Source organism: Eucyclogobius newberryi, unplaced genomic scaffold (assembly GCF_026437365.1).
Source record: "Eucyclogobius newberryi isolate DKJ021-1_F unplaced genomic scaffold, fEucNew1.0.hap1 SCAF_9, whole genome shotgun sequence".
NCBI classification, from domain to species: Eukaryota; Metazoa; Chordata; class Actinopteri; order Gobiiformes; family Gobiidae; genus Eucyclogobius; species Eucyclogobius newberryi.
Window position 1 is genome coordinate 25,806,128 of NW_027316532.1, and position 70,898 is coordinate 25,877,025.

The 70,898-nt window shown below is 40.4% G+C and overlaps 4 protein-coding genes across 5 annotated transcripts in view; 1 reads left to right on the plus strand and 3 right to left on the minus strand.

Moving 5' to 3' along the window:
• Positions 1 to 1,142: 1,142 nt before the first annotated feature.
• Positions 1,143 to 39,283, minus strand: LOC140354056 (uncharacterized). Its single transcript, XM_072438878.1, has 27 exons — positions 38,984 to 39,283; positions 35,867 to 35,960; positions 34,685 to 34,803; positions 34,521 to 34,615; positions 34,396 to 34,475; positions 33,953 to 34,078; positions 33,810 to 33,869; positions 33,563 to 33,730; positions 33,192 to 33,296; positions 33,014 to 33,109; positions 32,807 to 32,932; positions 32,209 to 32,364; positions 31,976 to 32,130; positions 28,576 to 28,702; positions 28,309 to 28,495; positions 27,346 to 27,697; positions 26,985 to 27,309; positions 26,091 to 26,269; positions 25,504 to 25,642; positions 25,227 to 25,420; positions 22,890 to 23,052; positions 22,725 to 22,808; positions 22,546 to 22,653; positions 22,352 to 22,450; positions 20,439 to 22,247; positions 6,926 to 19,561; positions 1,143 to 6,199 (listed from the first exon to the last, which is right to left on the minus strand). Exons 1-27 carry the CDS (start codon positions 39,193 to 39,195, stop codon positions 1,514 to 1,516), a joined length of 22,680 nt encoding a protein of 7,559 aa, XP_072294979.1. The 5' UTR covers positions 39,196 to 39,283; the 3' UTR covers positions 1,143 to 1,513.
• Positions 39,284 to 51,574: 12,291 nt separating this feature from the next.
• On the plus strand, positions 51,575 to 64,919 carry LOC140354464 (solute carrier family 22 member 23). Its single transcript, XM_072439511.1, has 10 exons — positions 51,575 to 52,638; positions 54,054 to 54,157; positions 56,327 to 56,481; positions 61,077 to 61,263; positions 61,463 to 61,590; positions 62,280 to 62,382; positions 62,484 to 62,710; positions 62,815 to 62,847; positions 62,930 to 63,053; positions 63,255 to 64,919. Exons 1-10 carry the CDS (start codon positions 52,246 to 52,248, stop codon positions 63,673 to 63,675), a joined length of 1,875 nt encoding a protein of 624 aa, XP_072295612.1. The 5' UTR covers positions 51,575 to 52,245; the 3' UTR covers positions 63,676 to 64,919.
• Positions 64,807 to 70,898, minus strand: part of psmg4 (proteasome (prosome, macropain) assembly chaperone 4) — a 238,259-nt gene continuing 232,167 nt past the window's right edge. The window contains exons 2-4 of the mRNA XM_072439513.1: positions 65,906 to 66,145; positions 65,263 to 65,338; positions 64,807 to 65,129 (exon numbers count right to left, since the gene is read on the minus strand). Of these exons, the coding sequence (XP_072295614.1) occupies positions 65,008 to 65,129; positions 65,263 to 65,338; positions 65,906 to 66,082 (375 nt within the window). The 5' untranslated portion in view covers positions 66,083 to 66,145 and the 3' untranslated portion in view covers positions 64,807 to 65,007. The remainder of the gene's footprint in view (positions 65,130 to 65,262; positions 65,339 to 65,905; positions 66,146 to 70,898) is intronic.
• bphl (biphenyl hydrolase like) lies at positions 66,566 to 69,364 on the minus strand. 2 transcript variants are annotated; one of them, XM_072438526.1, is made up of 7 exons: positions 69,176 to 69,364; positions 67,954 to 68,057; positions 67,706 to 67,872; positions 67,465 to 67,618; positions 67,268 to 67,399; positions 66,827 to 66,950; positions 66,566 to 66,757 (listed from the first exon to the last, which is right to left on the minus strand). In XM_072438526.1, exons 1-7 carry the CDS (start codon positions 69,256 to 69,258, stop codon positions 66,673 to 66,675), a joined length of 849 nt encoding a protein of 282 aa, XP_072294627.1. In that variant the 5' UTR covers positions 69,259 to 69,364; the 3' UTR covers positions 66,566 to 66,672. The 2 variants fall into 2 exon arrangements, with proteins under 2 accessions (XP_072294627.1, XP_072294626.1); XM_072438525.1 differs by having other exon boundaries at positions 67,706 to 67,868; positions 67,950 to 68,057.

Sequence of the window (70,898 nt, forward strand, 5' to 3'; positions counted from 1 at the left end):
CCCATGAGGTTTTGGTTTTATAACCCATAATTTGATGTTGCTCTCAAACAGCTTTTCAGAGTGTGAAAAGGCATTTCTATCAATAAAAACCATATGACAGTATCCGGGATCGTATCTCTGGAATGCAACATGATAGAATAAAGATTCAGAAAGTATTTTGTGCAGCGTCCCATGGCCTAATTCCTCTGCAGACATGTCTCAAATATCTCTTGGTTTCCTTTCTCACAATTTATGTTTTATAGTTCATAGTTCACTATGGAAATTAGTCTGCATTTGCACCTGCTCTACTCTTTATTTATTTTTATTTATGTATACAGGGAAAACCCAATGAGTGGGTACCCTGTTAAAACACAACACAGGATATCCAAATATAACACCAATATAACATTCAGTAAAATTAATACAATAATATAATTATATATATATATATATATATATATATATATATATATATATATATATATATATATATATATATATATATATATATATATATATATATAGGTCCTTGATTATATATGGACTGCAGGTAGTCCTTGACCAGTGCTTTAAGATCATTAAAAGGCATACAAATATTTACAGATAATTCTCTGTGTTCTGTTCTACAGGAAGTTGCTGAAAGCCTTTTTTCCTGCCTCAGTGTTAATGCGATGCGACAAAAATGTACTGAGACCTCAAGCAGTGACTACTTCATCTGAGGTGCAACAAACTTGATAAATAATCAGGCAAAATATGGTGGTGAGTTCTGTGTCCTTCTCCTGTAATGAACCTTAAAGCTAAACTGAGTTCAGTGGTTTTAAGACTGTTGCTGTAGAATGCATGTATATAATATCACCATAATCTAGAACTGAGATAATTATAGCCTGGATTAACTGTTTTCTACAATTAAGAGGAAAACATGTCTAAAGAAGACTCATATGGTCGGTAGGAGGGATATTTCTTTAATGCAAATACACAAGTTGACCGTCTACCACCTTAAAAGTATGAAATGTATATAATTGATTAAATCATAGCTTTTGTTTATTTATTGCATATCACTTCCCTACAGTACATCCAGGAATGGGTTTTCTTAAAGATAGAAGCATAAACTAAAGGCTAAAATAAAGTCTACATCAAAAAACAAAGACATTAGAAAAAGATGAAAAGTTGAATCTTTATTTTGAAACATTTTAACAATATCAAATCAATGTGTTTCAAGAAAACAGCAAAGAAGTTCCCAACAGACTATGGTTATATTAAAGAAAACATTAAAGACAATTAGCCCAATATAGAGGCTCTGATAAGATATGAGTTGAAGGTTTAAAAAAATCCTCTCAATATGGCAAGCAGAACAAGTTTGTATTAAGCAGTATACTGTATGAGCCTTACATTTGAATATTACAATTCCCAGTATCAACACTTATTATAAAACACTTTTATTTCCCTTCAAGCATATTTGTGAACAAAAACCTGAACAACACCTCTGTATATTTTATTTTTTGTGTATTTTGTGGCAATGTGGCAGGGACCTCTTTTATCGTGTAGATGAAAATGAGGTGAAGGATGTGTGACCGTAGCGGCTAGTTATTGAGGAGCTTGATCCTAGGTCCATGCTGCTTCTGCGCGAGCCAAGTCTGGACCCACTCCTTGAACCTGAGCTCGATCCTGGGGCAGAAGAAGCGTTGTATGGACTGCTGATCCCTCTAGAGGAAACCTTTGAGGCCTGCAGCATTCTGACGCCTGTGTCTTCCTCCATCAGGCAATTGTCAAGAGCATCCTTGTAACATATTTTCAATTTACTCTTGGGACATGTTAGATTCTTATTGTGCTGTTTGGTATCTTTGAGCCGCTGGGCTGTTCTTGCATCCACCCAGCCCAAACTCAGTGCATCCTGAAGGGTTCTTCTGCTGTCCATTTGTGGGTCATACAGTCCTCCTGTCACAAACTGGTATTCCAAGAATCTCTGACCTGCCTCATATGGAAGCCACCTTTCCTTGATTGCTTCAGCGGCAGACATTTTCCTTTTGGTTTTAACATCTTCAAAGCCAATGTATGCCTTTTGAGCCGGCTTGAGTTTATTTTGCATGTCATTTGTTATCAAGCCCATGCGAGTTGCCTCTTGAATGCTTACTCGGTGGCCATTTGCTGGATCAATTATTCCTCCAGTACAAGCTTGTGCCTCCAGAAGCCTTTGACCAGTGATGGAATCCACAAGTCCACGGTTGACAGCTTCACTTATAGTTATTTTCTCTAAAGTATCTGTGTCAAAGATGGCACTTATTGGTTTTGTTTCTGTTCCAACTATTTCAATAGGGGTGCTCAAAGTAAGAGAAACACTTGAAAGATGCTTGGCAGAATTAGGAGTATCATCAGCCACAGAACCTATTGATGAGCGTTCCTCTGTAACTGTGGTCGTTCTTGTTGTTGTCATTGAGGCCAGAGTAGGCGATAGTGGTGTTGACAGAATTGTCGAAAATGATGATGATGATGATGATAATGATGATGATGGAGCAACTGAGGATAATGTTGATGCCATTGAGGATGTATCTGGTTCTGCACTAGTTCTTGATATCAGCGTAGTGGTTGTCACATAACGATTGTTTGAAGCCCCAGATGTTCTTGAAGAATCAACTTCACCTGTTAACTGAGAAGGTGTCGAGGCAAATGAAGCTGATTGTGATGTAAGCGGTGTTCTACTAGACTGTGATTGAGTTGTGGTCGTGAATGTCGATTTTGCAGACGATGTTGAATGCTTTGCGGAACTAACTGAGTCGTGAATAGTTTCATCACTTAGTCGAGCAGCTGAAGATGGACTAGGCTGAGTCATTTCTGATGCGATTGAGGGTGTTTTCACAGAAGATACACTTGAAGTAGTTAATCGTCGTGTAGAGTCCAATGATCCATGTTTAGTTGTATCACCAGTGATGCTTTTTAGTTGAGCACCTGAGAAAGCAGTTGAAGCTGATGGTGACAATGGTGTCCGTGAAGATGTATTTGAGTCTGCACTAGTTTTGGATGTGATTGTTGAAGATTTCACAGAGACAACAGAGTCTCTAGCAAAATCACCATTGCCTTGTTGAGTTTGATCAGTGGTGATATTGGTTATTTGAGCAGTTGCAGCTGATGGCGAGGTTGGAACATCTCCTGCCCATGACTCAGCAGTAAATTGGGACGTGAATGTAGAAGATTTTACAGCATAAACTTTCGAAACTGTAGACTGTTTTGAGGAAGAAAATGATACATGTTTAGTTGTATCACTGATAACATCTGTTGATTGAGTTGGCACTGTAGGCATTGAAACTGATGATAATGTTGATGCCTGTGAAGATGTGTTAGGCTCGGGACAAACTTGTGCCATTGTAGGTGTTTTCACAAAAGATTCACTTGAAAGTGTAGACTGTCTTAAATAATCAATTGTATCTTGTCTCATTTTGTCTGTTGATTGAGTAGCTGAAAATTGTGCAGTTGATGGCAGAAAGGCTGAGGATGATGTCCGTGAAGATGTACTTGACTTTGTACTTGTTGTGGATGTAGAAGTTTTCATAGAAGATATGTTTGAAACAATAGATTCCTTTGTAGAAACACTTGCAGTTGAGGGGGATGTTGCTGTTGAAGTAAAACCTGTCATACTTGGTCTTGCACTTGTTTTGGATGTGAATGTAGAAGATGTCACAGAGGATACATTTGAAACTCCAGATGGCCTTGCAGGCTTGTATGAACTATGTTTTGTTTTATCAATTATCAAATCTGCAAATTCTGTCAGCGAGATCATATGGGATCGGTACTTTAGTAGAATCGTCTGGTTGATCACTCCTTGCTCAAGAAGATCACCAATGTCAAACTGTCTCCCTGATTTTCTGTCAACAATCACAAACTGAGTTGAACCATCTTCAGCAGTTGTGGTTATCTCTTCCCACTCACACTCTTGCTGGGAAAGCTCTAAAAAGGTTTCTTCATCAATATATCCTTTGTCGAAAGCTTCACGCACAGTCATTTCTTTATTCGTTTCTGGGTCTACAATAACAACTCTTCTTTTCCTCAAGGTGCTCTTTTGGGTCTTTTCATGCTTTTTCTTATCAAAAATTGGCAAAAGAAGAAGCCCGGTTGTTTTGTCTTTAATACAACGTTTCTGAAGTTCCAGATAGGTCAGGTTTTCCTGCGTGTTTGGATCAAAGAATCCTTTTGTGTCATCACTGTCATCGGTCAGAATCTGGTTCATTTCTTCATCAAAATATCCCTTTTTATAGGCTATATCAACATCTATACGATGGCTATGCTCCGGATCAATAATACCACCACTTGCAATCTGGGCTTCCAGTAAACGAATCCCATGGCATTTTTCTATAAGACCTTTATCCATTGCTTGAAAAAGGGAGATAATTCTGTCAGTGCCAGGCATTTTGTAACCAGTTACTGCTCTTTCTGCAGACAGCAACTTATCCTTAAACTCCGGCCCAAAGAGTCTTTTACTGTAGGCATCACTGACAGACAAATAGTCATTGTTGACTGGATCAATTACAAAACCTGATGCTGCCTGGGCTTCAAGCAATTCCAGAGTAGTTCCAGGTCGCAAGATACCATTTTTCATTGCTTGATAAATTGGCATAACCTTATCATTAGCTTCATTATAGATACCTGCAATGCAAGTGGACCCCCTCAAATATGGACGTAAACGGTTTTCAATATCCTGGGTGGTTATTTTACCTTCTTCCAGAAGGTCCATATCAGACTGTTCCAACAAATGTGATTCAACAAGTTCAACTATGGACACTTGGCGCCGGAATCCTTGGAAAGTTACACGTTTTTTGGGTTCAGGTAATAGTAAAATACCTGTATCTGGATCAGCCTTACATTTTTTCTTTATGGAAATATAATTTGTTTCTTGTTGAGTGTCTGGGTCCAAATAGACTTTGGGACCTGCATTTAGTGCATGGTATATTTCCTCATCTAATAGATTTCGAGCCAAAGCAATGTTCTTAGGGAAGAAGATGCTCAGGACTGGATCTAATATTCCTCCAGCAGCTTCTTGGGCTTGGAGAACTCGCAAAGTTGTATCCTTATCAATTAACCCTCTTTTAAAGGCTTGTCCAGCAGACAAAATATCATTAGTAGTAGGATCTTTGTAACCAATTGCTGCTGCTTCAGCTGCACGTAATCTTGGTTCATCATTTTTATCCACAACACCTTTGGCACAAGCTTCCTGTACAGTCATTTTTTCATTTGTTTTTGGATCAATGATGAGTCCTGTTGCTGCTTGGGCCTCCAAAAGACGGTCAACACTATCAGCAGATAGAATTTTCTGTTTCTTTGCTTCTGTCAAAGACATTTTCTTCAATGGGCCAGCTGCCACACCTGCTATTGAGCCTGTTCCTTTGAGGAAAACCATTTTATCAACAAAGACTTCATTGACTGATTTCAAACCCCTCATTAGTTGATCAAATATGCGTATATCTATCACTTCACATTCCAGTAATTGTTGTGCTGAAATGGATTTGCGGACACAATTAAACATCAGAGTGGAAGGATCAACGCTTTTAGTGACTGTTAGAAATTTCCATCCTGTGTTTATATCTGTGGTGGATTTGTCTTGTAAAGCCTTATAGCTGATGTTTTTCCCTGTTTCTGGATCAATGTAACATTTAGGATTCACATTCAATGCTTTCCATGTGACTTCATCCAAAAGATCACATTTAATTGCTGTGTCTTTAGTGAGAAACACACCCAGATTTGGATCTAGGATGCCTCCAACAGACACCTGGGCTTGCAGCAAACGCATTGCAGTGTCACTTTTAACGAATCCTTTCTTCATGGCCTGATACAATGAGAGACGGTTTTCAGAATCCTTGTCTTTGAATCCAACAGCAGCTGCTTCTGCTTCCAATAATCTAGCTCTACTCTCATTGTCCACTAGTCTTTGTGCCAGCGCCTGCTCAACTGTAAGTTTGCGGTTGGTTTTTGGGTCGATAATGTAACCTGTAGCAGCTTGGGCTTCCAACAGTAAAATGGCACTCTCTGAGGGAAGAAGACAATCTTTTTTGGCTTCAAAAACTGATATTTTAACTTTTTGCGGTGTCTGAACTCCAGCTATGTGTCCAGTGCCTTTTAGATAGACTCTTTGCTCTTCAGAAACTTGTGCAACACTTTTTTCACCTTTTATTAACTTCAGTAATGTTGTTTGATCTATTATATTACGTTCAAGTAGCTGTTGTGCAGAGACTTTCTTGTGAATACTTTCAAACATGATTTTAGAAGGATCTTCTCTTGTTTTAATTGGCAATAGTAGGAGACCTGTGGAAGAATCCACTATACTCCTTTTCTTCAACAGATTGTAGCTTACATCCTCTTCTGTGTCTGGGTCAATATACAGGTTAGGACTTTGAGTTAACTCACGATAAATATTATCATCTAGTATCTGTCTCTTAATAGCAGTATCTTTTGGGAGGAAAATTCCAATCCTGGGGTCTATAATGCCTCCTGCAGCCTCCTGGGCCTGTAATAGACGGAGTGTGGTTTTCTTGTCAACAATGCCCTTTTTCAAAGCTTCAAACACGGATAGAGGTAAAGAAGACTTTGGATCCTGATAACCAATAGCAGCTGCTTCTGCCAGTATGAGTCGGTCACGAGCCTTACAGTCAAACATTTCTTTGTGATATGCCTCTTCAACTGTTAGCTTGTGATTTGTTTTGGGATCAATGATATGGCCTGTTGCAGCCTGTGCTTCAAGGAGGAAATCGGCACATTTTGGTGGTAGAAGCATTTTTCTTTTGGCTTCAGTGAAAGAAAATGTTTCATTTTTTCCAGCAATAATTCCGGCGATCGCCCCAGTCCCTTTGAGGTTTACTCTTTTGTCAGCCGACACATCTTTGACGGATTTTTTCCCCGCCAGCAGATCTTTAAGTGTTGGATTATCGAGAACTTCATTTTCATGCAATTGTTTTGCTGTTACAGGCTTACGGACACCATCAAAAATGAGTTTAGATGAATCCAATTTCTCAGTCACTGGTAAAAGTAGCAGGCCTGTTTGAGGCTCTGTCTTACATCTTTTCTTTAAGTCATCATAACTCACAGTGTTCTCTGTCTCTGGGTCAATGTAACACTTTGGACTCTGGTTCAAAGAACGTTTAGTGTTTTCATCCAATATTTTACACTTAATAGCTGTGTCTTTCGGGAGGAACACACTTGAATTTGGATCTAAAATACCTCCAACAGACTCTTGTGCTTGCAGCAGACGAAGTCCCGTCTCATTGTCAACAAGTCTCTTCTTCATGGCCTCAAATACAGACAGAGGTTTGGCTGAACTTGGATCTTTGTAGCCCACAGCAGCTTTCTCTGCAGCCAATAATTTGTCTCGATCGCCACTGTCGACTGTTTTATTGGTACATGCTTCATCTACAGTCAGCTTCTTGTTGTTTTTAGGGTCAATGATATGGCCTGTGGCAGCCTGTGCTTCAAGGAGGAAATCAGCACATTTTGGTGGTAGAAGCATTTTTCTTTTGGCTTCAGTGAAAGACAATTTTTCATTTTTTCCAACAATAATTCCGGCAATTGCCCCAGTCCCTTTGAGGTTTAGTCTTTTGTCAGCCGACACATCTTTGACGGATTTTTTTTCTGCCAGCAGATCTTTAAGTGTTGCATTATCAAGAATTTCATTTTCATGCAATTGTTTTGCTGTTACAGGCTTACGGACACCGTCAAAAATGAGTTTAGATGAATCCAATTTCTCAGTCACTGGTAAAAGTAGCAGGCCTGTTTGAGGCTCTGTCTTACATCTTTTCTTTAAGTCATCATAACTCACAGTGTTCTCTGTCTCTGGGTCAATGTAACACTTTGGACTCTGGTTCAAAGAACGTTTAGTGTTTTCATCCAATATTTTACACTTAATAGCTGTGTCTTTCGGGAGGAACACACTTGAATTTGGATCTAAAATACCTCCAACAGACTCTTGTGCTTGCAGCAGACGAAGTCCCGTCTCATTGTCAACAAGTCTCTTCTTCATGGCCTCAAATACAGACAGAGGTTTGGCTGAACTTGGATCTTTGTAGCCCACAGCAGCTTTCTCTGCAGCCAATAATTTGTCTCGATCGCCACTGTCGACTGTTTTATTGGTACATGCTTCATCTACAGTCAGCTTCTTGTTGTTTTTAGGGTCAATGATATGGCCTGTGGCAGCCTGTGCTTCAAGGAGGAAATCAGCACATTTTGGTGGTAGAAGCATTTTTCTTTTGGCTTCAGTGAAAGACAATTTTTCATTTTTTCCAACAATAATTCCGGCAATTGCCCCAGTCCCTTTGAGGTTTAGTCTTTTGTCAGCCGACACATCTTTGACGGATTTTTTTTCTGCCAGCAGATCTTTAAGTGTTGCATTATCAAGAATTTCATTTTCATGCAATTGTTTTGCTGTTACAGGCTTACGGACACCGTCAAAAATGAGTTTAGATGAATCCAATTTCTCAGTCACTGGTAAAAGTAGCAGGCCTGTTTGAGGCTCTGTCTTACATCTTTTCTTTAAGTCATCATAACTCACAGTGTTCTCTGTCTCTGGGTCAATGTAACACTTTGGACTCTGGTTCAAAGAACGTTTAGTGTTTTCATCCAATATTTTACACTTAATAGCTGTGTCTTTCGGGAGGAACACACTTGAATTTGGATCTAAAATACCTCCAACAGACTCTTGTGCTTGCAGCAGACGAAGTCCCGTCTCATTGTCAACAAGTCTCTTCTTCATGGCCTCAAATACAGACAGAGGTTTGGCTGAACTTGGATCTTTGTAGCCCACAGCAGCTTTCTCTGCAGCCAATAATTTGTCTCGATCGCCACTGTCGACTGTTTTATTGGTACATGCTTCATCTACAGTCAGCTTCTTGTTGTTTTTAGGGTCAATGATATGGCCTGTTGCAGCCTGTGCTTCAAGGAGGAAATCAGCACATTTTGGTGGTAGAAGCATTTTTCTTTTGGCTTCAGTGAAAGACAATTTTTCATTTTTTCCAACAATAATTCCGGCAATTGCCCCAGTCCCTTTGAGGTTTAGTCTTTTGTCAGCCGACACATCTTTGACGGATTTTTTTTCTGCCAGCAGATCTTTAAGTGTTGCATTATCAAGAATTTCATTTTCATGCAATTGTTTTGCTGTTACAGGCTTACGGACACCGTCAAAAATGAGTTTAGATGAATCCAATTTCTCAGTCACTGGTAAAAGTAGCAGGCCTGTTTGAGGCTCTGTCTTACATCTTTTCTTTAAGTCATCATAACTCACAGTGTTCTCTGTCTCTGGGTCAATGTAACACTTTGGACTCTGGTTCAAAGAACGTTTAGTGTTTTCATCCAATATTTTACACTTAATAGCTGTGTCTTTCGGGAGGAACACACTTGAATTTGGATCTAAAATACCTCCAACAGACTCTTGTGCTTGCAGCAGACGAAGTCCCGTCTCATTGTCAACAAGTCTCTTCTTCATGGCCTCAAATACAGACAGAGGTTTGGCTGAACTTGGATCTTTGTAGCCCACAGCAGCTTTCTCTGCAGCCAATAATTTGTCTCGATCGCAGCTATCAACTGTTTTATTGGTACATGCTTCATCTACAGTCAGCTTCTTGTTGTTTTTAGGGTCAATGATATGGCCTGTGGCAGCCTGTGCTTCAAGGAGGAAATCAGCACATTTTGGTGGTAGAAGCATTTTTCTTTTGGCTTCAGTGAAAGACAATTTTTCATTTTTTCCAACAATAATTCCGGCAATTGCCCCAGTCCCTTTGAGGTTTAGTCTTTTGTCAGCCGACACATCTTTGACGGATTTTTTTTCTGCCAGCAGATCTTTAAGTGTTGGATTATCAAGAATTTCATTTTCATGCAATTGTTTTGCTGTTACAGGTTTACGGACACCGTCAAAAATGAGTTTAGATGAATCCAATTTCTCAGTCACTGGTAAAAGTAGCAGGCCTGTTTGAGGCTCTGTCTTACATCTTTTCTTTAAGTCATCATAACTCACAGTGTTCTCTGTCTCTGGGTCAATGTAACACTTTGGACTCTGGTTCAAAGAACGTTTAGTGTTTTCGTCCAATATTTTACACTTAATAGCTGTGTCTTTCGGGAGGAACACACTTGAATTTGGATCTAAAATACCTCCAACAGACTCTTGTGCTTGCAGCAGACGAAGTCCCGTCTCATTGTCAACAAGTCTCTTCTTCATGGCCTCAAATACAGACAGAGGTTTGGCTGAACTTGGATCTTTGTAGCCCACAGCAGCTTTCTCTGCAGCCAATAATTTGTCTCGATCGCAGCTATCAACTGTTTTATTGGTACATGCTTCATCTACAGTCAGCTTCTTGTTGTTTTTAGGGTCAATGATATGGCCTGTGGCAGCCTGTGCTTCAAGGAGGAAATCAGCACATTTTGGTGGTAGAAGCATTTTTCTTTTGGCTTCAGTGAAAGACAATTTTTCATTTTTTCCAACAATAATTCCGGCAATTGCCCCAGTCCCTTTGAGGTTTAGTCTTTTGTCAGCCGACACATCTTTGACGGATTTTTTTTCTGCCAGCAGATCTTTAAGTGTTGGATTATCAAGAATTTCATTTTCATGCAATTGTTTTGCTGTTACAGGTTTACGGACACCGTCAAAAATGAGTTTAGATGAATCCAATTTCTCAGTCACTGGTAAAAGTAGCAGGCCTGTTTGAGGCTCTGTCTTACATCTTTTCTTTAAGTCATCATAACTCACAGTGTTCTCTGTCTCTGGGTCAATGTAACACTTTGGACTCTGGTTCAAAGAACGTTTAGTGTTTTCGTCCAATATTTTACACTTAATAGCTGTGTCTTTCGGGAGGAACACACTTGAATTTGGATCTAAAATACCTCCAACAGACTCTTGTGCTTGCAGCAGACGAAGTCCCGTCTCATTGTCAACAAGTCTCTTCTTCATGGCCTCAAATACAGACAGAGGTTTGGCTGAAGTTGGATCTTTGTAGCCCACAGCAGCTTTCTCTGCAGCCAATAATTTGTCTCGATCGCAGCTATCAACTGTTTTATTGGTACATGCTTCATCTACAGTCAGCTTCTTGTTGTTTTTAGGGTCAATGATATGGCCTGTGGCAGCTTGTGCTTCAAGGAGGAAATCGGCACATTTTGGTGGTAGAAGCATTTTTCTTTTGGCTTCAGTGAAAGACAATTTTTCATTTTTTCCAGCAATAATTCCGGCAATTGCCCCAGTCCCTTTGAGGTTTAGTCTTTTGTCAGCCGACACATCTTTGACGGATTTTTTTTCTGCCAGCAGATCTTTAAGTGTTGCATTATCAAGAATTTCATTTTCATGCAATTGTTTTGCTGTTACAGGCTTACGGACACCGTCAAAAATGAGTTTAGATGAATCCAATTTCTCAGTCACTGGTAAAAGTAGCAGGCCTGTTTGAGGCTCTGTCTTACATCTTTTCTTTAAGTCATCATAACTCACAGTGTTCTCTGTCTCTGGGTCAATGTAACACTTTGGACTCTGGTTCAAAGAACGTTTAGTGTTTTCGTCCAATATTTTACACTTAATAGCTGTGTCTTTCGGGAGGAACACACTTGAATTTGGATCTAAAATACCTCCAACAGACTCTTGTGCTTGCAGCAGACGAAGTCCCGTCTCATTGTCAACAAGTCTCTTCTTCATGGCCTCAAATACAGACAGAGGTTTGGCTGAACTTGGATCTTTGTAGCCCACAGCAGCTTTCTCTGCAGCCAATAATTTGTCTCGATCGCCGCTATCAACTGTTTTATTGGTACATGCTTCATCTACAGTCAGCTTCTTGTTGTTTTTAGGGTCAATGATATGGCCTGTGGCAGCTTGTGCTTCAAGGAGGAAATCGGCACATTTTGGTGGTAGAAGCATTTTTCTTTTGGCTTCAGTGAAAGACAATTTTTCATTTTTTCCAACAATAATTCCGGCAATTGCCCCAGTCCCTTTGAGGTTTACTCTTTTGTCAGCCGACACATCTTTGACGGATTTTTTCCCCGCCAGCAGATCTTTAAGTGTTGGATTATCGAGAACTTCATTTTCATGCAATTGTTTTGCTGTTACAGGCTTACGGACACCGTCAAAAATGAGTTTAGATGAATCCAATTTCTCAGTCACTGGTAAAAGTAGCAGGCCTGTTTGAGGCTCTGTCTTACATCTTTTCTTTAAGTCATCATAACTCACAGTGTTCTCTGTCTCTGGGTCAATGTAACACTTTGGACTCTGGTTCAAAGAACGTTTAGTGTTTTCATCCAATATTTTACACTTAATAGCTGTGTCTTTCGGGAGGAACACACTTGAATTTGGATCTAAAATACCTCCAACAGATTCTTGTGCTTGCAGCAGACGAAGTCCCGTCTCATTGTCAACAAGTCTCTTCTTCATGGCCTCAAATACAGACAGAGGTTTGGCTGAACTTGGATCTTTGTAGCCCACAGCAGCTTTCTCTGCAGCCAATAATTTGTCTCGATCGCCACTGTCGACTGTTTTATTGGTACATGCTTCATCTACAGTCAGCTTCTTGTTGTTCTTAGGGTCAATGATATGGCCTGTTGCAGCTTGTGCTTCAAGGAGGAAATCTGCACACTCTGGTGGCAAAACCATTTTCTGTTTTGCTTCGGTTAATGTCATTGTTTTGTTTTTGTCAGTTATAACTCCAGCAATTGGCCCAGTCCCCTTGAGGTTAACTTTTTTTTCTTCAGACACATCTTTGACAGATTTTTTGGACATCATAAGTTCTTGAAATGTGCATTCATCAATGACTTCACACTCTTGTAATTGTTTTGCCGTGACAGGCTTCCGAATACCTTCAAAAATGAATTTAGAGGGATCCAGTTTCTGAGTTACAGGCAGAAGCAGCAGGCCTGTTTTGGGATCCGTCTTACATCTTTTCTTTAAGTCATTATAACTTACAGCTTCCTCTGTTTCTGGGTCAATGTAACACTTCGGACACTTATCAAGAGAATCCCACGTGTTTTTGTCCAAAATTTTACGCTCGATAGCTGTGTCTTTCGGGAGGAACACACTTGAATTTGGATCTAAAATACCTCCAGCAGACTCTTGTGCTTGCAGTAGACGAATTCCGGTCTCATTGTCAACAAGTCTCTTCTTCATGGCCTCAAATACAGACAGAGGTTTGGCTGAATATGGATCTTTGTAGCCCACGGCTGCTTTCTCTGCGGTCAAAAGTCGGTCTCGATCACTGATGTCCACCAATTTTTTGTTACAAGCCTCTTCTACAGTCAGTTTCTTACTGTATTTTGGGTCAATTATGTGTCCTGTTGCAGCCTGGGCCTCCAGAAGCAAATCTGCACACTCAGGTGACAAACATGCTTGCTTCTTCCCTTGTGCCAAAGAAATCCTCTCTTCATTTCCAACAAGTAATCCAGCAATTGGGCCAGTTCCCTTAAGATTTACTTTTTTGTCTTCAGACACCTCCAGAACAGACTTTTTCCCAGTTTGAAGATCTTTCACCGTAGTCTTGTCTATGAGTTTGCAATCATATAATTGTTTTGCTGTGATTGGCTTGCGGACACCATCAAATATCTGTTTAGATGGATCCATTTTCTCAGTCACTGGCAAAAGTAGCAGGCCTGTGTGAGGCTCTGTCTTACATCTTTTCTTTAAGTCATTGTAACTTATAGCTTCTTCTGTTTCCGGGTCTATAAAACACTTGGGAGTTTGATTTAGCAATTTTTTTGTGTTTTTATCTAAAATATTATGCTTGATTGCTGTGTCATTGGTGAGGAACACACTTAGATTTGGATCTAAAATACCTCCAACAGAGTCTTGTGCTTGTAGCAGACGAATTCCTGTGTCATTGTCAACAAGCCCCTTCTTCATGGCCTCAAATACAGACAGAGGCTTGGCTGAATATGGATCTTTGTAGCCCACAGCAGCTGCTTCTGCTTCCAATAATCCGTCTCGATCGCTACCGTCAATAGTTTCATTGGTACATGCTTCATCTACAGTCAGCTTCTTGTTGTTTTTAGAGTCAATGATATGGCCTGTTGCAGCCTGTGCTTCAAGGAGCAAATCAGCACACTTTGATGGCAAAAGCATTTCTTTCTTAGCTTGTGATAAAGACAATTTCCCCCTTTTTTCCACAATGATTCCGGCAATTGGTCCAGTGCCTTTTAATTGTACTTTTTTGTCATCTGCTACCTGTGGGACTGACTTTTTTGCTGCCTGCAGGTCCTTAAGTGTCGGCTTGTCTATAACATCACAGTCATGTAATTGTTTTGCTGTGACAGGCTTACGGACACCATCAAAAATCAGTTTGGATGGATCCAGTTTCTCAGTCACAGGCAAAAGTAGCAGGCCTGTTTGAGGCTCTGTCTTACATCTTTTCTTTAGGTCGTTATAACTCACTGCTTCATCTGTCTCTGGGTCAATGTAACACTTTGGACTCTGGTTCAAGGAACGTTTAGTGTTTTCATCCAGTATGTTACGCTCAATAGCCGTGTCTTTTGGAAGGAACACACTTAAATTTGGATCTAAAATACCTCCAGTAGACTCTTGTGCCTGTAGCAGACGAAGTCCTGTGTCATTGTCAACAAGCCCCTTCTTCATGGCTTCAAATACAGACAGAGGTTTGGCTGAATATGGATCTTTGTAGCCCACAGCAGCTGCCTCTGCTTCTGATAATATTTCTCGTTCACTGATGTCAACCACTTTATTCTTACATGCTTCATCTACAGTCAGCTTTTTGTTATTTTTAGGGTCAATGATATGGCCTGTTGCAGCCTGGGCTTCAAGGAGCATATCTGCACACTTTGATGGCAAAAGCATTTCTTTCTTTGCTTCTGATAGAGACAATTTCCCCCTTTTTTCCATGATGAGTCCTGCAATTGGACCTGTTCCCTTTAAATTACATTTTTTCTCTACCGATACTTCTGGGATGGACTTTTTTGCTTCCTGGAGATCTTTAAGTGTGGGCTTGTCTACAACTTTACAATCATGCAACTGCTGTGCTGTGACAGGCTTTCGAACACCATCAAAAAGAAGATCAGCTGGATTCAGTTTCTCAGTCACTGGCAAAAGTAGCAGGCCTGTTTTGGGCTCTGTCTTACATCTTTTCTTTAAGTCATTATAACTTACTGCTTCCTCAGTTTCTGGGTCAATGTAACACTTTGGTTGTTTATCCAAAGAATCCCTGGTGTTTTTGTCCAAAATATTATGCTTAATAGCGGTTTCTTTGGGGAGAAACACACTTAGATTTGGATCTAAAATACCTCCAACAGACTCTTGTGCTTGTAGCAGACGAAGTCCTGTGTCATTGTCAACAAGCCCCTTCTTCATGGCCTCAAATACAGACAGAGGTTTGGCTGAATATGGATCTTTGTAGCCCACAGCAGCTGCTTCTGCTTCCAATAATTTGTCTCGATCACCACTGTCAACAGTTTCATTGGTACATGCTTCATCTACAGTCAGCTTCTTGTTGTTTTTAGAGTCTATGATATGGCCTGTTGCAGCCTGTGCTTCAAGGAGCAAATCAGCACACTTTGATGGCAAAAGCATTTCTTTTTTAGCTTGTGATAAAGACAATTTCCCCCTTTTTTCCACAATGATTCCAGCAATTGGTCCAGTGCCTTTTAATTGTACTTTTTTGTCATCTGCTACCTGTGGGACTGACTTTTTTGCTGCCTGCAGGTCCTTAAGTGTCGGCTTGTCTATAACATCACAGTCATGTAATTGTTTTGCTGTGACAGGCTTGCGGACACCATCAAAAATCAGTTTGGATGGATCCAGTTTCTCGGTAACACACAGAAGTAGAAGACCTGTTTGAGGCTCTGTCTTGCATCTTTTCTTTAGGTCGTCATAACTTACTGCTTCCTCTGTCTCTGGGTCAATGTAACACTTTGGACTCTGGTTCAAGGAACGTTTAGTGTTTTCATCCAGTATGTTACGCTCAATAGCCGTGTCTTTTGGAAGGAACACACTTAAATTTGGATCTAAAATACCTCCAGTAGACTCTTGTGCCTGTAGCAGACGAAGTCCTGTGTCATTGTCAACAAGCCCCTTCTTCATGGCTTCAAATACAGACAGAGGTTTGGCTGAATATGGATCTTTGTAGCCCACAGCAGCTGCTTCTGCTTCTGATAATATTTCTCGTTCACTGATGTCAACCACTTTATTCTTACATGCTTCATCTACAGTCAGCTTTTTGTTGTTTTTAGGGTCAATGATATGGCCTGTTGCAGCCTGGGCTTCAAGGAGGAAATCTGCACACTTTGATGGCAAAAGCATTTCTTTCTTTGCTTCTGATAGAGACAATTTCCCCCGTTTTTCCATAATGAGTCCTGCAATTGGACCTGTTCCCTTTAAATTCAATTTTTTCTCTACCGATACTTCTGGGATGGACTTTTTTGCTTCCTGGAGATCTTTAAGTGTGGGCTTGTCTACAACTTTACAATCATGCAACTGCTGTGCTGTGACAGGCTTTCGAACACCATCAAAAAGAAGGTCAGCTGGATCCAGTTTCTCAGTCACTGGCAAAAGTAGCAGGCCTGTTTTGGGCTCTGTCTTACATCTTTTCTTTAAGTCATTATAACTTACTGCTTCCTCAGTTTCTGGGTCAATGTAACACTTTGGTTGTTTATTCAAAGAATCCATGGTGTTTTTGTCCAAAATATTATGCTCAATAGCGGTTTCTTCAGGGAGAAACACACTTAGATTTGGATCTAAAATACCTCCAACAGACTCTTGTGCTTGTAGCAGACGAAGTCCTGTGTCATTGTCAACAAGCCCCTTCTTCATGGCCTCAAACACAGACAGAGGTTTGGCTGAATATGGATCTTTGTAGCCCACAGCAGCTGCTTCTGCGGCTAGTAAGAGGTTTCGATCACTGATGTCTACCACTTTTTTCTTACAAGCCTCTTCTACAGTCAGCTTCTTGTTGTGTTTTGGGTCAATTATGTGTCCTGTTGCCGCCTGGGCCTCCAGGAGCAAATCTGCACAAGCATGTGACAAAAACTTGTGCTGTTTGCCTTGGGACAAAGAAACTTTTTCTTCATTTGAAGCAATTAATCCAGCAATCGGCCCTGTTCCTTTAAGATTAACTTTTTTGTCCTCAGACACTGCTGGAACAGACATTTTACCAGTTTGAAGATCTTTCAATGTAGGCTTGTCTATGACTTTACAATCATGTAATTGTTTTGCTGTAACTGGCTTCCGAACACCCTCAAAAATCAGTTCAGATGGATCCAGTTTTTTAGTCACTGGCAAAAGTAGCAGGCCTGTGTGTGGCTCTGTTTTACATCTTTTCTTTAAGTCATTATAAGTTACAGTTTCTTCTGTTTCCGGGTCAATGTAACATTTTGGGCTTTGATTTAGGAGATTGTTTGTACTATCATCAATTAGTTTGTGCTTTATAGCAGTGTTTATAGGGAGGAACACACTTAAATTTGGATCTAAAATACCTCCAACAGATTCTTGTGCTTGCAGCAGACGAAGTCCTGTCTCATTGTCAACAAGCCCCTTCTTCATGGCCTCAAATACAGACAGAGGTTTGGCTGAATATGGATCTTTGTAGCCCACAGCAGCCGCCTCTGCACCCAATAAGAGGTCTTGGTCACCGATATCAACCACTTTTTTATCACACGCCTCATCTACTGTCAGTTTCTTATTGTTTATTGGGTCAATGATGTGGCCTGTGGCAGCTTGAGCTTCAAGTAGTAGATCTGCACAATCTGAGGACAACATCCTTTTTTTCTTGGCATCATTTAGAGTGAATGTTTCTTTATTTCCAACTATTATGCCAGCAATAGGGCCAGTACCCTTTAAGTTAATTCTCTTATCAACAGAAACCTCTGGGATGGACTTTTCTTCTGTCTGCAGATCTTTAAGTGTAGGCTTGTCTATCACCTCACAATCATGCAACTGCTGTGCTGTTACAGGCTTACGGACACCGTCAAAGATGAGTTTAGATGGATCCAGTTTCTCAGTCACTGGCAAAAGTAGCAGGCCTGTTTGAGGCTCTGTCTTACATCTTTTCTTCAGGTCATTATAACTTATAGTGTCCTCTGTCTCTGGGTCAATGTAACACTTTGGACTCTCCTTCAGGGAACGGCTAGTGTTTTTATCTATAATGTTATGTTTAATTGCAGTGTCCTCAGGAAGGAACACACTCAGAATTGGATCTAAAATACCTCCAACAGACTCTTGTGCTTGTAGCAGACGAAGTCCTGTCTCATTTTCAACAAGCCCCTTCTTCATGGCCTCAAATACAGACAGAGGCTTGGCTGAATATGGAACTTTGTAGCCCACAGCAGCTGCTTCTGCAGCTAGCAGTTCTTCTCTATCGTTTATGTCTATAACGTCTTTGTTACACGCCTCATCCACAGTCAGTTTCTTATTGTTTTTTGGGTCAATAATATGGCCTGTTGCAGCCTGAGCTTCCAGGAGCAAATCAGCACACTCTGGTGGTAAAATCATTTGCTTCTTAGCTTCAGTTAAAGACATTTTCCCTCTTTTTCCAGCAACAATCCCAGCAATTGGTCCCGTTCCTTTGAGTGGTATGCATTTGTCTGCAGACACTTCTGGCACAGTTTTTGTTCCTCTTTGAAGATCTTCAAAAGTGGGTTTGTCTAAAACACCACAATCAAGAAGTTGTTTAGATGTCACTGGTTTGCGGACTCCATCAAATATCAGTTTGGATGGGTCCATTTTCTCAGGGAGAGGAAGGAGAAGGAGTCCAGTGTGTGGCTCCACTTTGCATTTCCTTTTCAGGGACATGTAGGTTGTTCCCTTTTGACTCTCTGGATCCAAGTAAAGTTCAGGTTCTTGGTATAACTCATGATAAATATTTTCATCAATGAGATCACGTTCAATGGCTGTCTCTTTTGGAAGAAACACACTTAGAATTGGGTCTAAAATTCCTCCAACTGCTTCCTGAGCTTGTAAGAGGCGGAGTGTTGTGGTCTTGTCAATTTGCCCTCTCTTCATAGCTTCAAAAGCTGAAAGTGGTTTGTTTGTGCCAGGACTACTATATCCAACTGCAGCTGCCTCAGCAGCTAGCAATCTTTCTTGATCTTTGTTATCAACTACACCTTGGCTACAAGCCTCATCAACTGTCAACTTTCGATTTGCCTTGGGGTCAATAATGTGTCCAGTAGCTGCTTGGGCATCAAGTAACAAATCCACACAACTTGGTGGTAGAATGTTCTTCTTTTTGGCTTCGGTGAATGACATCTTTTTGGATGAGCCTCTAATAGAACCAGGTGCTTTGGGACGCTCAATAATTACACCAGCTATTGGGCCTGTTCCTTTGAGATTAACTTTTTTATCCTCAGACACTTCAGGGATAGTACATTGTTCATGAACAAGATCATTAAATGTTGTTTTTTCTAATACACCACAGTCAACTAAATCTTGTGCGTTTACCGGCTTACGAACGCCTTCAAAAACCAACATGGGTGGTGAATATTCTCTGGCCTGTTTTTGGTCAGGGGCAGTGGTTGACTGAATTATGGTTGACTGAACAATGGTTTGCGTCTGTAGTTGCTGCTTAACTTGAATCTCTTCCTCTTGTGTTATTTTGATCAGTCTGAGCTCCTCTTCTAGCTTGTGGATACGGTCCCTCTCCTTTTCAGCCATCTGTAGAAGAGCAATTAGACAAAAAAATAGTCAGATACATTTTTTATATATGACATTAATAACCATTAATCTAAAAACAAGACATACATAAACATTGCATGTACTACAAAAAACACTTGCAAAATATTTTAGGTTACAGGTTTGTACCAGTTTGTATGCTAATATCCAAATCCAAGTCAATCGCAACTTAAATTATTAATATTTTAGCAAGTGTTTTAAAGAGAGCATTCCAGCATTTGAACAGGATGAATATAAGATGATAAAAAGTTATATGTATCATGGTGATTATGAGTAACTACCAAATATGGTTGGTAGTCCCTTGTATAAGAATAATACCTTCATTTTTCTTTTCTTTTTTACAATTTCCATGCTATTGTGTCCATCCTATTACCATGCTAAATGTTGTAAGGTGTGCCACAACTACTACTCCTACATATTTACAACAAAAACAGTACATGCAAAAATTGTAATTTATAATACAAACATTCCAAAAGAATACAACTACAGCACAGAGTATATGATCTAATAGGTTTGTTTTTTCTTCCTTATAAGACAATAGGTAAGAAATTATCATCTCTTTTGTCTGATATAGAAGAAACAACAAACCTATTCTACTTTAAGAAGACAAAATGATTTATATGATCTAATTAGATTTTCAGACATTCTGTTCAACATGAAAAGAGTTGATCATGTTTGTATGCATGCATGGCCACAGATTGTGTTCCATTAGAGGAGCAAGCATGCAAGGAACTTCAAACACATAACAGCATTTGTATGTGTTCATCAGGACCGGAAATCTACTGTTCTTTAAAGCATGCAGCTACTTCATTGTGTTGGAAAAGCAAGAGCAGTCCAGGACGATCAGGCCGAAGAGTACCTCAATGGCCTCCTTTTGTATTTTCTCAGTCTCCACTTTCAGTTTTTCCCTCTCAGATGTGAGTTCAGACACCAGGGTGCAGTATTCTGTATTGCTGCCTTCACTAGTTTGCAGCTGAAGCTCCAGGGCAGTTATTTGAAAGGAAAGTTCATCATGATTTCCCTCACTGGCCCTTTTCAGCTCATGGTTAACACGTTGTAGCTCTTCTTCAGTCCTTTTCTTCTCTTTTGTCAGAGTCTCTGTCATCTCTTTTAACCGTTCAATCTCAAAATTGTTTTTATTTACAAGCCCAATCTTTAACTCTATGGTTCTGTAAAGATCTTCATTTCTCATGTTTGCCTCTTCTACTCTCTTGTGTTCCTGGATCAGCTGTTGCTTTACTGTTTCCAGCTCAGCACCCAGCTCTGTCAGTCTGTCTGAAGTTGCCTGGTTCTGCTTTAAACTAGTTTCCAATTCAGCTTCCAAGCAAAGTATTTCAGCCTCACTTCTCTGTTCTGCGCTTCCTGGTCGATGCTGTAGATCTGGGATTGTACAAGTGCATTCCATCAAAGCCTCAGTGGTCTTCTCCATCTCTGCTTCAATCTGCTTTCGTTTGGTCACCTCCTCTTGGCTGCTTTTCCTAAGGTTTTCAACTTGGCTCTCGAGGGAATCCCGTACGCCCTGAAGGTCTCTGATGCGTCCTTGTAACCTGTTCAAATTTGTATCCAACCGCACCCGCTCTTTACTCTCCCTCTCCAACTCAAACCTCGTCTTCTCCAGCTCATCCTCACAGTCTCTCAGTCGAGTTGTGACCACTGTTGAATTGGTGAGCTGCTGTTGAAGCTGTGAAATGGTCTGCTCCAGCACCACTTGTCCGTCCTCGATGGTTTCTCTTCTACGAGATTCCTCCTCGAGACTGTGAGTGGTGTAGGCAAGCTGGTTGCTCTGTTCCTGTAGTCTCCTCATGGCCTCTTCCAACTCTTCTCTGTAGTGGCTGCTGTCTTCCTGCCTCTGCCTCATTATCATCTCTATTTGACTCTCCAAGTTCATTCTCTTTTGGCCTTCCTCTTCTATAATCAATTGCTGGAAATGGACCTCCTCTTCAAGTCTTTTGCACTGCTCATCAGCTTGCTCTGTAGAAATCTTCATCCCTCGTAGTTCTTCCTCCATATTCCTCTTTTCAGCCTCCATGCACTCACATTGCGTCTGCAGCTCTGCAATGTCCTCTTCTCTCTGAGCTGTAAACCTTTGCATTTCTGTTCGGCTAATGTGAATTTGAGATTCAAAACTTATTTTCATGTTACTGATTTCAGCACTGTAGTGACTTCTTACCTTTGACATCTCTCTTTGAAGCTCCTTTATCCGCTGTGAATCCTCATCAAGCTGTCGTTTCAGCCTCTCAATCTCATGATCTTTAGCTGATACGCTTTTCTCCACCTCAATTTTGGACCAACTTACGGTCTCCAGCTCTTTTTGCCTCTTTTTCAGAGCAACATCGTATTCTTGATCCTGCTGGGTGTAGCGCTCTTCTGCGAGTCTTCTCTTCCTCTTCTCTTCCTCCAGCAAATATTTGACACGTGACAGTTGTTCGTTCAGGTCAGAAAGCTGGCCCTGAGTGCTGTCCAAGTTCTCCTTCGTGGCACTATATTGTAGAGCTGTGTTGCGCTTAACCTCTTCCATTGAGAGGAGGTCATTTTTAGACTGGGACATCTCCAGCTGGTAACGGTTCATTGCATCTTCCAGCGACTTGTTCTTTGCATTGTGATCGTCAATTTCTCCTCGAAGCGAACGCAGTTCTTCTTCCATCAGTTCAATCTTTGTATTCCGAATCTAAAGCAAACACGAGGAAAAAACGTTTACAATTAAAATGAAAATTGTGTACACAAAATATACACCCTGAAGAAGACACAAAACTATGCAAATGCAAACTGTACCTTCAGCTCATCCATGTTTTTGAGCAGCGCTCCCAAAAACTTGTAGTAGTCACTGGATGAGGTAAGAAGCTCTATGTAGCGAGTCTGTAATTGTGTGGCCTGAGAAAATGACACATCAAAACAAGTTACTATATCTTCCTTTGACAGGTAAATCTGTTACCATTCATTCGACTAAATTGATTTGTTTTCGTTACCTCCAGATTCAGATCCATTGACGGTGACTTGAGCATTGTTCTCTTGATAGGGACATTAAGTATGGTCTCTAAACCAGAGTTGTAAGCTGTGAGGTCTGTCTCATAATCCTATACAAAGATAGAAAAAAGGATGAAATGGTTCAATTGAATGTTCAAACCCAATGTGAAGAAACACTTACTTTTATAGAGTTGACACAAGTCACATTGTCCCTAAGAACACTGTCTACTTCACCCCTCTTTGCAATGATTTCTGAGTTTAGAGCCTAAAACAAACAAAACGAAAATAATGACTTATGTTAGCGATGAATAGATCATCTCATGACAATAATGCTACAAGTAGAAACCTTTTGGTTGTTGATGAGATCTCTCAGTGATTCAACACTGTTGGTTTTGGTTGCTTGAAGTGCATCTTGTTTCTGTCTTGTCGTATCAATCCAATCCATGAGCGACTTGCTGGTATCTTGATAGTCTTTAAGCTGAGGAAGGTAGATCTGTTGATCCTGAAGTCTAAAATGACAAAGTTAAAATTATTAGGCCCGAGCGCCACAAGTTGGCGAGAGGCCTATTAATCTCATAAGGCTGCGAAAGTGCGCACGTAGTGCGCACGAAATCGAGCGCAAAGCGCTCGCCCACTTCCAAACACTCACTAACGCACTCCTTCACTCACGCACGCCCCGTGCATACTAATTAATAGTAGGAAAATGGAACATTACCGTTGTAAACGGGCGAAGCCCGTGCAAAAGTGCGCACTAAACGAGCACTTTACATTGGGATGACGACCGCTTCGCGGTCGTCATCCCCATATAAAGCACTCATTTGCCCTAAGTAGCTCACGAATACGTTCCCCATCTCTTGCATGTTCCGTGCATATAAGCATGTAATGCAAAAATTGAACATTATTACTGTATAGAGGGCCAAAAACACAAAGTGGGCGGAGCCCACTCAAAATTAACGAAAGTACCCGTCAGTGACCAGGGACCCACACCATGAGGTAGGAAAGCGCGAGCGCTTTCCGAAAATGTATAGTTTATGATATTTGAAAAATGGGAAACATTGTTTTCGCATCGGAATATTCTTCTTCTTCTTCTTCTTCTTCTTCTTCTTCTTCTTCTTCTTCTTCTTCTTCTTCTTCTTCTTCTTCTTCTTCTCGGGACCAACCCCCCTATTTTTCACCCAGTGAACATTGACGAAAAGTCACAAAAATTTGCACACCTCTAAAAATCGTGCCTCTCTACATTCTGGCTATTTCCCTTTTCTAAAATAAAAAAAATTGGCGCGTCAGCGCCCCCAAATGTACCAAAAATGCATTGAGAGATGGGAAATGACCCAAAAAAAATCTGATCGTAGAATCATGAAATTTGGCGCAGAGGTAGATGGTGACAAGAGAAGTAAAAAATATTATTACGGCAACGCCGTCCGCCCAACCAAATGTCGGCCATATTGCTTCAAAAATGGCTAAACATGATTTTGGAGTTTTTCCAAACGTCGTACTTTTACGAACTCCTCCCAGGGCGTTGGCCCTAAAAAGCTGAAATTTGGTGAAAATGCTACTGAGGAGTGGGACATCAAAAGTTATCCAAATTACATTGATACCTCTCACGGTCTCTGTGCGGCGAAGCCGCAAACTGTAGCTAGAATTTCAGAAATCTCCCATATTTAAAATTTCTGCCGTTTGCGCAGATAAAGTCCGAATTGCGTCAAATTAGAATCAGTTGTTAAACTCTTTGCCCTAAACCCACTTGAAGTGAAATAAATTCATTTGGCGCCACAGCGCCCCCTACAGATTTTATATGGAGGTTAAATATTTAGTTTTGCGAAATTATATGAAATTTGACACACAACTCAATTTTAGCATCCCCATCAAAAAAGTCAATGAGAGCCATGTCATAATTGTTATGGCGTTGCCGTAACGATGACCGAAACCTTCCATGTTATTCCAATGGGGAAATCGCCAGAACATGTTTACACTTTATACTTTCACAAACTCCTCTTAGGGCGTTAGCCCTATTAACCTGAAATTTGGTGAGACTCATCTTCAGGGGTGGACCATCAAAAGTTATCCACATTTTTATTCAAAGAGTCACGGTGTCTGTGCGGCAAAGCCGCACATTGTGCCAAGAATTCAAAATAAAATTGCTTTTTGATGGTAAAACAAAGGGGAGAAGATGTGACAGCGTCACAGATTCAGCAGTAGGCGCAATAAAAGGACAATTGGGGCGCGTTAGCGCCCCCTCCTCTTGCGGCGTGGCGGCGGCGTGGCGAGGGCCGATCATTGCCGCTTGCGGCTATATTTTACATTATTATTAGCTTTAACAACTCGTGTCAACAACACTTCATTATTATATTACTATACTATTTGGACATTAGTTTGCACTGTTGTACGGATCTTGCTAAATATATTTTGTATTTAAGCCTATTTCATTCTTGCACATATTTTTAGTATTTTCAATTTTTACTATTACTATTAAATTCATTGTTTTATGTAGCACCTTATTGGTGAAGCAAGTTCCTAGTTTGTTCCTAGTTTCACTGACAATGGCAATAAAATACATTTAGAAATAAAATAAAGAACACAAATCCAGTTGACCTAATAATATAGTTTTAAATGATTATGTAATTTGAATTCATATCTTTATATACATATAAACATCAGAGGGACAAAGATGACTCATTATACATACCGCGAGTCGATTTGAGCTTTAATGCGTCTCCATCGTTCAGACAGCTGGTTGACCTGGTCTGCGTATTTGGACAGCATCATGTCACATCTGTGGTACGGGCCGCTCACCTGGCCGTTCCAGTGCGTGGCCTTAGACAGCTCGGCCTCCATTGAGGAAACAATGTCCCTTTTATTTTCAAGGTCCGCTTTAATATTCTGAAAAATATAAGTATATCCAATTGAGTCAACATTGGCATGATTAAGATACCAAGTTCAACAAATAGAGAAATACACATTACCTTAAGAGTTGAAATGTAAGTCTCCACTTCTCGGGGTGTTAGGGATGTTGTCTCCTTCTCTGTTAATCTGGCCTCATGAACTTTCACTATATCTTCTGTCCGAGCTACACTTTCCAACATGTCTCTTAGAGCCCAGAGCCTTCAAATAACATGGTATGGAATTACTAGTTTAATTGTGTATAGTTGTATAGAGAAGGAATTACACAACATGCATAAAAACTAGAGATGGCCATATAACAACTTATCACCATTAGAATGAATGTTGTATAGAATAAACAATAAAATAAATGCTGCAAAAAAAAGTTTGTACAAAGTATGTTTATGCACATTTTGGGGTATTTTACTGTCCACCCACATCTGTCAGATCAATACATTTAAAAACACATTTTAGTACATCGATGTTGAATTGCCAAAATATTTTCTGATTAATGTTTTTGGGATATGGAAAGATATTGCTCATATAACCTTCCCCTAATAACATTTATTTAGTTTTGCAGTCTGTCTGAAATCTTTCTGAATCATTCTGGATGTGTGAAGCTTTCCGGATTAAATAAAGGTCAATAAATAAATAAATAAACTAGACTTACCGCTGCAGATAGGCTGATGCACTGCTTTCCAAACCACCCAGTCGTTGGTTGATGACTCCAATTTCAGTGCGGAGAAACTGGGATTTGTCAGAGTCGCTCATGCCGTCCAGCTCCCTCAGGATGCGTTCCCTCAATTTCAGGTAGACCTCCCTCATCAAGTCCACATCACGCTGCACCATCTGCCGGAATTACAATATACGGCACATTAGGGTTGTAAAAAATAATCAATACGGCTGGTCAGTACATATTGTGTTTACTTTTTGTACTTTCCTATTTTATAAATGCAAAATTGGTTCAAAAATATGCCTGAAAGGTGACTTTTTTTGCAACTAATGACTCGCAGGGAGGTCAGCGCAGATACTAGGACGTATGAATGGCTTTTTCTCAAATTGACATGGACTTTTAACTACAATCATCAAAGTCAGCACTAAAAGCTCAAAATTACACAAAAACGTAAATGATAAGATATTCCTAGATAAGATATTCCTTTATTGTCCCACATGGGGAAATTTCATAATATAATAATATGATAATTAGTTTGGTACAATTACCACACACACAGAAGTCTTTGACACTTCACAAGCCATATTTCCATTATTAGAAGATTAATTATTTAAGTCTATTATGTTAGACCTGTATGCTAATCACCAATGCTAATTGTTAATTACTTATTTTCTACATTTGCGTTTTAAGATGCAGCTATACTTTTATACAATGTTGTTAATTTGTTGTTGTATAAATGTCATTAAAGATTAGCACCGTTTTTTGGGGGAGTTTACATTTGTTTACATTAGCAACTGGAATCAAGATGGCGGCGGGTCACATACAGGTCACATGTCCTGCAGGAACCGATTTAAGTTTAACACAAAAAATATATAATGATAACATTCTTACCTCTAACTGCTGGATCTTAATAGTACAGTCCTGCAGCCCCTCATCTCCCAGACAGATGTGAATATGCTGACTCAGTGTGTTTTCGGCCGCCTCCAGCCTGAGTCGAAGTGCCTGCAGCTCGGACAGGCTGAGGAAGGACGTGGAGGAGACAGAGGAGGACGATGAAGAGTGTATCACCTTCCTCTTGACCGGCTCCGCTTTGACCACTTTCACCGCTTCCTTCTTCACCTTCTCGGATTGCTTCCTCAGCTCGGCTCTGCGTCTCTCCTCTTGCGCTTCCTTAAGGCTGCGTGCCTCCTCCTCCGCTCTACGTGCTTCTTCCAACCTTCGGGCCTCCTCTAACCTCCTGCTCTCCTCCAGCCTTCGAGCCTCTTCAGCTCGTCGGGCCTCCTCCGCTCTCCTGGCCTCCTCTAGCCTCCTGCTCTCCTCCAGCCTTCGAGCCTCTTCCATCTGACGCTCTTCCTCCAGCCTGCGAGACTCTTCGTATCGTCGCATTTGCTCCAGTCTGAAGGTATCATCCTCTGTTTGCTGCTGCTGGATGATAAAGAACTGTGGCTGTGGGTGTGCTTGTAGTTGGATTAGTTGTTGCTGTTGTTGTTGCTGTAGTAGTAGTAGTTGCTGTTGCTGATGTTGTTGCTGATGTTGCTCGACCATTTGGTGCTGCTGGGTCTGCTCGACCACTTGGTGCACCTCTGTTTGCTCTTGGTGTGCAACTGTGCCAAAAGAAATGATTATTTATAAGTCTGTTGACAAAATGTTGTGATTTATTTTATGATTTCCAAGTGGTAAAACTGTTTTGACACACTGCTAAACAGATGTGGTTTTTTGAAGAACATTACAAATTTCTCGGAGGAGGGAGCGGCCCAGTATGCAGCAATAAAGATGATTGTTGCACACAGCCTTACTTTGAATATGTTCAAATATATTCCAATTTTGGAAGTATGGACGTGAGCAGGAATCTTTTCTATTGATAAAATAAAACTTTGGAAGCACTTTAATTTGCTTCTGATGATTGAATATTATAACAGTAAGAATATAGGGATTTTCCAAAGTAATGTTTTATAAAATGACATCACAAAGATATCACAATAATGTCATTTTTTGTAAACCATGTGCAAGGTAAAACTATTTTGTACAATTAACAAAACATAGCTACGTATGATACTGTATTGGTGGAGCAAGAGCCACAATTTCATTACTATATTTACGTGGTATTCTCATAACCACTATCTTAAAAGTCAATTCACAAATGATGAACCTGATCATTTATAACAGTATTCCAAAGCAATATGAAAAGCAACATGAAAACTAGTTGGAAACTAACCATATGTGGGCAGCTGCACCACCATTTGGTCATAATGGGCCTGGGCAACACTGAATTGCGATTCAATGCTCCTCTTGTCTTCGTCCGCAAACATCTGCGAGCCTTGAGTGCTGCGTTTGAACTCCTCATAGTGAGTCTCCAAGCTTTTGATTATCTGTCGATACTCCTCCGGACGCATCTTCGCCAGCTGAACACAAGCACATGAGCGTCGTACTGAATGAGTCACAAGCGGCACACAAATCACTGTAAATAGTTTCATTTGCTCACCATGGTGACGGTGAGCGAGTTGATCTGTTGTATATCCCGGAGACAGTATTGCCAAGCGATGAGGCTTTTAACGTTGATGAACAGTTGATTCCAGACGGATAAGATGGCTTCATAGTACTGCTCGTTCCTTTTAACAAACACAATCATTCATAGTTAGGAACCATTTGATATAAGTATACCGTCATTAGCCTTGATAAAGCATGAACAGCCCCGACGGTTAAGGACTGGACGGACATCGTAACTGACATACGCAACATGGAAAAAATAACTTGACTCAACTTGAAAATGGACAAATTCAACAAGCAGTGGACAAAAAGGGACTCATACTTCTTACAATAAGATGCTTTAACCCCTTTTTTTGATTAGATGCAACCTGGTTCACTTTCTGCTAACCCTTATCCTTTACATATTTTGAATTCGCTATATCCTACTCAGCCCTTCCCCCCTTTTTTTTTCTTCTTCTTCTTTTTTCTCCTTTTTAGGCCCGAGCGCCACAAGCTGGCGAGAGGCCTATTAATCTCGTAAGGCCGTGCGAAGCACGGCTGCGAAAGTGCGCACGTAGTGCGCACGAAATCGAGCGCGAAGCGCTCGCCCACTTCCAAACACTCACTAACGCACTCCTTCACTCATGCACGCCCCGTGCATACTAATTAGTAGTAGGAAAATGGAACATTACCGTTGTAAACGGGCGAAGCCCGTGCAAAAGTGCGCACTAAACGAGCACCTTACATTGGGATGACGACCGCGAAGCGGTCGTCATCCCCATATAAAGCACTCATTTGCGCTAAGTACCTCACGAATACGTTCCCCATCTCTTGCATGTTCCGTGCATATAAGCATGTAATGCAAAAATTGAACATTATTACTGTATAGAGGGCCAAAAACACAAAGTGGGCGGAGCCCACTCAAAATTAACGAAAGTACCCGTCAGTGACCAGGGACCCACACCATGAGGTAGGAAAGCGCGAGCGTTTTCCGAAAATGTATAGTTTATGATATTTGAAAAATGGGAAACATTGTTTTCGCATCGGAATATTATTCTTTCTTTCTTCTTCTCGGGACCAACCCCCCTATTTTTCACCCAGTGAACATTGACGAAAAGTCACAAAAATTTGCACACCTCTAAAAATCGTGCCTCTCTACATTCTGGCTATTTCCCTTTTCTAAAATAAAAAAAATTGGCGCGTCAGCGCCCCCAAATGTACCAAAAATGCATTGAGAGATGGGAAATGACCCAAAAAAAATCTGATCGTAGAATCATGAAATTTGGCGCAGAGGTAGATGGTGACAAGAGAAGTAAAAAATATTATTACGGCAACGCCGTCCGCCCAACCAAATGTCGGCCATATTGCTTCAAAAATGGCTAAACATGACTTCGGAGTTTTTCCAAACGTCGTACTTTTACGAACTCCTCCCAGGGCGTTGGCCCTAAAAAGCTGAAATTTGGTGAAAATGCTACTGAGGAGTGGGACATCAAAAGTTATCCAAATTACATTGATACCTCTCACGGTCTCTGTGCGGCGAAGCCGCAAACTGTAGCTAGAATTTCAGAAATCTCCCATATTTAAAATTTCTGCCGTTTGCGCAGATAAAGTCCGAATTGCGTCAAATTAGAATCAGTTGTTAAACTCTTTGCCCTAAACCTACTTGAAGTGAAATAAATTAATTTGGAGCCACAGCGCCCCCTACAGATTTTATATGGAGGTTAAATGTTTAGTTTTGCGAAATTTTATGAAATTTGACACACAACTCAATTTTGGCCTCCCCATCAAAAAAGTCAATGAGACCCATGTCATAATTGTTATGGCGTTGCCGTAGCAATGACCAAAACCTCCCTTGTTATTCCAATGGGGAAATCGCCAGAACATGTTTACACTTTAGACTTTCACAAACTCCTCCCAGGGCATTAGCCCTATTAACCTGAAATTTGGTGAGGCTCATCTTCAGGGGTGGACCATCAAAAGTTATCCACATTTTTATTCAAAGAGTCACGGTGTCTGTGCGGCAAAGCCGCACATTTTGCCAAGAATTCAAAATAAAATTGCTTTTTGATGGTAAAACAAAGTGAGAAGATGTGACAGCTTCACAGATTCAGCAGTAGGCGTAATAAAAGGACAATTGGGGCGCGTTAGCGCCCCCTCCTCTTGCGGCGTGGCGGCGGCGTGGCGAGGGCCGATCATTGCCGCTTGCGGCTATATTTTTTATTATTCTTATTATTTGTTTTATTTATTTGTATTATTTATTACTCTAATATAAGCATGAGAGAAAATGTATGTACGCATAAGTGAACTTAAATTTGTACATCCATGTATGTATAAAAAAAAAATCCTCTCATTATTTAATTTTCTTCCCTAAACCTTTAAATAGGTCATTTTGTGTTATGTATTTTTTGTTGCTGTGTGTTTCAAAAACAATAAATAGTAAAAAAAAAAGATAAAGCATGAACAAAGACTTAGTTTATAATTAACAATTTATTAAGAACGATTCAAGCGTACTTAATTAAGGGGTTAGGAGTCAGGCATAGGGTATTAATTAAGGAGTAAGGCCGCAGTTATTTTATTACTTGGTTTACAGATTTTTAAATGAAATATTGAACAGGGGGACGAAATATAAATACAATTTCCATTTCAAAAGATTTTTTCTTCCGGGTTTACCCAAAACGGACCACGGGAGGAGGGGGGGAGGACGCGGCGTGCAGGTGAGTGTAACAGTAGATTTAGCGTGTTTTGCATTGGTAGTGTGCAGCCATAGTCGCTGCAAAACGCGTTGGAGAAAATGTGGTAAACGGATTTAAAATGTATATTTACGATATAAAGGCGCACAGCAGACAGGGAAACGGACGTGCGCGCTCTTGCCGGGACTGCGCACTGGACAGAGCGGCTCCGTCACAGACTCCTGCAGGATTTTGGCAAAAAATTGCTTCACGCGCTCTTATCTTTTGACTTAATACCGCTTTTTATATTTCATTTAATGCTATTTTGCATTGTCGGGGTACTTTATGCAAAATAATTGATAATAATTCATTTTATTTATATTGTAGAAATCAATAATCTAAGTACGGCGGATCCGTAAAACAAGTAATAAAATAACTGCGGCCTAACTAAGATATAAACTGAATAAACTATTCGTTCATTGTGAGTTAAGTCTTTGTTCATGCTTTATTAAGGCTAATACCAGTGTAGTTATGAATTGGCAAACTTGTGAAAAATTGTATATATGAGTTAATATTTGATTATTAAACAAGTAATTGCACTATGTTTATGCTGCTGATAACCTGGACCTGGGCTCAGTATTTTGTTTCTGCGTTTGCATTTGTTTCTACTGAAATGATACATACATTCTGTTCTATAGATTACAATAAATGCCGACACAGATGAGAACTAAAGCGCGTGTTACTCACTTTTTGGCCAGGCTGATGGTGATGGGGTTCGGCGGTGGGATGATCAGGCACACGGAGGGCACAATCATGTCCAGTCCTCCGGGGCCCGTCACCTGCCATTTACTGCGCTGACTGTTGTCCTTCAGGATGGCCTCGTTGTCCTTCAAGATCACCTTCTGCAAATTTGAAAAAGAAAATTAATAGTAACGAGAAGCTACATGTTTCTAGCTTTTGTGTCGTGTCGTTTTGCTGACCTGGTCCTGTTTAAAGTCGCACAGGGCTTTCACAATGACAGGGTTGCTGCTTCTGGGCTCCTCTGGACTTCGGGGTTTCAGTCTTATGATGCTCTTCGACTTGTTCACCAAATGCTGGACCTGCATTTTATGGTCCTTGATCTTCTCTCGCTCCATCTTAATATTCAGGAAAAACAAATAATAAGAAGAAGAAGAAGAAGAAGAATGATGGAAGGCAGTGCAGTCACCAAATATATCATTTGAACTAGGGATGTCACGATATTTAATTTTAGTGTTAGGATTATTGAGGGAAGAAACATCTCAACGATTGTTCATGATTAGTGACACCGTGACTAAAAAACAGTAACATTCTTAATTCACTTAATTCACAGTAACATTCACTAATTCACTCAAACTTTCCGAATGATAAAGTAAAGTTAATGTGACAAACAGCCAAAACTCCTTTATTTGTATGTTATTGAATTGAAATGACTTTATTTGGGTTCTAAAACTGACACGGTTTTTATTTTTCATGTCTTATACGATCATATTGCAATCTGAATAATCATTATTATTGATTAACTGGCTATTTTTCTACATCCCTCATTTGAACACTTACCTCCAGGCCGTTCAGAAACTCTAAGAGATTTTCCAGAGGAGTTTCTTTGTCACAGGTAAACTTCTTGCGCACCGTCTCATGCTCCTTTTGCAGAGATGTGTACGTCTCATTGGCCTCTTTAAAGAACTGTGAACACAACATATACTCAGTACTATCCATGCATATGAACCCATTCTCCAGCGCGTTTCATTATTGACTTTACATTACCTGGTTATAGGCCGCATTTTCCTTCAGGTGCACATCAATACATTTAGTAATTTGAAGAAGCCAACTCCACTGTGTTTGAAGTGTGTCTCTGTAAGCCTATGATATGAGCATGATACAAACGGCATTAACAAAACTGTTTACATTGAGGGTTTACAGGGGTAGAAAGCGTAATTCACACCTCAATCTTGTCAGACGCTGGGTGGTTGTTTTTAAGAAGCATGTCGCCTTTGCTTTTAAGTTTATTCAAATCCTTTTCCTTCTCTTCCAGTGCAGTCATCAGTTTCTGTTAAAAAACATTCCAAAAAGAGACATCAGCACAGTGCGGTTTCATAAAGACGTTTTGTTTTATCTCCAAGTGGATGATGGACTGCAGCTGCTGGAAACCCAAAAGAGATAGTTAATTAGTCTCTTATGTAATAAAAGCCGATTACCAATGGAAAAGGCAGCCACCTGCCTCTGCCTTGCCAAGAATTGTTGCGACGGTTACTGCATGTCGTAAATGTTATTGTAAGTGTCCTGAAATTGCACATTTTGTAAGATTCGACTAACCGAGTAGCTCTCTTGTTTCTTGGGGATGTAGTCGTCGATGTTTTTGTCTCCCCAGTCGAAGACCAGCTCTTCTTCCTCTCTGTCGTTCACCCACATTATCTCTCCGGAAATTTCTTGGATGATCTGCAGAAGGTCTCGCAAGTTCTGGATCCTGGCAAAAGACATTTGCTGAAAGTACAGAGGAGCAAAGGTGTTATATATGCACGGTATGTACCATAAAAGACATGAACTATGCTTATGATTTTACCTGCAGACTGTCCCACTCTTGATCTATACCATGAAGATTTGCTTTGTCGCCTTTTTGCATCTAGGTGTAAAGAACGAAATAGCTTTAACTCAAATTTGATCAAATATATGTGTGTCTGTCTTTGCTTGTTCAGTGGCACATACAAGTTCATCTCTGGCCTTGTCCAGCTCCTGGCTTCTCTGGATGGAGCTGTGAAACTTCTGCTGGTTGATAAGCTGCTGCTCGATGGTTGTCTGGTCGTCTCCCCAAGGACCAGTTTCAATCAGACGCTGATAAAGTTTTATGGTGTCATTAGAATATCCCAGTATTTAAACACAAGTGTACTGTGAAGTAGGTTTGGCAGTGTCAATGAAAGCTGGAAAATGCTTAGAATTTTCTACAAAGTGTTTGCTTTTAATCAGATTGCTGTCAGTCAATTTTTTAACACCTTCCACTAATAGCTTCCTAAATTCAACGGCACAATGAACAAGAAGTGCAAATATTCTGGAACAAATAAATGAAAGCATTAGCTTCCAGAGTAAACACTATCAGAATTGCATGAGACACTTAGTGTGTTATCATGTGAGTAAACCTTGTGTGTACACACCATGTGCTGTACTATCCAGGCCATAGCGTCCTGGTAGCTTCGCGGAGGCTCCTCCCAGGCTCCTCCTCCTCCTCCTCCTCCTCCTCCTCCTCCTCCTCCTCCTCCTCCTCCTCCTGCAATGGCACCAGAGACGCTGCCTGCCCTATTGCTCTTTCTCCTGCGCATGGAGCCGGTCAACGCCATGTGGACCCCCTTCAGTTGATCTTTACATATCTCCATACTGTTTTTCAGGACAAAAAGTGTCAAGACGAATCTGTTTGAACAGAACAATTATAAAGAGAGTCCTTACGTCCTCATGACGTTATCATTGGGCTGACCCATATGCCTCAGTTCTGCAGCACAACTCTTCAGATGCTCTATTGTCTCTTTGGCCATTCCCATGAAATGCTCCGCTTCTGCCGTATTACCCTACAACCAAGAAAACACATTCAGATTGTATATACTGTACAACGGCATGGTTAGAGTTTTGGTTATACTGTACTTTTAAACTACTACTACTACTTTTAAAAAAACTGCAAAGATAGGAGTTTTTAAATTGTTTAAAAACTGTTTATGTTTTAGATTCAGATTCCTCAAAGTAACCACTATTTGCTTTGTTGACAGAGCAGCAAACTCTAGGCCTTTTCTCGATGAGGTTCACAATGAATTCCCCTCAAATGGTCATTAGTGGAATGTCAAGAGTTGTTAAAGCAGTGATCAGAGCAAAGGGTGGCTACTGTGAAGAATATAAAACATAAAATGTGTTTGTTCAGTACATCCCATACTGTACTCATGAATATAAAAACATGAATGAAAAAGTGATGTTTGACTGGTTGTGTATAAACAGCTTGTAAAATGAGATGGCGTTGATGCTGATCGAGATTAGGTTACTGATGCTAATTGTGAACTACCGTATTTTGAACTTGTTTGAACCCTTTTCTACATTGATTTTGGACAGGACAATATATTTTTATATACGTAATACTGCAAAAAATCTAGTGAAAATAAACACAATCTAAACTTATCATGCATATATATATTCACATATAAACCACCACAATAGTCTACCCTTATTCTACAGTATAAAGTATTATTTTCTACTTTAATAAGAGCCTGATCTTAGATCAGAGTATAAGGGCCAACCCCCCCAAAAATAAATACGGGGCACTACGAGAATAAACTCATTAATTAACTAGAAAAAAATCATAATATTATGAGATTAAAGTCGAAGCCAGAAAAAAGTCATTAGATAATGAGAAAAAGTCATGAATTAACTGGCTCTTATACTCCGTCATATGATCTCTATTATCTGTTCAAGAAAAGTTTGCAGCTGAGCTCATCGTCAGATCAACGGAATAACAACTGGACAGCTGCCACTTTTTGCAGCTAGATGCTATTGTCAGTTAAAACAAAGGCATATCTTGAGTGCACATGCGACTTTATTTACACTGACATGTGCAAAGTCATAAAAGTGTGAGTACAGTTGACTCACAGTTTGAAGGGCATTTTGCGATTTCTTCAGGTATTCCTGGCAGTTTCCCTGCAGGAACGTGGCCTTCTGGTGGATGGCATTGAGACTGCCAGAGCTGCAAACAGCAAACATGAAAGCAATTTGGTCGGGCAATGTATCTACAAGAAAATATCACATTGTGTTTACTGTGACTGTTGGTTAACATGCAATACTTGAAACTCGACCAATACATTTACAGATACATTTTAGTATATATTTGATGGATTATCATGGAATATCAAAAAGTTAATTTCATTGTCATTCAGTATTCATTCTTGTCTTTGCATGCAAAAATCTAAACTTGTTTTTTTTAATTATGTAACTAACAATACTAAAGCAATATGCCCAATACCTGATTTTAAAGTTTTAAATAGAATAGAGAATTTTCAACACAAAATGATTATCCCTTCTTTACGCTACCATGTGGTCCTATACTATTTTTGATAAAGCTAAAGATCATTATAAAGCTGTTCAGGAAAGGCCAAATTGTCCTGTCATTTTGTTAGTATTTTAGTATTGATTATAGTACTGATTACCATCTTATTTTGATACTTTAAACAACCTTATAACAACAACGTTTTTTGGAAACAACGTATAACAAATGATAATGGTAACAGAATAATATGCAAATCACTATCATATTGATGTTGTTTATTTCCCGACAGAACAATATTTGTGAAGATATGGCAGCTTTATTTTAATGTCTGTCATCAGCTCATAGAACAGATGCCGTTGTCTCCTCTTTACACAGGAGCAGTAATGAAGCCTGCGTAAATTCAGCCTGGAAGACCTAACTCCACCCATCTACATCAAGGCCTCCATGGAAGGACCCCTCTCCCCAGCGCCATCATCGCACTCAAGTGGGCGCCCGCCTGTCCGTCTGTGAGAGTCAGATCCCTCACTTCACCATGGACTCTCCCAGGTTTCTGCGCTTATCCCAAAGAGGTTATGCAGTTTTTCCTGGCCAAAGAAGTAGGGTGAAAGGTCAGGGGGCGTCTGTACCATGGCCCTCGCACCTGCTCCTCATCCCCAATCAACGCTCTCAAGTGACTCCTCCCCGCTCCAATCGGCACAAGGCGGCCACATTTAAGCCCTCAGGCAGATGGCTCGGCCGCTCAAACCGTACTGCGACCCACCACCTCCCCAGCTCCTCCTCTACATTCCCCTCATCCTCTACCTTCTCTCCACATCTACCACCACCAGTCTCCAGGCTCCGGGGGGAGACATCTAATACAAATAGATCATGGAGTGCCCATGATTGCAACGTCTTCCGCCGGGGTCTGAGCGCCAAATAACTCTCGAATAAAGCCTGCTCAACAGTCCATTCTCGTGGTCTCTTTGTCTCTCCAGGGTGAAATGCATTTCTGCTAAAAGTGACGAGCACATCTCTGTAATAACAAGTAAGTGTACAGTCGCTGCAGCAGATGGAATCTTGGCGCTTCATTGTGAGCCATAAATCATCCTGAAAAGTGCCCTCGAGAAGTGGGACGAGTCGAGCAACTTTAAGGTAACAACAAATGGTCATTACACCGCGGCCTCATTCCAAACCACTATCACTCTATCAATGTGCAAATTATGAATGTGACACTGTTCACTCAACAACTTCCCCTCGTGCGCTCTCGATTGCTCCCAACACGGTGTATACATTCTTAATGTTCTTAAAGTTCTGCCTGTTAAAATAAAGGGACAATAAATCTGAAAGTTAAACACGCTACGGTAGTTAGGTCACAATGCTAAAATATACAAATAAAATTTCATCCTAAGTATATATATATATATGTACACAGAAATAAGGGAGAGGCTTGATACTCATAGAAGGCCTACTGATGATACCACAAAACACACATTTTTGAAAAATAAGCATAATTTTCTAAACAACATAAATAGTTAATTAATAATTACTAACAATAATATGATCATATACTAGTACATATACTAGATATTGATCTCTGCAATTCTAAAAGCATTGGACAAGTCTAATTTTTCCAGTACAAATACTTGATGAGTTTAGTTTAAATACTAGTTTTAGTATTCTATCCTTGGGTTCCAAGTGAAGCTCGTAGCCAATTAATTAAGCAATTAAGAATTTCAAATCAAATATTACTAGCGACGAGCTGACCCCTTACAAGGGTGTACCCGGCCTGAGGCCCCAAGTCACTGACTCCAGTCACCCACGACCTCTCACAGGAACAAGCAGTAGAACATGAATGAATGAATACTACACCTTTTGAAAGGGCAAAACCCTTCAAGACAGGAAGAAATGATGTCACTTAAAACCAATGAATAAATGCACCAAGGGACTCTCTGTTACAACACACAGAGCAGCAGTGGACCTTTTGTTGAACTTTAACAACAAAGAGTCCCTTCTTCTAAAGACACAGAGTTGTGTAAAAAGTGCAGTCCTTACTGCGAGTTTAAGCAACACGTTTTATATTAAATATAGGTCTAGTGTAAAATATATAATAAATAGGGTATCATGTTTCATAATGCAATTTGTAAATAAAACAGAGAGAAAACTAACCAGTAAATAAAAACAATAATAACAATGCAAAAGCAAATCATTCTCCACAATAAATGCATTTCTCTGTTTAATGGACAGTGACAATGCAAACTGTGTAGAGTGAACCAATCAGGGGTACAGCTCTGTTGCTATCAGGATGCTATCAAATTTCCTTCTATGCATAATAAGACTGGTGTTTTCTACCTCTGCCTGCATAGTATTAGCCTTCAGAGACACCCTTGTAATGTGCAGAAAAGAAGCTTTTACGCTGCTAAACTAGCGTGGACAAAAGAGGAGGGGAGAGCTCAAACATATTAACTTATGTCATAACTTATATTATATCTATTAACTTATATCAATTTGCAGAATCTGAAATACGAGTTATTTTAATTCGAGTTTAATTCAGTTTAAATGAAGTTACAAGTAATTTATGCTTTCATTGGGTAGGGCTTTAATAATTGATTGCAACTTCAGCAGAAAGAAAGAACAAACATTCAGAGACAGGTCTGCTGTTTGTGTCCTGTCTTCTGTTTCCATAAAGAAGTAAAGACCATGACGTTATTCCCACAGCAAACACAAACCAGCAAAAAGAGACTTACCTCATCCCGCCCCCCATGGGGCCCATGGGGCCCATGGGGCCCATGGAGGTGTAGCTGTACGTGTTGTATCCGTCCATGTTGGGGTCAAACCCGTTCCCCCCTCCGTGCATCGTCCCTTCATTGCGCGTGAATGTCCCTCCGCCGCTGAGGTTGCCCTTGGAGTTGACCCTCCTGTTGGTGCTGAGAGCCTTCTGGGAGCCGTACAGACTCATGGTGATCCGCGGGCCCAGAGACAAACTTCCAGCAGGGAATCGTCCGTCGGTGTCCCGCGGGGGACAGGTGCGCGGTCCGTGTCCGCTCCGTCCCTCTGCGCGGCTCAGTGCGCACTGCGCGCTCTCTCTCCAGGCGCTGGGGAGGATCACTGTTGGAGAAGAATGACCGCACCCTTTGACTAAAAGGGCTGAGTGGGAACTTGTGGCTCTTCTTTAGAGTCACTCCCCTTCCACATCGAGTCCGCTGGAGGCAGTGGCAGTGAGGGAAAGAGAGCTGAGTGTAACAAGTGTTAAATAAGTTATCCTGAAACTCGAAGCCGTTTTGAAAAGTCATTTAAGACACGGTATTGTCACGGGTTGTTCGTGATGGTGTATTTTATTTTTCGGTGCAACAATTATGAACAGAATTGCCTTTTGGGGATGAACTAAGTTATCTGACTGACAGTTAGGCTGTAAATGAGTTTTAGCTTAAAATAAACTAACTATTTGATGATTGTTACTCGGCAAAAATGGAGGGTAAATTTGAACACAATGGAATAAACGGCTTTGCACATTTTCCCTGAAAGGCTTTAGGTGTATTAAACATGGTAATACATGCAAGAATGTAACACAATATGCAAGAATGGCCATTTCGTTTTTCTGAGCTTTTAATTTAGATATTTTGAGCCTCATGATTAGTTTACTCAAAGTTGTAACTCGATTACTTCCAGCATGTTTAAGTAATCCTGCATTGTCCTGTATTGCACCCGCCCATAATCCTGTACTTATAAGTTATTATTTGAAAAGTGAAGACTCATGTAGGATTCTAAAGAGTCTCGTAGACAATTTCAAAAATACAAACATGTAAATGATATTCTGCAGCTTGTTACAGAGAAATGTCCCTTTGAAGGTTTATAAGTTCTGAACTTTTGAACAGGAAGTAAATTAATCCCAGATGGCTCCCTCCACAGATGGGTTTCGGTGCTTTTATTTGTCTGTTTTTGTACGTAAATCGTGTTAATATCTGTGTGCTTACTGAGACGAGTTCATTTTCTATTCTTTACCTTATTTGACTTGTAAATTCTTTATGCACGCATGTCATATTTGACTCTATAGACGTTGCTATTATCATCATTCGATCATTATCATCGTTTTATGTTGCACCTAACGCCGAGACAAGTCTTCTGATTCGTAATGGACCTGTTTCTATTAGTTGGTCTACAATGAACAAAATGTCTCCTTTCCTTGGAGGTCAAAAGTAGAAGAAAGAGGTGATGATTTTCAGCCAATAAAATCTCTTTTGTAATCTTTCATTATCTTCTTCTTTCACTCCTCTCACACCAGCACATAATAAGACAGCGTGCATAACACTGTCTGAGCTGACTCTGCTCTGACACTTGCCTGCAGTCATAGGTGGGACTTGCAGGAAAAACGAGTTTGAGCTTTGAAACTGAAATGACACTAACTTTGGTTTGAACAACATTGGTATGTCTGCAGAGTGTTTTTTGTAATGGTTTAAATCGTTTTGGACAAAATATCTACTATTACACTACTATTACATTAAAATAGCAACTATAGCTGGCAATAGAAAGGTCTGCAGACTTAGAATATCATGCACGGCTTTATCCCTGATGTCGGCAAATATACTCTTATTTAAATAATTAGAAACAAATATTGACCAAGTTTTTGAAAAGGCAGGTGAAGACAATGTGCAATTTGACAAGGAGTTGGACAACACACAACAGACATATTTAGCCTTCTTCCGTTACCTTTCGAACACAGTGTAGAAAAACTTTGTGGCGTGTGCAGTTCTCCAGCTCCAGCCTCTGCAGAGGGACAGATCTGTGGACACCAGTACATGACGCTGCGCCTTAAGAAGTGACAACTACGGTCAAACTGAGCTGCAGCTGTCACATTCACTGTTCACATGTTTCCTTCTGCAGAAGTTACGCGTATGTGTGGAATCAGTGGAGATAGAAGTGAGAGAACGAACAGGGAGTATTTATAAAAGAGCCGTGCAGTTAAAAAGTCATGAGTAGAGCCATTTCAATTAGATTTGCTCTTTCTGATTCAGGATTCAGTTCACGGTGCACATAAGAAACACGTCCAGGAGCAATAGCATTTGAGCGGAGACTGAAATATGAACTGATTCCTGTTTAAGAACGTGTTTGAAACGGTCTGAACGTCAGTGTTAACGTGCTTTTTCCCATTTGTTGCTTGAAGAGGACATTCTGTATCTAAATCATTTCACTGTTTGTAATTTGATAAGCTTATTCAACTTGTAATATATATTGTGCAGCTCTAACATCTAATGCGTAATGTTATTTATGATTCACTGAAAGCAGTTTTTCCTATTATCATTATGAATTTAGTCAGTTTAATGTCTTGAATTAACTTATTATGCAAAACGTGCTATCATTAAAATAATAATAACCTCAAAAAGAGACTTCTAGTAATTTCCCAAACAAGGGGATAAAGTGATGTTTTCTTTTGTGTTTTTTTCTGCTGGACTTTAACCTCAACCAAGATTTACAGCCACATTTTAGTGCATTCCTGATGTACTATTAAAATACTGCCTGAAAATGAATAATTGAGATAATCATTTTCATATTCATGTCACTGTCAGCCATAGTTGCTTTTTGTACTGTACAGTTAAAAATACAATAATGTACAGTTATAATTAAAGGCTTTAAAAAGATTCTCAGGAAAAAGTCCCATTTTCACTTTGTGATGTTCCCGCGGCGATGAACAGGCCGTCGCTTGCAGACAGAAAGCACAGAAATGCAGCCTCTGCCAAAACAACATTCTTCTGCCTCAGAAACTTTCTCTCTTTACTGCTTTGTTCTTTCCAATAAGCAGATTTAGAAGCTCCTGTTATAGAAATTCAAAATTGATTGATGATGTCCATGTTATTTTTGTGTGAATAATTTGGATTCAAAGGTGTCAAACTTTTCCCACTTTCTCTGGAGCCAGATCACAGGCAGGACAAGACACGCACACGGAAATTGAACTTCTGTGGTTGCCAATCAACATTTTATAATTGAACTCGAAAATTGACTTTTGATGACAAGAATAATGTTAATTTTTATAGTTTTAATTAGTTTTATTTCAGTCCTTGGGTCTTATACAGAAATACATTGCAGCTGTTGGTTTCAGTACATTTTAAAGGTAAATACTTTTTGTACATTTAGTCCTGTAATTGTGCCCCAAGAAACAGAGCTCATGTCCTAGAATGCAGATTTATGTGAATCTATGTCTCTACCAGGTCTCCAAGGAGCTCTTAAGCCTCCTTAAACCACTTTGATCAAACATTTGCAGCAGTGTTGTCATCTCACCAGCCTCTACTGTATCTGGACAAACGCGTGCAGACATTACAGAGGCAGAACATCTGAATCCCACAAGAGAGTGTTGTCTTTGTCCTCGTCTTTGAGGCTTCCAACTGTAAATCCTCTCCTTATGAATGTTTATGTAAGACACAAAAAGCTTGGTTCTCCAGTCAAAACAGTGAAACAAAGGTCCATGCTGTGCCGCTTCTCTCTGTATTGTGTATGTGGTTATGACTTGTGCAGAAACAGCTGAGATCCAGTTACACTTTGGGTAATTTACATAACTTGATAACTAATTGATCCCAAACTGTGTGCATTAGTCCATAATCTATCCAATATGATGCGTGTGGCGGTGTGTGTCGTGTACAAGCATCTTCTGAATAGAGTTAACTCCTTAAATGTATCTCATTTCTTCAGTTTACATGTATGACATATGACATTATTTCCTCTTTCCAGCCAACTGAGCCACACTTTACTCTTTGATTCTGCAGTTCGACTCTGCACTGGATGTTTTCCTGACGCAACCCTCTCCAACTACACTAGGAACTGTGAGTATGAATTATCTTCACATCATTTTAAATACTTTTAACTGACGTGCCTTTTTCAAATCAGACAGAGTCTAATGCTCATTTTACACTACTCTGTCCTGTCGAATAAAGTTGTTTTAATAAAATGGGTCCAACATACCGGTATAACACAGTCAATCTGATAAGGTTTTATGGTGTCATTAATTGTAGAATCTCATTATTTCAGTTCAATCAAAGCCAAATTTGACATTGTAACATCCTCACCACATAATATTTATGTTTCACTTTTCCGCAAACTGAAAGTTAATTAGACAGAACAAAGCATGCCTCTGTCTTTCTGTTCCGCTCAGCTTTACCTCGGTGGCACTGAGCAGAGGAAAGCTCTCGGGGCGATCGCGCCGCACCCATGAACACGCCCGAGTCTCCAAGGGTTAGAGTCACTTCTACCCAACGAACCCCAGCCCAGTGTTCCAACATGAACTGTATTTATGACACTGAGAAAGTGCAAGTTCAGACACCGATGCATCAGTTAGGTCGCTGTCTGACAGGATCGTGTCAGGTACAACTCTCCACTTTTTATGAGTTTGTGACACATGAGAAATTTATGTGTCATTAATGAAAGGTTCAAAAACTGCTGTGCATGATAATAACAGTTGGGACATGGGTGTGGTTACCAGCTCTCATAATTTATGTGGCTTTAATTTACCAATATATATATATATAAATAATAATATATTATTTCATTTATTATTAAATTACTGTAATTTTAATTAAGGAGATGTTGTCTTTTAAAAATATTTCATTCACAAATGAGCTTTGGCGATTTGGTGTGACATAAGACAATGAACATTTGTCTAAAATAATAGTTTTTAATAATCAAATTATAAAAAATTAAATACACATTTTGGTCAAATAAAACACACATAACAAACACATAAAATACTTTATTAGAAATATGATCAACTTCATGAACAATTAAATATAGTGTTAAATATTGTAGATTATACTAATAATAGACAATGGATTGTGTTTTATTGACTGTTTGCGGCCCACATCATGCTGTTAACGTCCAAGTGTTGGGACTCTGTCTTTATCAAGGTCAAACTCAAACACTCCTTAAACATCACTCAATCCTAAAGCTAAATGAGGAGCTTAATTCATATTATGGCAACATGACAGTTTGAATGCATTTCACTTAAAATACCGTCTCGTCTGTCTATGTGCGATGTCCTTGTGTTGTGTTTAAGAGATGAACCTGCTGTTTCATTGCAAAACTATTTCAGATCTACCATCAGGCAAAAATATGAAATAATCCAACACAGTCAGATTATTCTATTTTAACTACACCTTATGATGTGTGACTTTCAATAATATAATAATAAGTTTAATGCAAGACTAATTTGCATTGGCTGTCGATCACAAGTTTGACTTATAGCTTAATGAATGTCAGTGATCCTTCATGTTCAAAGCCGCAGAGTTTACAAGCTAAGCCGAGCGATCAGGGTGTGGCTCTGCAGACTATTTTCTGCACAAACCCTGCAGGTTCATGGCACGCCAAAAAGGTAACATCCTTGTTGGCACCTGTCAGAGCAGCTGGAGAGAGGAGCGCATGGGAATCATTCTAGCTCATTGAAACCAGAGATAACTAAAGAAAAGAGTCAAGGTCACATAATGATTAGAGTATATTTATAACAAATGCATTCAGTAAAATGTCACAGTGAGACATATTAGAAGCAACATTATTATCCTTTTGATGACACAATTGAGACATTTGTCTAATTAAACGAGACATACTAAGCAAAAGTAACTTGAATGAGCTTTTTACCTTGTTACAATGGTGTTTCCTCATCATTAGTTTGCTCAAAGTTGTATTTTAATTGAGTCATGGATGTTTGAGTAATTCTTTATATAACTGAGTAATTATTATTCTGCAACTGAGGCTTGAGCGTTCACCTACCCCCTATTCCCGCCCACATCCCTGTCCTTTGGGTTGTGGGTAACATAACCACAACTAAAAACATGTCAATTAAAATTTGCTGTTTGTTACAGTGAAATGTCACGGTGAAGAGGCGGGGCTTACCAGTTCTGCAGTTTTGAACAGGTAGTCATGTTGGCTGTTTTAGATCAACATTGCGGTTTATATTGAACAAATTATAAAATGATCATCTGTTTATGTTATAGTTATAGTTACAGTTATAATAAGTACCTGTAAAAAGCATGATATGTCTCCTTTAAGCCCTCACCATAGCAATGCTTTACGCTAACCTGTATTTCAAGAGTTGACATAAAACAAAACGTATTCCGTCACTAGAAATCCTTGTTACGAGATTGATCAGGAGGATGACATAAACAAACACTCTCACATTTGGTCGGGCCATGTTGGAACTGGACTTACCTGCTTATGTTTCTTCTGACAGTCGCGTCATTCAACATTGATGGCATGAATGCGTCTCCTATTAGCAGCTTATACAGGTGCATTTACGGGTGCATTTACAGGTGCATTTACGGTACATTTACGGGTGCATTTACGGGTGCATTTACTGGTGCATTTACGGGTGCATTTACGGGTGCATTAACGGGTGCATTTATGGGTGCATTTATGGGTGCATTTACATTTACGGGTGCATTTACGGTACATTTACGGGTGCATTTACGGGTGCATTTACGGGTGCATTTACGGGTGCATTTACTGGTGCATTTACGGGTGCATCTACGGTACATTTACGGGTGCATTTACGGGTGCATTTACGGGTGCATTTACGGGTGCATTTACGGGTGCATTTATTTACAGGTGCATTTACGGGTGCATTTACGGGTGCATTTACGGGTGCATTAACGGGTGCATTTACGGGTGCATTTATTTACAGGTGCATTTACAGGTGAATTTACGGGTGCATTTATGGGTGCATTTACTGGTGCATTTACGGGTGCATTAACGGGTGCATTTATTTACAGGTGCATTTACAGGTGAATTTACGGGTGCATTTACGGGTGCATTTACTGGTGCATTTACAGGTGCATTTACGGGTGCATTTACGGGTGCATTTACTGGTGCATTTACGGGTGCATTAACGGGTGCATTTATGGGTGCATTTACATTTACGGGTGCATTTACGGTGCATTTACGGGTGCATTTACGGGTGCATTTACGGGTGCATTTACGGGTGTATTTACGGGTGCATTTACGGGTGCATTTACGGTACATTTACGGGTGCATTTACGGGTGCATTTACGGGTGCATTTACGGGTGCATTTATTTACAGGTGCATTTACTGGTGCATTTACGGTACATTTACGGGTGCATTTACGGGTGCATTTACGGGTGCATTTACGGGTGCATTTACGGGTGCATTTACGGTACATTTACGGGTGCATTTACGGGTGCATTTACGGGTGCATTTACGGTACATTTACGGGTGCATTTACGGGTGCATTTACGGGTGCATTTATTTACAGGTGCATTTACTGGTGCATTTACGGTACATTTACGGGTGCATTTACGGGTGCATTTACGGGTGCATTTACGGGTGCATTTACAGGTGCATTTACGGGCGCATTTATTTACAGGTGCATTTACGGGTGCATTTACGGGTGCATTTACAGGTGCATTTACGGGCGCATTTATTTACAGGTGCATTTACGGGTGCATTTACAGGTGAATTTACGGGTGCATTTACGGGTGCATTTACTGGTGCATTTACGGGTGCATTAACGGGTGCATTTATGGGTGCATTTACGGGTGCATTTACATTTACGGGTGCATTTACGGTACATTTACGGGTGCATTTAAGGGTGCATTTACGGGTGCATTTACGGGTGCATTTACGGGTGCATTTACTGGTGCATTTACGGGTGCATCTACGGGTGCATTTATTTACAGGTGCATTTACGGGTGCATTTACAGGTGCATTTACGGGTGCATTTACGGGTGCATTTACGGGTGCATTAACGGGTGCATTTATGGGTGCATTTATGGGTGCATTTACATTTACGGGTGCATTTACGGGTGCATTTACAGGTGCATTTACGGGCGCATTTATTTACAGGTGCATTTACAGGTGCATTTACAGGTGAATTTACGGGTGCATTTACGGGTGCATTTACTGGTGCATTTACGGGTGCATTAACGGGTGCATTTATGGGTGCATTTACGGGTGCATTTACATTTACGGGTGCATTTACGGTACATTTACGGGTGCATTTACGGGTGTATTTACGGGTGCATTTACGGGTGCATTTACGGTACATTTACGGGTGCATTTACGGGTGCATTTAGAGGTGCATTTACGGGTGCATTTACGGGTGCATTTACAGGTGCATTTACGGGTGCATTTACGGGTGCATTTACGGGTGCATTTAGAGGTGCATTTACGGGTGCATTTATTTACAGGTGCATTTACAGGTGAATTTATTTACAGGTGCATTTACAGGTGAATTTACGGGTGCATTTACGGGTGCATTTACGGATGCATTTACGGGTGCATTTACGGTGCATTTACGGGTGCATTTACGGATGCATTTACGGGTGCATTTACGGGTGCATTTACTGGTGCATTAACGGGTGCATTTACGGGTGCATTTACGGGTGTATTTACGGGTGCATTTACGGGTGCATTTACGGTACATTTACGGGTGCATTTACGGGTGCATTTAGAGGTGCATTTACGGGTGCATTTACGGTGCATTTACGGGTGCATTTACGGATGCATTTACGGGTGCATTTACGGTACATTTACGGGTGCATTTACGGGTGCATTTATGGGTGCATTTACTGGTGCATTTACGGGTGCATTTACGGGTGCATTTACGGGTGTATTTACGGGTGCATTTACGGGTGCATTTACAGTACATTTACGGGTGCATTTACGGGTGCATTTAGAGGTGCATTTACGGGTGCATTTATTTACAGGTGCATTTACGGGTGCATTTACAGGTGCATTTACGGGTGCATTTGTTTACAGGTGCATTTACAGGTGAATTTACGGGTGCATTTGTTTACAGGTGCATTTACAGGTGCATTTACGGGTGCATTTACGGGTGCATTTACGGGTGCATTTACGGGTGCATTTACAGGTGCATTTACGGGTGCATTTACAGGTGAATTTACGGGTGCATTTACAGGTGCATTTACAGATGCAAGTTTTGGCAGTTTGTGATCTGCAGATTTGCCCACAGGGAATTAAATTTGTCTGTGTATTAAGCTTCTTCGGTTCAACAAAATAATACTTAATGGCAACCTGATTCCTCCGACCTGGAGCTTTATGGTGTTACATTAAAAGTGCGCCATGTAACTTCTCTGGTGAAGGGTCTGCCCCCTGTCTTCATGGAGATTACAGGGCAGATCTGTGGAGAGGCAAAGGTGTTCTTAAGCAATAAATATTTGAATAAATGCAATAACATTCCCTTGGAGACACCAAAAAAGTAGGTCTTAATGCTGCTTTCCATTTATCCTTGTAATATGGAATGCCTATCTCAGTGTTTTCTCTGAGTTTATGTGTTCCAGTTTTAACATTATATTATGACTCAAGTGCTCCAATCATCCAAAATGTGTTAAATTATCAACCCGGACTTTGTTATTACATTACATATATTACAGGTGTAAAACATTGTTTGAGAGTTACTTTCTGCTTTTTGTTGTCATCAACTGCATGTTTGTTAGCAACATTAGCTCAACAGAGTATTTACACCTGCAAAGGCCGCACAGGAGCAGGCTCACAGTGGGAGAAAAGACTTTCAATGTTTTAACTGTCAGATCGTCAATGATCCTAACACAGACCCAGTCATGTTTAATATTTTAACTTGGATAAAGTGAAATGTTGGCTGAGTTTCCAAGGAATTCCGAGGTGAAAGGGAAATCCAGTGTGAATTTACATGTTGGAACTTGGAAAATTGAGTGCACCTCCCAGGTTTCTAATGAACTTGTACTTGATTTTTCTGTGACGCAAGGACTTGGTTTGGAATTTCCTTCAGGATCAATAAAGTATATCTATCTATTTATCTATTTATCTATCTATACATCTTTACATCTATCTATCAACGACACCAGTTTATTGCCATATAACATCTTCTTTTTCTAACATAACATTCTTCTTAAAACATAATAAAAATGTAATTATAAATAAACTCATACTACAATAGCACGGTGCATAATTAGAATAAAATCTGTTGTAATTTTCAAGTTGCAGTCCTTTTTCTAGGCTGAAGAGCTCTCAAACCACAAGCGGTCCATCTCTGACAGTGGCGTACCTGTTCGCTGGATGACATGGATATGCCTCTCTTGGGGGGGCCTTTGATGAGCGAGTGGGGGAGGGGAGAATGGGAGGGAGGGGCTGTCAAAGGATTGTCACATGACACCAAAATACCTGAATGTGGGTCACAACTATAGCCTCCGTTACAGAGGAGGGCTTTCTCCTCGCGACCGTCAGAAGAAATTATGTAACTATGAATGCAAATGATTTAGGCGTTATAAGCTCAGGCTCCCTTTTTCAGAATTGATGCACATTATTTTTCATTACTTTGGGAGAATGTCTGAATAAACCAAAAACTGAAAATGATTTACAACGCAGTGGCTTCTTGTGAATACTGTGGACACTTTTATGTTCACTAGAGAAGTGCAGCTTGACAAACAGGACCTAAGTGACATTGTGTACACATTTCATGGCCACATTCCTGTTTAACTCTTGCTGAAAGCCTCAAATAATGTGTCTGTGTAAATGTATTCGTTATTTAAAGGTGCACTATGTCTTTACTGTGAGTGGCCTTGCCTCGCCACAGATCTGACCTATAACATGACCTGATGGTGTCACCTGTTTTGACTAGTTTTATTTCAAGTGTATTTTGATTTTAAGCACTTGAGGTCTTTTGTATGGTAATGTTTGTTTACTAGTCGTTTATTTATTCAGTCACAGATAAACAGGACTTATGACAGTTATGTTTGCGTGACGATGACTGAACGGGTTTAGTCTGAAGTAGAACACAGACAAACCCTGTAAACACCAAAATGAAGAAACCGAGCATGTTCCATCATCATCATCTTCAGTAATTAAAAGCAGCAAAATGGAACACTTAAAGACATATGAATAGCTCTTATAACTTTACTTGATATTACAAATCATTATATTATACGATAGACTTCTAATAGTTTTAATATTGTTTATATTAAATTAAACTAATGCATTCATTTTTTAACACAGTTATTAATGCAGATTCTTTTAATGTGGCATCCAGACTACTCTTCTTCTGACACTTTTGCACGTTGCAATACTGAAATGTAATTGTTGTTGTTAAAAGTTCTCTACTCTTATCTTGAAATGTTGAAAGATCTACTTTTACTGGATGCACGTATGGACCAATATTTAGTCAAAATTCTCACAGTTGAACAGAATTTGCAAAGATTACAGCTCAATGTGCACAGTCTTTAGCCCTACAGTTCTGCTGTTGGAGCTGTACATTTGATATGTTACTGTAAATTGGTCTTTACGTCCTCAGTAGTTGTGCTGATGTGACCGTGAGAGAAGGAGGTTTGAGAGTCCATGCACTGCACTGTGTATTAATAGTCAGTCCTTGGTTATACCTGGTGGTTGTAATCATGTCTTATTCCCAGTAGCTTTTGTTTCAGTCGGGAGTTTAGTGTATGAGATAACACTTGTACCATTTGTCATCTTATCTAGCTGACAAATGCTGCTCTGGTGGATTTTATTAGGCTCACTCTGTGCTTGTGGTGTGTTGAAGTTTCAGCTGTGGAATGTGCTTTTATGAGGGTGCAGGGTTTGGCACTAACAGATGACACACAAATACGGCATCCCTCCATCTTAAACCTTTGGAGGAGGAGGAGGAGGAGGAGGAGGAGGAGGAGGAGGTGGAGGAGGGGGAGGGATGTGAATGTGCGAGCAGAGTGAGAAATGCGCGCAAGTTGTCACCTAAATGTTACACCGCGTGCGTGCGCCGCACCTAAACAGCCCATCACTCAGGGAATCCCCAAACTGCCCGCTCTGCTCCCATCACCTGTCATCACCTGTCATCACCTGCCGTGCACCACGTCCTCTCAGAGCAGCCAGTAGCGCCTCTGACACAGAGGAACTGTCTCTCTCTGGTGTTTCAAGGTCATTGACAGGAACAAGATGCGGCTGTCGTCACTTCTACACAATATCTTTACGGGATTTATTCTGGCTTTCTTCAGCATACACCCCGTTTTAGCTTTCGAGGCTCAAATAAAAGACGTGGACGTTAGTGTGTGATGTTACTAAAACAGGGTCATTATTTTTTCATAACCATCCCTAATTTATGCGAAGACTAATAGATGGCCACTTGACGCCCCCTTGTGGCGCGCATGAGCTATAACAGCAGATGCACTTGTCATTGTCTCCATCCCATTCTGTGCCCTATGATTCTATGTCTGGCATCGCGCTTAGCTGCAGCGGTGCTGATTCAGGCAAGGTGTATTTATCTTTATAATAATTACAAATGGATCGATGAAAAGGCGGGATCTCCAGAATGATGTGTTTGGTGTAAAGTGGAGGCAGCGCCGCACAAAGGGGATAATTGTCGGCTGCAGATGCCACTCTGTGGAGCAGTCGCCTTTTGAACAAGCTCCAATCGCAGCCCATAACGCGACCGGCTGAGGGCGGGGTTTCCCCCCTCCCTCCCCGGCTCCATCCCTGCTGTGGCACAGCGTCCCATTGACAGAGCAACAACGACCCTGTGCGTCTTTGTGGTGGTCCACGGCTTCACCCGGAGAGACACTGGGTGTTCAGCCTTTATGGACCGGACCTGACAGAAGCATGTGCATCTGCAGGAGGTCACCTGGGGGACAGGTATGAGACCTGTGGCACGCGCAAATGTTGGAGCAGCTGATGGCTAAACCGTGTGGATACTACATGCCCCGCTCCCAGGCCCGGCTCTGGTTCAGCTGCACATGGCCCGCTGGAGCAGCACCCATGGGAGAGGTTGATGCCTGCTACTTGTCCGCTGTTCTGTGTGAACCGCTTTATTCACTCGTCCTGACACACGCGGACACAGCCTGGGCTTTACGGGCGCCTTCGCCATGAGGGACATTTCACCGTGATTGAACTGGATCTGTGCATCTGCTTCTTTAGTTTCACTTGCTTTCTTGGCTTATTTGTTTCTTCACGCGAGAGGGTTTGTCTGTGCTTCCTTTGTGTCAAAGGACTGTTAGCGGCATAAGGGGCAGGCTGCTCGGTGCAGAAGTCTGGACCGTTATGGCTGGCGGCCGGACCGAGGAGCACGGTCCGGAGAACGGCTTTACGCCACTGGATCGATCCGTTCCCCGACTATTGCCGCACATAGACGCCTCGGTGTTACCGTCTCTGGGGGGCTTCGGCAAACACCAGAAGCAGCTCGTGCTCCTGACCTGGATACCAGCTTTGTTCATCGGCTTCAGCCAGTTTTCGGATTACTTTCTTCTGGCACAGCCCAATGGCACGTGCGTGCAGCCGCTCGGTGCTAACGGCAGTAACTGGACCCTCACGTCCACTGCGCCCCCGCTGCTGCTCTGGGCCAACAGCACTCTGGAAGCAGACAGCGCGCTGTGCGCGTGTAAGGAGTGGAAGCTCGAGCTGCAAACAGGGCTCAGCCAGAATGTGGTTACCAAGGTAACAAGACCCACTGTGATATGTTCTCCCTCCTCTTCCTCACTGTACTCTTCATCTGCGGTTAAGCACCGCTGAGTGACAGCTCACCCACTGACCTCAATATGAGCGCTCCACATCTGCCACGTGCAGATTAACATAACTCGTTAAGGTTTAAATCATCACCACATTTATAGCCTGTATGACATGTTATTACAGCCTTCATAGCCCACTGGCCACTGCTAAACTGTACTGGTCACACTGAAATCATATTGGCCTAAATGAAAGCTGTGTTTGTTGCCTGTGTATTGTATCATGACTGAAACAAGTTTAAATCTGTCATAAGAGCATATCTAAAAGCGCATTCATGCTTAGAATGTAAGGATACACTTGCAATGTGACGTGTGATATTACTGGTACATTGCATATTTTGTATGTGTTGCACTTTTGTGGTGACCTAAATAACAAGTCATGCAGCGTTGCTTTTCTTCATATTTCCTCATATAAAAGTCATGTTTAGTATATTATTTCAGAAGGTCACCCATAATCTCATAAAGATGAGATTTCCTTCTCACAGTCAGAGCGCTCGCATACACTCAGTCATGCTCTCCTTTAGTTTTCACACGCAGTAACCGCTCACCTGGCTTTTGTACAGGACTTTTTCTCAGGATTGTGCACTAAATAGAACACATTGTGCTTGTACCGTGGATGGGCTTCAGATGCTGAGCGCTGCAACTATGTGTGCACTGACCCATGGCCTTATGGGAAAGAGGAAAACTATTGATTTCTTGGGCCCAGCTTCACACAAGTACTTTAGCCTGTTTTGATTCTCAGTACTAGCATACGTATTCAGGATTCTAATTTTGAATAACTGCATTTTGGCACAGTCACTCTTTCATTTGGTGCTATTCAGAATACAATTACCTTTCTAAAATCAAAAAGAATACAGACTGCATGGTATTAGTGAGACAAATAAAAGACGCTGCTCTTGTGGTGAATGTATGTGCGATTCAGTGATAAATAAATGCATTACAAACAGAACGGTAAAACAAATATATAGCTATTATAATCCTACGGCGCATTTTTCACTATAATATCATGTAACTCAGTGTAAAAGTATTCAGAATACAATACGCTGAATGGAATATGTTAGCATTAAAATGTATATGCTAAGTATTCAGTATTCTTTAACAAATACAAGTCGGTGTAATGCCTCTGTCATTCAGGGGTGATCCAAGGTGGAAGGTTTGGTTACCCTGACTTCAAAAACAGGGTCCAAATAACCGTTGAAACCTTTTACCTTGTTACTACCTGTTATAGCTGGTGTCTATTGTGCAAAACGTTCAACAAAACGCGGATAAATGATGTCTTCTGGATCTATTCTATTCTTTGACACAAATATTTTCTTGTAATCATTGTTTTTTTTGGGTCTGTTTCAGTGGAAGTTGGTGTGCGACTCAGCGTGGAAGGTTCACATCGCCAAGTTTTCACTGCTGGTGGGCTCCATATTTGGATACTTGGTGATGGGTGTCATGGCTGACTGGTATGCTACTTTTTTCCCATTATAAAACGTGTTAAAGGTGCTCTGTGTAACGCTGCTGGTGGAAGACCAGTCACCTGCTTGAAACTGTAATTACTTTGCCACTAAAAGTATCGCGTGACATTTGGGAAAAGAGGTCGTTAAAAGTGTAGATTTGTGCACAGATTTTTGAAACGTGGGGTTTTAGAGGAAGAGAGACATCCATCAGTCTTGCAGCGTGACCTACTTTGTCCTAATATCCTGTAAAGATGGATTAATGGCAGGCATTCAAAGCCTCCGTGCAGATTTACTAAAGTCCACAGCGGTAATCCAACTTCATCAACCGTCTTTTACTTGCCTCCAAACGTCATTACATCCGCGGGTTCATTTGTGCTATAAATGTGTTATAACTGCAGCTCTCAATGGGAAATCTGGACTCAGGAAAATTGCCCAATGAGCGTTCTGTCTGTTGGAATTGAGTTTCATTACAAACTGAAGCGGCGACGGTTGTAGCAGCTGTTTGGCTCGAGTTTAAGATACGATGATCTGACGACAAGCTATTGCCGTGATCAAGTGGATTTGGTGTGATTGAATTTACGGTAGATAGAAGATGATTTGGTTGGCGTGCCCTTGGGTTCGGGCTTTAATCTGGATCAAGATTCAGAGTCATTCCTATTTGTCAGTGATAAATATGGTCCTTTTCCAATGGTTTGTCAGTGTAGAAATTCAACTTTTTAAGCAAGGATTTTAAGTCTGTATTGTGTTTGTTCATGAGATTAAAGCCATTTTCATTTGTTTTTAATAAAGAAAAAAGAAAAAAAAACAATCGGATTGAGAAGAATGGGAAAAAATATGATTCAAATATGTTTTAGCAACGATGTGATAGAAAAACTGTATTGTTTAGTGGTAAAACTGCCCCCAACACTCATTGTATTCCACATCCTGATCACAACACGAGCCTCATCCATACAGTCCACGGCGTCATGGTGGGAAAAGTCCCTGTATTGTACCCAAACAATGAAAATACATGAGTTTCCAGCCAAGCCTCAGTTCTGACCCACTGACCTCGTGACCTGCCCCAAACAACAGGTGCATTATTTAAACTCTCATTATATTCGTTTTTGACAGTAATAATGATGGCTGTTGTTGCTTGTGAACAATTATGGGAAAAACATCTCATTGCGATTCTTCTCACAAGCATTGTAATGGTTTTGATTAGCAATTTATACTTACTTAATAGGATTCTGTTTGAATTTAAACCTAACGAGGAGTATTAACGTTCGCAAGGCTGAAATCTGAACTGCTAAACTGATACAAGATGCATTTCAGAACGTCTAAAGGGCTAAACTACAAGGTTAGCAAGGTTTTATACCGAATAAGAAGAGATCATTTGTCGTTTGTGCAGAAAAAGATGAATCATGAATAATTGCAGTGTTTATAATCCACTAATTGTGCTCTTTAATATTGAGGTTTGAACGTGTTGTAACTGAGAACAGACAGCTACAGCAAAAAATAGATATTCACAAAACAAGTGTTATAAGTGTGATTGCATATATATAGAACCCATATAAAAATGTAGCTAATATACTTATTGTTTGTAAATGTAATATTGTACTTTAATTGTAAAATTAAAATTGTTTTGTATCAGTATTTAGAATATGACCCACAGGAAGTGCAGCTACGTAGTAGAAGTGAAGGCTAAATGAATAGATAAAGAAGCAAAACAACTTGGACTGATGGTGTCACCTGCTTGTCTCCATGGCCATCGATACAGTTAATGTCATATTGTGAAACATTCCCATCTGTGCTCCTTTAAGTTAGAAGAATTGTCGGGACGTAAATCTGTTTAATAGTTTTGAAGTTAATATGTAATGTAAGGGCAAAACATTAAATAATGCACAAAATCAGGTATTTTAAAATAATTAATTCTGAAGTAGCAGTGCACGGAAAACACATGTTTAAAATCAAATAAAGCTTTTTGTGAACTTGGCCCACCTCTTTTTACACACTCAAAGTTGATGTGTAAGAAATGTGGAAAAGGGAAATGATCGTTTGATGGGTCGAATTGTGATGGCCATAAATGACTGCGACTGTATTGGACAATTTACAATATTCCTTTGAAAAAGCACCATGTTCTGCCATGCACTTTTCTGACCCTTCTTCCCCTCTTGCTCTCTGCCTGTGTGTCCTAAGGTATGGTCGACACCCAGTTCTGATTCTCTGCGTGCTTTTCATGCTGGTGTTCGGTGTGAGTGTTGCCTTCTCTGTCAACGTCACTATGTTCAGCACCTTGCGCTTCTTTGAGGGTTTCTGCTTGGCGGGCCTTGCTCTCTCCCTCTACGTGCTCAGTAAGTATCACACTGCCACCTGCTCTGCCCGCTCCCCTTAAGCATTCTCACATCGTTCTTGTGCTAATCATCTCATCAGTGATGCATGCAGCGTGCGGCGTGGCATGTGGGGAAATAAAATGCTCATTCAAATGTATCCAAGCGGTATAAACTTAAAGGCCTCTACCACAGAACATGTGTCTTCTCTGTGGAGCGCGACACCTTGAAGCCCGTTGTGTTTCGTCCTATTCATTTTACACATGCACAAAAATAATATTGAGAGTTTAAAGACATAACATCAAGCTATGTGGTATCTAGGGTTGTCAAAAGTTGAAAAAAATCCGATACAAATTGATACCAAAACTATATAAAAACGACTCATTTGAACCGATATGTATATTTTTTTACCACGTTAGCAAAAAAGAATTGACATTTCTTGAACAGAATTATCTTTTATTAGCTTTATCAGAGCTTCTATAAAACTACTACTATTTATTTTGTGTCTATTGTTTAAAAAGTATGTGTGCTTTTTGGTTATTACTGCTGTATCAACATTGGTATTGAGTATCAAGCCTGGTATTGAAATTGAGTTTGAAATTAACTAATATAGGCTACATAACTATTATTTTCAGGCCGAAAAACATACTTAAAACTTTAAATTCTGCAAAATGATTATAACACTTCAGAAATATGTTTTAAATAAATAGTAACCACATAGCTAATAACTGAAAGCAAGTTTTCATTACTTGAGTGTATATTATTATCATAGTGGTGTTAATCTCTATGATTTGTTTAAACCAAAATAAACACATACAACACCTACTCAGTCATTTAAAAGAAAGCATTAAATGAATATAAAAAAAAAAAAAAAATTCCAACACAATCTTTCAAGTTATTATGTAAGCCAGACTTGTTCAGACTCAAACAATAAACACGATGGTACTAAACGTGCATTATTCCTGCGTAACCTCTGAGAACGTGTTTGTCTCAGCTGTTTAAAGTGACATAAGAAGTCAGTGATATATTTATTTCCCCAGAGAGCGAGGCTCCCTCTGCGCCCCTCTTCAGGCCTCTCCTGCCAGAGACACATTAGTCATACATTATGCGTGGAGGCATTGCCAGACATACAGCTTACCGTACTTACAGTAGATTGAATACGTCGACCCTCTCTGCAGCACAATAAACTCTGCTTCTACAAACAAACAAGGCCAAAATGCAGCACACCTTATAACAGCACAGAGTCACAGGCAGCTGGGAATGTGGACTGGGATCACATGTTGTGTGAAGTGTGTGGGCAAAACACGGAGCTGTCACAGTAACAAGCCTAGTGGGAGTGAAGCGGGGTTTTAAGAACCTTATACCCAGGGAGATTGGGCCATTACACACTTAAATCTTACCGTTTGCATTTAGAAAACCATTTAATCCGTGGTTTTCCTTAGCGATATATTGGTTTTCTAGCGTGTTAAATCAGTGGTAATTTTAGCTGCATTTTAATTTGCTTTTAAGGTCAAATGTAATGGGCCTCCTGGTATCAGACTGCATGGGAATTAGTCACACATTTGCTGTCCTCCTGCTGTTATTACCATCTGTTTGCCAACCAATCAGCTTCACTTATTGTGTGAAATCTTGGCCTTCTATAGATGATTTCTGCATTTGAAGTGTGCCCTGAAATGCTAAGTGAACACATTACAGACTCTACTTAATTGACTGCCAAAATAACTTTTTAGTTAGTCAACTTTACTACACCACAACTGGGAAACATGTTTATAACTCAGCTAAATGACTGCACTCTGCTAAACAATCCACCATAAAAAAAAGACTGAGTCGGGATTCATTCTCTATTTAGTTTTTTCCAATTTGCCAAGTGCAAAGTGAACAGTAAATATGAGGCAGCCTTTTATTTCTGAGACCTCGCGTTAATGTGAGAGCTGAGTGTGCACTTAAAGCCGTTTCAATTATAAACTGCAGTCCTTGTGCGAGGCTGTAAGTAAGCGTTATATCACTGGCCTGATTAAAAGTCTGCCGCATGCATCAGATCAAAAGAATAGACACAGAAATAAACAGTAAGTATGTGTAAACCTGGAGAAGGCATGTGTCGCGTCAACCTTTTTGTTTCTCCAAAAGTCTCCAGAGGCCTCCACTGTGCTGCTGATGTAGATGTGTTTGTGTGCACGGCCAGCGTCATCTCCAGGGTCGCATTTATTGTTTAATCATGTTTTGGGGATGTTGACACTGCAGAATTACCAATGCAGTTTCTTTTAGCCCAGTTCGTCTCTTAAAACAAAGCCATATATTTGCTTCAGTTGTGAAAAGTGTTGTATTGTAGTCAAGACGTGCATATAGTTTGGGATTGGTCATTAAATAGACTGAATATTAGGTGCATTAAGTCTATTTACTCTTCCTCAAAGACATTCTTTCTCTGTCTAAACCCTTGTCTAGACTTTAAAAGCACGGAAAAGAAGTAATTAGATTTTTTGTTCAAATGTATCAGTGTGGTTTCCTGTGTCTGTCTGTATGTGACAATATTGTGATTTCTGGAGTTTGTTTATGGCTTTTTAACCGTTATAATTTTATATATTTTTAACCGTTATCATTTTATATATTTTTGTTTGTTTGGCCCAAAACCTGCAGTGACATCCAGTATAATGTGGGAGGCTGAGCTCTGCTGACTCAGCTGTGTCCTGTCAGGCATCTACATTTCTCTGCATCACAACATCACAAATGTGAACGCGTAAAAAATATGTGCAAACATGCATTTAAGTTTGTGTAGTTATTATTGCAATTATACAACGACTGATAAAGCGTCTTGATCAACAGGTTAAGTATGTGCATAATACTTCAGTATGTATGTCTTCAATATATACACTTGGAGGGTAGTAAAGCCATAAATCCATCAGTGCTTCACTCCACTTTGTTTGTGATTTTATTAGTCCCATTATGTGGCCTGGCATCTTTCTCACATCACTTTTACTGCAGTGCATGGTATCGTCAGGCTGTTGAGAGCCACTCTGTTCTCATGCCCCAGGCAAGGTTAGTAGAGGAGCAGTGGACAACACAGAGAATGTGAGCCAGAGTTGTCAGCCATTTGTCATCAAAGATAGAGCACACTATTTGTATCAGCTGCCTTATGTTGATTCCCTTTTGTTTCTCTGACTCCCTTTAGAGCTGTTTTTTCTGAAGTCGCTGCTGAGTTCACTCTGAGGAGGAAGGACAGTGGAGAAGCCTGAATGAAAGAGTATGAATAGAAGAAGGAAGGGGGGAAGCGATGGGGGATGGGGGGGTTACAGAGGGCATGAGTAACAGGGTGGAATGGGCAGGCAGAGGGGGGGTCAGCTCACAGGGGGCAATGAGATAAACAGCACAAGAAGAAGCATTCACCCACTCAGCTGGAACAAAAGGCCTTTGCCTCTGCATGTTTGTAAGCCCACATTTGCATCTGCAACTTGTGTGTTTGGGAGCACACTGTAGTTTTGACAATAGACGAGTTTAGACGTATGTTCAGTGCAATCATCAGGAAAATGAAGCTAATAACTGCAATATGATCATGTGCATGATGAAACTAAATACTAAACTCAACCGAACTACGTTTTGTGCCACCAAAGGAAGCAATATAAATTATGCTTGTATTGCAAACTATTCCTTGAGAAGCCTGGGCTGATAGAAGGACCTACACATTTTGATTGAAATGTCAATCTCTGCTCAGCTGCATAGCGATGGCTGCTGCGTGATGGACTGTTTTAGAGATTCATTGCCTTTGCCAAGGTACAGTTGATTTGTCCCTGTTGATTTCGTCCCTGTATCACTGGCTCGCTCTGATCCAAGCCTATTGATCAATGTGGACAAGGGAACCACAGAGACTCTGAGCTGTTTGCTACAACACACAGTCATTGTCGCAGCTGTAATCCAAAGGAAAATCACTGAAAGACAAGATGGCTTTGGTTGAATTGACTATAAACAGTTTACTTGATTTGTTCAAACCTGGCTGCTACAAACATCTGCAATTCCCGAAAGAACTACACTTTTATTCCTTACATTTCACATTTTGTCCTGGCTTCTATGCATAGTCTGATTTGTATGCTTCCAATCTCTGTCCTTTTGCAAAGTGTATCTTGGCTTTAGTACTTGGTGAGAAAAGTCATTTGTATTCAGCCCCAGACTCGCTCCCACAATAGAAGCACAGGTTTCTGGGGCCCCCTCCCTCAGTGGTCACCTTCAGAAAGACCTTGCCATATGGGCCAGGCCATCTGGACTGTACCATGTTACTGTGTGCAGAGGAAGGGATAAGAGCTTAGTCAGAGAGGGACGTGGGAAATTAAGGTTACAGTTACAGCTCTAGTTCCCAGAGAAGAGCGAAGTCGTGTTGGAAGGCACAGATGCGGTTTGTTAAATGTCGTGTTAAAGCGGCGTGATCTCATGGGAAGGGTCAGCTATACAAGTCTTCAATAATTGAGTGTAGAACTCCAATTTAATAATGATGACATTAAAGAAACAGAAATATCAGATGGGGGAAGAGTATTAGGAGGCAGCTTTTATGGTGGTATTACATCCACACTGCACAGATTCTTTGTTTGAATACACCACTGCGGGGTCTAATCTGGAACATTCTCTTTCATTAGGGATTGAGCTGTGCTTGCCGGACTGGCGCTTTTCCATGACCATGGTGGCCAGTTTTCTCATGGTAGGCGGACAGCTCCTTATGCCAGGAGTGGCTGCTCTGTGCCGCAATTGGCCGAACCGCGATGACTGGCAGGTCCTCCAGATCGTCATAATCTCTCCATTTGTTCTGATGCTGCCGTACGTTTGGTGAGTCTCTCCCACAGAGGGAATCCATAGCGTGGGCTTGATTTTTCACTTATTGGGCCAGGCATTGGCTTGCACTGGCACGCTGTGCTTGGACACCAACAATACTGTCTTTCTCTTATTGTCTGCCGTCTTGCGTTTAACAAACAGTCTGTTCTCATTCTTCTTTTCACTTCTCTTCATGCTTTTTCTGTCACTCTAGGATCTTTCCCGAATCCCTGCGCTGGTTGCTGGCCACCCAGCAGTACAGGCGATCCAAAGCCATGATGTTACATATTGCAAGGAAGAACCAGGTTGACTTGACATCTGAGCCCAATGGAGTCCTAACTGGTAAGGGAGGATTACAGATGAAAACCCATGAAGATCTTTTTATTGTGGTAGTTTTATGTGTCAGATTCCACATCATTGCCAACTATTTGATAATATTTTCTCAAGGCAGCATCCACACTCCATCCACTACTCAGAATGTAACAATAACCGAAATATTGTCAAAAGTCTCAATCACAATACACAGAACTGCAAGCTCCTTTACTTTGTTGCAAAACAGAGGGAACTATATAGACCATGATCCTTTGCTCCATGACAACATGAAGAAATAATGTTACTAAGCCATTCTTTATCATTTAAATAGTTTTTCTTTAGAATGTGTCACTGAATATGAACAGGAAGTAGCATTTGTACAATTCTGTATATTGCAATAAATATCAACCCGTGAAATGAATAGTGAAGTTATATCATATGGTGTGATTTGCATTTAGTAAAATCCCTAATTAAAATGGACTATAAAGTCAGCTCTCAATGTTTCACTTTTACAATCTGAGCTACTTTACTTCTGACTGCGACTCCTTTGCACTTTTCTGCTCGATACCGTCTTTCCCTGGGAGTTAGATAAGGCCTGGACATGTAGGTTTGTCTGCTCGCTCTGATGAAGGTTCCTAGGGGCCGGGTTCTCATTTCCTCTTAAACGAGAAAGGTCCTAAGAGATACAATTGATTCTATTTTCTTTCTTTTTTTACCAGAGCTTGAGCAGGAGTTGCATAAGAAACCTGAAAAGAGCTGCATTGTCAAGATGATGAGCACGAGGAACCTATGGAAAAATATTGTGGTGCTGTGTGTGAACTCGTAAGTGCTGACTTAGTTATACTGACATATTGCTGAGGGAAGAACATTAAGCACATGATGTCTCGAGCAATTCACTCGACATTTGTTGTTTGTTCCGACAGATTGACAGGTTACGGGATCCACCACTGTTTTGCTCGGAGTATGATGGACCCAGAGGCGCGGCCCACTGCTCTGTGCCATGCAGACTATTACACCATGGCTGGCATCGCTGTGGCCACCTGTCTGGCTGTGTGTCCTGCCGTGGGCCTGATGGGACGTCGGGGAGGTCTGCTCACCTTCATGATCATCACGGCCCTCGCATCACTGCTGCAGCTGGGCCTGCTTAATTGTAAGTCTTTTTTTACTGGAGAAAAGTGACTAAAAATCATATTATGGCACAGGATTTGTATCTTGCTTTACTTATAAAATGTTTTCTTTCTGTCATAAATGCAGTGATTGGAAAGTACAGTCTCCGCCATGATACAGGTACATCCAGTACAGACATTTACAGCAAGTCTTTGTTTTGCTTAATATTATATAACAACATGTGTTTTTGGCTTTTTTCTAGTTCTACGAGACAGTCTGAACAGGAAGTTCTCGGTGGCATTTTCCATCATTGGCATGTTCTCGTCTCATGCTGTCAGCACACTCAGTATATTCTTCTGTGCTGAAATTACACCCACTGTCATCAGGTGACCCTCACTCTTTTGTGTGTTTGGATCCAGAGGAGAGATGATTTTAGTCTAGTTATTTAGAATGTGTAGTACAATGTAATTACAGGGGACGTTGTCTGGTAGGGTAGGCTTTTAGCCCCCCCTTGTGGTCAGCCTTTAACACAATCTTCAAGTCAGTTGAGATTTTAATTTAATTTTCTGATCTGCTGTGTTTTGTAGGGGCGGAGGACTTGGTTTAGTTCTTGCCAGTGCTGGCTTTGGCATGCTGACTGCACCCATCATGGAGCTTCACAACCAGAAGGGCTACTTCCTGCACCACGTCATCTTTGCTTGCTGCACTCTGCTGTGCATCATCTGTCTCCTGCTGCTGCCGGAGCCCCGGGGCCAGCCGCTGCCTGAGAGCTTAGCTGATGGAGAGACTTTCACACGTCAAACGCTCCTGCACCCAGGGGAGCAACATCTCCTTCTGTCTAAAATCGACAGGGACTACTCTAGGGTGCATGACACGCCAATACACCTCACGGCCACAGGGGGCGCCACAGCAGCAGTTGCTACCGCTCTGGCAGCGGTTCCAGCTTCTTATGCCCTGGCCACTGGTGGAGAGGTCATTGGCAATCACGCTATAGCCAATGGAGTATGAGCATCTCGTGTAGAGAATACTGTACTCGTTATGGTACATATAGGGACAGAATAATGGGATTGAGCCAGTGGTTTAATGACTATGATTATACAAGGAGTTGCCACAAATATTGTACTGGACTGAGTCTGTCAGAAACTACTATTAGTATGTGTTGATATGAGTTGTGGTGTTGGTGTCTTGCAGTGTCTGCTTCTAATGACTGATTTAAAGATGAAGCAGACGAACGCAAGTAAGAAGTGTAAAGCAGGTGCTCTGTGAAGCGCCTGACTGAGGTGAAACTTACTGTACTTTTCTTTACATGTTCTTTTGCACTAAATGTTAGAAACACAATCAGCTGTTTGTGTTTAAAAGCCAGCACATTGGAAAAGCAGGGATAGGCTAAACCACTACCACTCTTTTGCATGAAAAGTCACAACTAGTTTTCCTTGTTGTTTCTTTTTGGTCCCTTAACAATTCCAATGTGGCACTTTATCCTCAGATGTGAGGTCAGTGTAGTCATTTAAAAATGACTGCTGCTGATGTGGGTGTATGATGGTTGTCTAATGAGAAAAACAGCCGGAGACCTTAGCAGACTGTAGCCTATGAAGACTGTGGTTAGTGCTCTACGCCTGAGAGCTGAATGGACTGTTTGGCGTCCAAAGGTGCGTCTTATGATGCTCTACAGCATTTTCAATGGCTTTACTTTGATTGCCCAGTTCTTTAAACAGGGCACGCAATGTATTTAGGAAAAATAAAAACAGTATTTATTTTGTCATGTTGCCCAAGGCACTGCAAATACCTCTGTGTTTATCAAACATCCCCACTGTTAGTTTCTGTACTGTGGTAATGTAACTCTCCTAGAACTGACTCCCACCAAAAAGCACAACAATTCAAAGCAAAAATGTGTCAACTAGAATAGAGCCTCCCTTCTCTTGGTAGAGACTAATTGTGAGTAGTGTTCTCTTATAACTCAGCTTTGTAATAGTAACCTTTAGGGCTGTATCAAACAAGACGTGTTCATGTGCCAATGCCATCGATCTTGTTTTTAGAAGTACGACGCACATCCCATAGAAACACCATCGGCACATTCACCGTTCTAAACATGTTCCATTTAAAACACATATTTCAACATATTTGCTAGTTTGACACAAATTCAAAGTGTTATTTTTTTAATACGACACATTTGTACAAAAAAGCCATAGGCATACATGTTTTGATATAAACCAGTTAATTTATTATATCAATAAAATACTTGATGTAACAAATATGTGTTTTCTCTTGTGTCATTACAGTATTATTACAATGTCAATGAGCAGCTGCCCTTAAGTCCACCAAATATCACCAAATTAGTGTTTAAAAACATTCAGGATGAAGCTCGAGCTCTTTTTTGATGCGATTCTCCACTAAAAGGCTCACGTTACTGTTTGTTAGAGCAAGACTGTAGCTCACAAATACTTGTTTTTTGGTCCTCTTTGCTGTGAAGACATAAAAAAAAGAAAGAAAATTACATAAGATCATGTTTTGGAAGAGTTAAGAGAAAAAAGACAATGTCTGTATGAGCTTTAAGTCCATTTTAGAACATGCATAATAGTTCACAATTCAATTTACCTAATCTTTGTGCCAAGGTATTTGAAGCTGTAATTGATGGATCCCCCATGATTTGTAAAGATGATGGCATTGAATCCTAGAGAAGAGAAAATATATAGATTACACGTTCTGTACAATCATATCATCAATCAACCGCCACAACCGATATTTATTTCCCTATTATGTTGTTCTTCGCATTTTTAACATCGATTGCTCTAGAATTGCTGATAGGCAGCAAAGGCAGAGAGAACTGAGAGTCAATATCGGTGGCTGTATTTACAGGCGCGCCAAAAATCCTATCATTATCTGATTTCTGGACATATCAGATTACTGACTGAGATGTCGGTTGATGTGAGCGATCAGACACATCGGATTTATTTTGTACATGTAAACAGACAGGATTAGATCCATTTTTGATGTTATCTGATTATTCTAGATTTGTATTTATTGGATTTTTGGCCATATGAACGTTCCCAGTGATAAAATAACGCGCTGGTAGTCCCGCCTCTGACCACTAGGTGTCACTGTCAGCCTGAGCGTGATGCACATGTCTTCTTCAAGTTAAAACTAAAGATTATTACAAAAACAAACTCCATTTTACAGACACGCTTATATTTGAGTCTAAATAATGCACCGATGCACGGCAAACTCAGAAAACACTTACATATTTGCTGCTCATCGCTACAGCCAAGTCGGACAAGACCGGGGCAGAGCCGATCCAAAGGAAAAAGCCTCCATTCAGCTTCATAACGTGGAAGTGAATGACTTGCTCCAAAATCTTTTCAGAGAAGTTGTGCATCAAAATAGGGTCAAGCGATGCACTCTTTTCTATCTCGCTCATCTTAATTGTCTATTTATAACAATGCGTAATGTCTGCAGCATCTGAGACGCTTTTGAGCCTTTCGTTTAACAGAAACAAGCAGTGACTTCCGGGTTCGGGGGAAGACGCCAGGCTAAACCAATGGAGTTCCGCACCGCAGAGTCCACTCTTTATGACACATTTAAGCGTGGATAGTCTTTTTGTTCTCTTTTTAGCTGACTATGAAGAAAATCGACAGTCTTAGATCAGGATGAATAGGCTTATGGTCAAAAAGAGAGTTAGCCAGGTTGTACTACACGATTAAAACAAAATAAGCATGACCACACCATTAAAATAGTTGTGTTTTGACCGTCGTGATCGATATCTGGACTGCGCAGACTCTTAAACAAATGCCAAAGACATTTTGCGACAGCAACATTATTAAATAAAATGTCAAAAATACAATGAACAAGTTTTTTTTCTTTGTTTTTTAATCAATAATACACATTATTCATAGACAGGCTATAATCAGTCGTATTGTTTCAACCTTTGTTTGGAATATATAAAAAAAAATCTACATACACAATAGAAATTATTGTTTGAATAGTCGACTAATCAAAAATAAATATAATTCACAGAAACTCTTCCACCATCTGGTTAAATTCAGCTGCATATCTCAAGTGCAGATTGTGTTTTCCCTCTGGCATCAGATGCAACCTGGATTTTCAGAGAAGTTTAATTACAGGTGGTCCACATTTTAAACAGTTTTGTCACTGTTTGTCTTACCTAGATTGTTTGATGTGTTCAAGAAGGTACAGCGCATGGGAGCCCGGCACCATGGGGTCCTTTTCCCCGTGAATGATGAGAGTGGGGCAGCTGATTAAAAGCAGATGATCCATACAGATATTTCCTATAATAATAATAATAATAGTAATAATAATAATAATAGTCATGGGATATATTATTATTCAGCTGTAGTTAATTATGCAAAGAATTACTGTAATTGTTATTGGAGTTAGTTTGTAGCAATTTCTGCCCCTGACAGACAAAATAAAGTTGCATTAACAAAAGATCAAGTGCTGCTATTCTAGTCCCATCAGTTGTACAATTATAGTGTTTAGTCCTGTCTAAAATGGTACACAGCTGAAGTTTGTTCTGGGACTAAAACAATAAAAGATTAAAATAGTGTAATAGAGCATTATGAAAATATATGTTTGAATTGAAAACCTTCTGGTCTTGTTCCAAACTCTGAAATTCCTTTGACCCAGGCTTCCCAAGTTTTGGCAAAAACCTCTGCACCATACATTTCCTCCATGGGTTGCCTCATCCTAGAGCTCCATTGGGAAACATCTCTGACGGCTGAGGGTCACAGTATGAGGTAAGAACACACAGTGGCCCCAATAATATATAATGTAACATTTTACCATGGTAAAGTTCCAAGTCCTGCTTTGAAACAAAAGCATTGGCTCCCCAAACAACTAATTTGTGAATCATGTCAGGGTTTTTGGCGGCTGCAATCATTGCAGTGATACCTCCATCACTCCATCCCAACAAGGAAAAATGACTGAAGCCTAAAGCCTGGAATTCAGGACACAAAAGACAGTTTGTAACTATATGAAGACAGTTGGCCCATAGTACACTATTGTGACTCAATAACACTCAAACCTTCATCAGATCCACTGCGTCCTTTGCATCTCTTTCAAAGAAGTCTAGAGGGAAGTCTCTGTCAGGAGGTCTGGATTTTCCATATCCTCGGGGATCCCACCCGACAACTGTAAAGCGCTCCTCATTTAGATGTTTTAGCTGTGGCCCAAAATCCGTCTGTGTACTACCTGTGAGAGATTAGAGGCCAATGTCAATGGCCTGTCCTTTGACACAACTAAACTGTAAATGCAGGAGTTTCTGTCACTTGCCAAGAGCACCAGGAAGCAGCAGCAGAGCATGTTTCCCTTTGCCCCTCTGCTCATAGTGCAGGTCCACTCCATTCACATGTGTTTTTCCACTGCTCACTGAAGAGCTACAGAAAACAATAAGACAAAGGCTGAAAAAGTGAAATAGGTTCCAGACACAAAGCCTAAATATACGAACAACACCTCACAGAAGATGTACACCGGTGCAACCAACACTATTATGCAGCCTAATAACACTATTATGCACACTATTATGCAGCCTAATAACACTATTATGCACACTATTATGCAACCTAATAATAATAATAATAATAATAACTTTTATTTATATAGCGCTTTTCAGTGACGCAAAGACGCAGCCTGCAGCCTAATAACACTATAATGCAGCCTGCAGCCTAATAACACTATTATGCAGCCTAATAACACTATAATGCAGCCTGCAGCCTAATAACACTATTATGCAGCCTAATAACACTATTATGCAGCCTAATAACACTATTATGCCGCCTAATAACACTATTATGCCGCCTAATAACACTATTATGCAGCCTAATAACACTATTATGCACACTATTATGCAGCCTAATAACACTATTATGCAGCCTGCAGCCTAATAACACTATTATGCAGCCTAATAACACTATTATGCAGCCTAATAACACTATAATGCAGTCTAATAACATAACACTATTATGCAGTCTAATGACACTATTATGCAGCCTAATAACACTATAATGCAGCCTAATCACACTATTATGCAGCCTAATAACACTATTATGCAGTCTAATAACACTATTATGCAGCCTAATAACACTATTATGCAGTCTAATCACACTATTATGCAGCCTAATAACACTATTATGCAGCCTAATAACACTATTGTGCAGTCTAATAACACTATTATGCAGTCTAATAACACTATTATGCAGTCTAATAACACTATTATGCAGCCTAATAACACTATTATGCAGTCTAATAACACTATTATGCAGTCTAATAACACTATTATGCAGCCTAATAACACTATTATGCAGTCTAATGAAAGTCTACTTGAGGCTGATGTTTGCCTGTGCTGCTCAGGCAGACGGACATATTGCGCCCTCTAGCGGATGATATGGGACCTGTCCATGCCTTTGTAACACTACGAGCTCATGAGGAAGCAGAGTTTCCTTCCATGAGGTTTGCACTCTGCAGAACACTAAATACAGGGCTTTGGATGAGTTACCAGTAATTCTGTATCGCAGCCTTCCATTTCCAAAGCTGAGGTTTGATCGAGGTGACGCGTCTCCCGGGCAACAACAGGGCCATTCTTCAAATGCTGCAGACTTTTCTGACCTGGCGGACGAGGAGCCGGTGTTTGTGGTTAAACATTCATCACAACGAGCCCAATCCACGTTGTTGTATCAGGAACAACAGTTGGACTCGACAGTTGGATTACTTTGGTCTGACTACGTCAGCATTATTGACACAAATTAAAGTGAAAGTAGCGTCAAAATGAAAACACGCTATAAAGTAAAACTATTACCTTTTATAAACAATGGACATTGATTAATATATTTTGGCCTAATTTGATAAACCAGCTCTTACTTTGACCCACTTGAGTCACGGTTTATGCAAACCAAAAATCTGATGATTATCTGAATTCTGGAGTTTCAGATGATTGAAATGTCATGTAAACTCATCTGAGGTGAGTAATCTCATTTCTTTCAGATTGTGTTATCAGTGTTGACAAGAAACACATTAAAATGTTGAAGATGATTTAAAATGCATTATACTTTGTCTTCCAAATACAACAGTTACGCTTAAAATCAACTAATGCATTGGCACGAGTGTTTTTAATCAGATTTATTTATGCTGTAAACACGCGCCCAAAAATTGATTTAATTATTGGATAATCTGATTATTCAAGTTATCTGATTTCTTTTCTGGCCGTGTAAATGTATCCTGTATTAAAATACAGTCCATTATTATATCCACTGGAGTTAAAGTTAACAGTAATTCTACTTTATTTATATAGCACATCTCAATCAAGAAGATTTCCAAAATGCTGTATAAAACAAGTAAAAGATACAAAACAACAGTACAATATTGCTCCATTTAACTCCAATAGCCCTAAGCAATAAAGCAAATTAAATAAAGTCAATTCAAATAAGAACATCTGTATCAGAAAATAAAAATGTATAACCAATTAAATTAATAAAAACCACCAAAGATAATTGACATCAAACTAACAACCTTTGTGTTTAGGAATAGGATTTGTACTTTGAAGAAAGATGATTGTTATTTGGTCAGTGCATGTTCATGAACATACACGTGACATGTGCTGTAAACTCATATTACATCCATTGTCCCGCTTCCACTCTCACAACATTCTCCTTCATACACCAGAGCACATGAACACTGGAGGCAAGTGTGGGTGAGTCTTGCTCAAGGACACAACTATAGTGTGCACTAGCGCCCTCCTGTGGCCCCTGGCATTCTAGTGTCTCCCATCCAAGTACTAACCAGCTTGATCCCTGCTTAGCTCCTATGATCAGACAAGGTTGTATGGCTGTGCTCTCCAAAGTGTGTGTACTTTGTAGGGCTGCAGTAGACTGACTGTACACAGTATTTATGTAACACCCTGAATCTGTTGATCAGACAAACTTACACTGGTGACGTTCAGATAATTCCATCGTAATGATGTTTCTTTAGCTGTCTCTAAGGTTTGGGACATGGGAGTCATGTGAGAGCTGCGTCTCAGAAGAGGCTAAAGATGGCATGTCCCAATGGCCTAATAAAGACCTCTTCTTCTTCTGCTATGTAGTTCCTCCACGAGCTGCCTCATCATCGATAGGACGACGTCTGATGGCGGCAGAAGGTCAGTCACAGTCGGGTAAGAACACAACACATCAGCTTCTCTTCCTGGGTTTCAGTTTCCTGTGTATGGAACGTTTGAGGACTTTTGA

Excerpts from the sequence above, each read along its gene's own strand:
- bphl (XM_072438526.1), bottom strand. The coding sequence starts at position 69,258 with ATGGCCCTGTTGTTGCCCGGGAGACGCGTCACCTCGATCAAACCTCAG. Across the intron at positions 67,873-67,953 it reads GCTGCTTCCTGGTGCTCTTG|GTAGTACACAGACGGATTTT; the intron begins GCAAGTGACAGA and ends AATCTCTCACAG. Across the intron at positions 67,619-67,705 it reads ACGCAGTGGATCTGATGAAG|GCTTTAGGCTTCAGTCATTT; the intron begins GTTTGAGTGTTA and ends CCTGAATTCCAG.
- LOC140354056 (XM_072438878.1), bottom strand. The coding sequence starts at position 39,195 with ATGAGTCTGTACGGCTCCCAGAAGGCTCTCAGCACCAACAGGAGGGTC. Across the intron at positions 32,365-32,806 it reads AGTTTCTGAACGGCCTGGAG|ATGGAGCGAGAGAAGATCAA; the intron begins GTAAGTGTTCAA and ends CTGAATATTAAG. Across the intron at positions 27,310-27,345 it reads CGAGCTGAAGAGGCTCGAAG|GTTGGAAGAAGCACGTAGAG; the intron begins GCTGGAGGAGAG and ends GGAGGCCCGAAG.
- LOC140354464 (XM_072439511.1), top strand. The coding sequence starts at position 52,246 with ATGGCTGGCGGCCGGACCGAGGAGCACGGTCCGGAGAACGGCTTTACG. Across the intron at positions 52,639-54,053 it reads GCCAGAATGTGGTTACCAAG|TGGAAGTTGGTGTGCGACTC; the intron begins GTAACAAGACCC and ends GGTCTGTTTCAG. Across the intron at positions 61,591-62,279 it reads GCCCAATGGAGTCCTAACTG|AGCTTGAGCAGGAGTTGCAT; the intron begins GTAAGGGAGGAT and ends TTTTTTTACCAG.